Raw genomic sequence first — 72089 nt, forward strand, 5'->3', positions numbered from 1 at the left:
AAAGACTATTTATGGTCTGCATAGTTATTCTTTCAGGGTATGACATCGTCCTCAACACATGCATATCCCAGAACACGTAAATTATTCTTCCTGAAAATTCCCTTCATTACTCTCAGATTGTTAAACATCATCCAGTGGCAAATCTGTAACTTATGTCTCTTGTCTGAAATTGATTTGCAGGCTTATTTCTTTTGTTAACTCACTGGGGTCTCTTACCTTTTGTGTCTACAACAGAACTAAGGATGTAAATATTTTAGGATTGAGAGAATACATTATTCTACATTATTCTAGCCTATTTGCCATTTTCTAAACCTGTATTTATTTACTTCTTAAAAGTTAACTTTTTTATTGCAAACAATACTCTTTCACACAGTTACACTGTGGTATCCTCTCATGCAAAATACAAATTTCTACCCAACCTTTGATGTAGGACTTCAACTCATCTGCAGCCAACTTCTGCCGATGGCCACTCTCCCTGACTTTGAAAAGGAGTGACCTTTTGAAGTTAACACTGTTTTGTTCAATCAGTATCACTTCTCCAACTAGCTGAACATTATCAGGATGATCTGAGGCCTCTGAAAGCAAAAGGTTTAATCAGAGCTCCTCATTCAGTCTTTGGAAGTATTCTTCAGAAAGACAATACAGGCTTAAAATTGATTTCTTGCAGGACCTGTGAGTGGCTGCTGCAGAGAATAAGGAGATGGTACAGATAGGAGTCTCATGAGGAAAATCACTTTAACCTGAAGAACACTGGAATTCCCAAAGAGCTGCATTGTGGTGAAAGCCATTACCCGAAAACATAGCCAATGTTTTGATATTTTTGCTACTGCCTTTTCTTGATGGCTTTTGGAGCGTTTTTCTCTTAGTTCCAGTAGTAAAGCCAGCAACTCCAGCATGCTTCTGTCTATCAGCTAAGCAAGTGGCCAGTATTACCCTTTTCTTATGGTGGATCAGGCCCTTAATCTGAACAGTACTGTCTGTAATGATTCAAAAAACCTCCAGGGCATTCTGCTGTATATGGTATAGTTGTTTGCTCCCATGTAAAACACACTTTTTAGGCACAAGTGCTGGGCTGCTTCTAATATCCAAACAGTGATGAACTCCTGGTCATATATTCAAACAGAGTAGGAAATACCTCCCTTTCAAAATTCTTTCACCTATGCTGTCAGTCAGCCAGAGTTTCTATTTTTATTAAATGGGCAGATTTGCCTTCCCTCACATGTCCAGTAAAAGCAACCTGCTCTAATGGAAGGCACAGGGGTTGGAATTAGCTGATCTTCAAGGTCCCTTCCAACCCAAACCAGCCTGTGACTATTTTTTTTTTGCTTGTGCTCTCATAGCTGATCACCTTGCTACCAAACAACAAACCCTGATCTTCTGAAAAGTGTCTTTATTAGGATTGTTGATCTAGAGACACTTCCCTATTCAAATTCAAACAAATTTTTTGAGATACACAGACACTGAGGTAAAGAATGGAAATTGACATAACTGATTATTTTTCTATTTGAAAACAAGTTTTCCTGCTGTTCTAGACAGATGGAGAAGAAAAATATAGTACTTAATGAGGTGGGACCTACTGTATTTCTTGACAGCACTACTGAGCCAGAATACCATTTTTTTTAACATGAAAACCAATGCAGTAAATAATGTGCCTTTCAAATACAGATTTAAAGTAAAAAACAATACACAAACCAACTCATCTCACCTAATTTTCTCATAACGTAATGGCTTTATTGCCGTATATTTGTATTTATTACTGCTCCCTCATCCTCCCATTTCCTACCCCACTCTTTTTTCTCAAAAGAGAAGACAGCAGATGCTAGCAGAGTAATCCTCAAGGCAAAAATACCTAAGAAACCATGCACAATTTCCCATTAATTTTTTCAAAGCGTAGTCCTAAAGGAATATGATCATGCACTGCAGCCTCATAACCGAGGTCTGGTCATTGTGGGGACATAGTTTTACACTGCTGGAATAGAAATGCTGCTCTAACTGCATGAAAAAGATTACAAAGTTTATAAACTTGCAAAGTTTTCGAAAGTCTCTGCTGTCAAGGTTTAATTACCCCCTGCTCTGAAAGCAAAGATTGAAACCATCTGGGAAGGGAAAAAAAAAAAAAAAAAAAGAAGTGTCAATTATCTAGAATGAGCTTTTGCTTTACATACAGCTTATCATATGGTCAGACCACAGCGATTCTGCTGAGCCAACCCAGCCTGCAGAAAACTTATTTTATTCATGTGATTTGGGAAGCATGAAAAAAAAGAAGGCTCAACCAGGGCCAGTGGAGTCACTTGGAAGAAAGTTGTTAGCTGGAATGGAACACTGATGGGTAAAAGCATGTATCTTTGGCTGCCAGCATCAGATTTAACAAAAGCTGTGATCTTCTACACTTACTCCCAGTTTCAGAGAAGCCAAAGTTACCTTGACTGTCAAGGTACATCAGTAGGCTGGAATCTTACTATCCAAGGTCTAAAATCCTTTTTCTCTCAAAAGGCACAAAGATGGCAAAATGAGATTACTCCTGGAGCAGCACTCAAAAACATACCTTTTGAAATTTCAGAAGTTCAACTCAGATTCTTTAAATGTGATTTTGGAATAATTCTAATTTAATTGTTGTAGTTTGCCTCAGAGTTTTTGTGCCTATGTGTTTCAATTAACATTTTCAAGCCAAAACCTAAAAGCACTTTGCTGTAAGTAACAGTAGAAGCTAATGTAAAAGCTAATGGAGATTGTTCTTACCATTGAATAAGGCACAAAGGAAAATAAGAGCCCCAAAGAATTTACCATCTAAGGGCTCATTAAATTCAGTGGGACTACTTCCAAGATTAAATGAACACTTCTGGGCTGAGTATTTGTGAGATCAGTTTCATATTGTAGACATAAGATACAAAACTTCCCCTTGAGACTGGGAGAATAATTATGCATAACAGGAGGCATGTACTCACTTAGTGTACTCTATAGCAAAGTTTTAATAATAATAGAAGAGCTCTCTGTTGTCTTCTTATACACACACATTCATACATCTAAATATGTGTATATATAGATGTTTCTGGGTTTTTTTTAAATAAATAATTGTCTGGGTATGTGACTTCCAGTAACATAATATGGAAGTATCTCTATATTTATATATATATTAAAAACTAATCTATCACTGCTGTATGGCATATAGTGTACCAAGAATTCATAAGTCAAGAAAGCAAAGGGGCAGTTAGAAATTAACTTTCACACAGGTTGCAACTTCATTCTCATAAGACATCAGAGCTTCCACTTCCAGTTTTAGAGGAATATCATCTTAAGTACATGGACTTACTCCTCTTTCTGCAGGAATTCTAGCTCCTGCTATGGTCAATGGAGAGTTTTCCTCTGCTTCCAAGAGGAATCAGACCAGGCCTTGCTCCATCCAAACAGAAATCACACAGACAAGATTGTGGTGTACATGCTGATGCAGGAGTTACATATTTTAAAGCAGTAGATATTTCATGATCACCAATAAAGGGAAAAAACTTCAAACAACACAAAACCCAAAGCCCACCCAACCAAGCTTCTTTCTTCTACGTATGGTTTTAGATGTAGCAAAATTCCCTCTTTTCAACTTAATATACAATTTGAAACAATCAGAATCATATGAAAGTGGGAAAGTGGATATTGACCACTGCTTTGGGACTAGGCACATTAACATTCTGGCAAAATTTAAGAATTTAAACCTTAAAATTACAAGGTATTATGATCTACAGGAAAAACCTTACATCTTGCCAGGCTGTTAAAACTAGTTTCTGGTATTCATACTAAACTCCTACCAGGTTGGGTATTTTGTTTGTTTGAACAAAAATTTGGGATTTATGCAAATATTCCTGAAATACAATGGACTTGCATCTTTTCAAACAGGAGACTGAAAACTGCCCACCTGCCTAAAAAATCATCATCACTTCATCAGTTAAAATCACATCTCATATTGCTCTCATTTAATCAAAAACCTGTCTTAAGTTAGTAAAAAGAAATGGCTTATTGGCATTAGCTAACACCAACATGAAACAAATAAAAATAAACTAATAACTCATTCAAAAATTAAGGCAAGAGTGGAAAGGGGAAATAATTAGACTCTTTTCTCCAAGAAACATTAAAAAAATACCATCAATTTTCAACAAGCATTGGCAGAGCACACATTTAGAAAATCACTTAATATTTCATCATGGCAAAAGCAAAATAGCATCAATATTTTAGATTCTGTAACATCTGTTTACAGTCAAGAATTTTTTCTGAAGTACTATAAATTGGCAATTGTTTATGTACAGTAATGGACTCAATTACTCCTACCCCAGATTATGCAATAAGCATATTCAGTAACTGAGATAATTAAGCAACACATATATACTCTGAGCTACAGCACAGCCTTGCCAGCATTAATTCTGCCAAATCAGACGACATGCACACATTGCAATGTCAGTTATTCACACTTCATTTTTCAGTACTTCGTCCTTCACTGTTTGCTTCTATAATGCCAATGTACCACAGCCTTGCAAATAATTAAAATTACAGTCTGACCACATGCAGTTTGAAGAAATTAATATGTGACCTTCAATACTACACAGAAACACATCCATGCTGGAAAACAAGGTTATGTAGCATTAGGGAAACCACTATGCAAACTTATGCACATTAAAAAATTAAACACACCAAACAAAATTTTAAGATACCTTTTGATTGCACAAAGATGTGTTACAGCCTTACATTACAGAAATGTTTTGTTGGGTTTTTTTACAGTGTCCCTCAAAGTCTCAGTTTAAGCACCATAATTTGTCTCCAGGCTTTGAATCTGTCAGAAATATACTCCTATTAATTTTTCATTCTTTTTTTTTTTTGTAGGCCAAACACTTAAGTTGCTGATAGTTGCCTTTGAAGACCTAAACCTCCTTAAATTTACTAAATCCGTGGCAGAACAAAAAATGCTTCACATCACCAAACTTGCATTATCTAACATCTCTTAGAACTTACTAATTGGGAGAGACTGAACGTCACTGCAGATTAATGCACCTCCTTTCAGTATGAGCACCTGAGTTGAATCTAATCTGCACAAAAGTGACTAAAAATCAATCTAACCTGACAGTGGTGAAATTATTATATATAATTATATGCATTCTCAGATCCTTAGCTGGAGAAGACAAATTCCTTTAAACACTTCAAGAGAGGAATTTAAATATTTCTTGGCTGGTTTTTTTGTTTGTTGTTTGGATTTTTATTTAATAAAAAAACATGCAGAAAACATTTTCAATCATAAAAGATGAAAGGTAATCAAGACAACATCTTCTGTTCATATCAGCCCTCAATATTTGCTATAGGAAATAACACATTCCCATGCCAGAAGTGTGCTGGAGGAAGGAAGGAACTGGGGGAAGGGAAAAACCTTGAAAAGTACTCAGATTCATAAGTTTTAATTACCTGAAAATATCCATTACATTTTTAATGATGGGCTCTTTTCCATTAAAGGGCCAGAGATCTTAGCTTGCTCATATTATGATATAATCAGTGACATTTCTTGCTGGCAAAGGGCTGTATATATCCACCTAATACAGGCCAGTAAACTCAGCCTTTTTACCAAATCCAGAGCAATGGACATGACCAGTAGAGCACAACCCTGATTTGAGGCTACTTTTTCCTCCCTCCATTTGCTGAGTGATATTCAACTACAAATTATAAAATATAAAAGACAATACATCTATTTTCGTCAATAATCTCAGCAATAACACAACACCAAACAGGACTAAGAAAAAAAATGTAGTTTGCTTCAATAGGCATGATTAGTACTGAAAAGATTGAAACTGCTTTGCAAATTTTTTATTGTACAACATGACATACTCAACAGCACTCAGCTAACAACCATCTTCATCAAAATCTTTCTTCAAGCAGTAAAATGCATCCATTTATAATGCCAGTATTAAAAAAATATCAAGACAGAAATGATTAAATCATTGTATTCTGCGCATTAAAAAGCACAGAAAGGCCATGTGTCAGAACTTAGAACATGACAGTGTGACTAAACCAACAATTTGTATTTGGTTTTGAGAATAGTTTCTCATGTCTAAGAAAATCACATTGTTTTCTATTACTGTCTTAATTTTATTCCCAAATGCACATGGGCAGTGGAAATCCAGATGATAAAATCTATCAGGATTTCCAGAAGGCTTAAGGAAGCTAAGGACCTACCAAAAAATAATGAAGGCTCTTGCACAGATGAAGAATTTTTCAAAAATAGAGTAAAATCACCTATAAGAGGGACGTAAACAGTCCTCACAGAAGTCTATACTGGAACTTGTGCTGCTCGTTGTATTTATAAGAAAGCCAGAAAAGGAGATGTAGCAAGGTGGCAAAAGTTGCTGATGCTACTTCATTATTTAGAGTGATGAAGGTAAGGGTTTATAATGAAGAGCCACATACAAACCTTATATGACTTAGAAATTCAGCAATAATTCCGAACAGGAAATTAGCTAGAGATAAATGTTTACAGGAAAATAAAGCTTTCCAAATTTCAAATATACAATGAGCTGACCAGTATTACTCAGGAAGAAAGGCCTTGAGGTTAGGACAGCAGATTACGGAAACATAAGCTTAGTGCTCAACAACATCACAAAAAGAAAAAAAAAAAACAAACTAATTTGAAAAGTAATTGAGAATAAAACAAAGAACATCTCTTTGCTACCTATACAATACAGTGACTGCATCTTAATTTCTATATTACTTTTGTGCCCTCTATCTGAAAGGATGTAGAGTCAGAATGTTCTAAAAAGGCCAAGAAAGAAAATCCAAGCATCATCTACCATATCATAAATAGCTACGTAAGCTAGAGTTTTTGAATCAAGAACTAGAAATGTTTAAGAACTAATAATGTAAGTGTTGATAAAGTCTTTAGTTGCAGTGGACAGATCTATAATGTCTATCTAAAAGAATTAGAGCCAAGGAACACCAAAGGAAGCTAAAAGGGAGTCAGGTTCAAAACCAAGAGAAAGGTTTTCACCTAAGTGATGAAGTTGCAAGAGCTTCTGGTTGTGGAATACCATGCTCACCAAAACCTCAGACTTGTTCAAGGGGCACCAGATAAATTCCAAGAACTGGAATCTAGCAAAAGCTACTCAATACACAGAAACCATCTACAGAGAAAGTATCATCCCATGTAGTCACCCTGTTTGTACAGTATTCCTGCACATCTGCTTTCAGATCCCACTGGGATGGTGCACTGGGTTAAACAGTCTGACCCTGTTCAGCCAGCCTCACATTCTCACTGCTCTGTGTGAAAACACATGCCTTTAATGAATAACCAGAGGACTGACAGAATCACAGAAAACAGAGCTGCAAAAAATTCTTGAGAGGTCATCTAATCTACTCTCCTGTCTCTGGGTAGAATCAGTTGTGCATGATCTCCTGTGGCAGATGTCTAACCTGTTCTTCAAAACCTTCAAAAGCAAGCTATTCTAGTGTAAAGTAGGCCTTTTCTGAAAAAAATCTCTTTGTAATACAACCTGAATTTTCCTTGGTGCAAAGTTAATCCCTTTATTTCTTCATTGTTATAGAGAGAGAGATGGTCCCTCCCCTTTTGCAGTGGCCTTTCATATCCTTGGACTTATCTACCAAAACCTAGAAAGAAAACCCAAGCCCTCTCAAATTGTCGTCACCTTATCATGGAAAGAAAAAAAAAAACAATAATTGTTCCTTGCAAATACCAAAATTTCCTCTACATATTCCCACTTGAGTGCATCACAGAAAGTAACAAGTCAGATTCTTCTAGTAGGAACATTATTATTAAAAACAAAACAAACCTAAATAAAGCCCACAAAAACCACACAAACCCAAAACTGTGTTAAGTCTGTTTAGTATATAAAGAATGACCTAGAGGACATAATAAACTGAGTCCACCTACAACAGGCACAGAGAACAGCTCTTCCTTTGCCGCAGGAATCTCCTCCAGTACCCGTCTCCTCCTTATCCTTATGTCACATAGATAACCCAAATTCTCAAACACTCTTCATAGACCGCATTCCCTAGAGCTCAGAGGACCCTCTTCTCTCCAGGATGGGAAAGATTTGGAGAGAGCCCAGAGGTGCAGTGCCCAGAGGTAGACATAGCATTCAAATTGAGCCTAACCAAACCTTTGACAAACGATGGGAATAATACTGAGTGTGCCTTGCAGGCTTCCTGCTTGCGTGACGTGTGTGTTTCAGGGCACTGCAATCCTGCTGATTCACAGCCAGCTCATAAATCACCCAGGCTCTGCAATGCCTTCTACTGCAATTGTTATCCACTCATTTTTACCCCAGCCCATGATTTCTGTAGTTCAAATCAATTTCATTTTTTTTCTTTCACACAGAACAGTTTCTACTAAAGAAGAGACAATGTTTTTAGGAATTTTAGCTTTACACTGACACTAAGCAGTATCAATTTGCTACTTCACATGAACTGTAAGGATTTCCCAGGATCAACAGGTGAGACTTTTAAAATCACTGTCTATAGAAATTTATGTGCAAATTTCTGCTTGTCTGTGCTGATTTATTTACATATATATTTTTTTAAAAAACAGAAAAAAGAGAGAAGCTCAGAAACATTTTCTCTAAATTCTAATCTTATGCTCTAATTTGGCTCCTCTTGAATATCTGCACATTTAATTAGGTCTTTTTTGTCCATCCAATCATCTGGTATGCACAGTAGCAACTCAGAGCAGACACTGGGCACTGTCTGACTAGTTCATCACACACTAGAGTAGTTCATCTAGTACTTGAAATCCTAGCTAGCATTTAGGCAAAAAACAAGTGAGACTGACAAATAACCACTGAAGTCAAGATGTCATCAAGCAGATGTCAGACTGTGGTTAAATTGTGCACCTTCACCTTTTGAGGTTTTTTTTTCTTGCATTGTGAATTAACAGGGAGAAAAGCAAGTAACACCCACAGACTGCCCACTAACAGTTAGAGATGCTGTTCGAATTACTGACTTATTCAAATTTGTATCCCAGTTGCAATAAAACTACTGCAGGCTTAATGTACAGGCAAATCCAAAGTTACTATAGAATTAAGAGTGCTATAGCACCAGAAGACTTGTTGTAACAAGCAGAGACACATGAGCTAATCCCTCTGAGCAATTTATTCAGTGACTTCAATCCCTGTTCTGGTAATGAATTCAATGGGATGTTTTTATTTCTGTGAATTTATTCCTTAGAATTATTAATAAATTAATTATATAACCATGCTTAGTCTCCAGATTGCCTGCAAACTAATAGCCATCCCACCAAGATTTTATGTTCATTAATCAGATTACTTATTCAGCTAATACACATATTTTTCAGTCTATAAACCCACAGCATTTTCAAGGTAGTCACAACGTTAAAGATTATGCAAATGAGTATCATGACATTTTTATCTATCTTTCTCAGCTGAGCATTTCGGAAATCAAGAAATTGTTCACATGAATAACGGCAGAAAACATTCATCAGACTCTGAATGCAAACTAAATAGGGAAATTCTTAACCCATTTTCACTTTCAAAAAGATTAAATTTAATATGATAAACTAATTAATAAATATTTTGAGACAGTACCTAAATATACAAAATATTGCATAATAATTAATTATGTGGGATATCCAGAATACAGGATTCCATTAACTTGCACAATGGCCTGTTTCTTCCTTTCATACTGTATGCAAACAGAATAATGTTTAAAATCAAAGTCAAATGCTACATGCAACTTTTTTTCCCTAGCCTAAACCTCTATTTTACCATAGTGAAATCTGAATTTAACAAAATGTTTTGGGTTGGATTTACATGCTTCACAGTATTTTGATAAAACCTGCCAGGAGTACCATGAATACAATTTTTGGTCAGTAGTCCACACTTCAAATAACAGCACTGAGAAGTAGCCGGTTTGTTACCAACATGACTTGACTTAAATTACTAGCAAAAATTCAAGTACAACTAAACTGCAAACAGAACAGCATTTTGACTTTTACTGCTCATTTCTGATGTGTCAAATTTGCCACATTTTAAAATAAACTTTGAGAAGAGGCTATCAGGAAAATCACAAAAGGCATTTCTAAAGATCCTGCTTCTCTTTTTGTGTTACTAAGAATATAGAAACGGCTTCAGGAAGATTGCATTGTATGTCAGCTATTTGATGTGTGCAGTAAAAAGGCCTTTAATATTACCAAAGTAGTCTCCATAATCCACAGTTCAAATACCTATTTTAAAGGCATTTGGCATTATATTTAAACAAAGCTGGTGCAGTGCCTGCAGCTGCAAATTGCAGGGAACAAATGCAAATCAGAAGAGTTCACATTGCAAGCTCTGAAAAGTCATCAAAGCCTCCAAGTACTTTTAAAGAATAAGGTACCAAACACCACCAAGACCCCACAAGCTACCCTGCAGGAAACCATTGCTTTTTACCTGACAGAGCAGTGAATACAAGAACTTCAATCCTTCCTTTTTCCAGAGCCTCTATGAAAATTCAAATGACACCCAGTAGACACATACACAACCAAAATGGGAAAAAAAAAGAAAAAAACCTATTGCTGCTTTTGTTTTTACTACAACTCAAGTCTTCTTGAGGAGTTAAAACCTTACAAATTATAGCACAAATTGCACCTGTACAACACTGCTAAAAATGGCTAAATTAACAGAAAACTTGTCTGAGCGTGTTGGATACTGTTGCCAGGAAATTGTAATAGTACAAATCACTATGGAACCATCACTAGGAGCTATTTCTTAATTGCTACAGCTTCCTATCTTCATTTCAACCTACCGTCCAGTAAAAGGTAACCACTATTTCATAGGTACAAAAAAACACCTCCCAAAAAAACAGGGTCTTCATTCTAATTCAGTTATATACAGAGGGATTATACATATTCTCTTGCATAATTTTAGCTACTTGATAATCTTAAAAACTGCAGTATAGCCAATGAGTAAAGCCACAATTTCATTTTTAAGCCACCCATTTTTCTGTAGTACAGAAATAAGAATAATAGCTATATTGAAAGCTTAACAGCCAGGAAAGATGTAAGTTGGGTACTGAGAGAGATTTAAGTTCAAAGCTTGAAATAAAATAAATACACAGTTACAAATGCTAGCCTTTTCCTTTTAATGGAGCAGAAGAACACCCATGCATTTGGACTGAAAGCATCCAGCACATTTCCTCCCAGGCAGCCTGAATGTGTCAGTCAGAAGGCCTCCCGCCACAAGCAGCCACTCCACTGGGCCAGCTTACAGGTAGGAAGAGAGCAGGCACAGCTCTCCACTTGCTGGGACGCTGCACTTGGGGCTGGGGCAGGGAGCAGCTCTGACTCACACAGCTCCTGGGGACCTTGCTCTCTCCACTCTGCTTATCCTAACTCATGCTCAATAGATTTCTGCTGGCTTTCCAAACATTTTTTTTTTTCTCCCAGCACTTTCTTCCTCCATGAAAGAAATTGAATCTTGGATCGTGAGGCACCCACCACTCTTCACAATGTACTAATTCCCTATGCATGATGAAAAAATTGTCATGGTCAATTTTCATCCAGCCAAAAGGTAAAACAAACAAATAAAAAAACTGAAAACCCAACCAAACAAAAAAGCCAAAACCTCTCCTCACAAATCTGGGATAGGAGCCTGAGATATTCTTCCCTAATTCAGGAGATAACTGCATTTTCCCCCAAATATTACTACAAAAAAAAGTACCAGCTCCCTAAGACTATTATAAACAGGGAGGTTGGTGGGTGCTCACATCAAAAAGCATGCAGTTGTTGCTGAGCTGTATTAAATTTTCTTATTAGCAAGGTAGCATATATAAATATACCTTGCTGTACCAGTAAAGGAAAAGTATTCAACTCAAGCCAGGTTCAAAATTAAAAGCAGGAAGAGCCTTGTTGCACCTAGCCAGGTTTAGGAATTACAATTTGCACTTGTTCAAGTGAGCCCTTGTCTGTTTCCCACAACGACTGCTTATTTTTGTAACAGGAACCCAGCAAGATACAGATGACATTTATTCAGCAGAAAAACACCTCTTCATTTTCAGCAAGGCTGAACAGCCACTCAAAGGAGCGGGTACAAAGTACCATGCAACTCCACAGCCCTTCTCTCATCCCTAATTCTATTACTCATCCCCCACAGACATGGTCACTGTTTACATTGCCATTGTTCCTATTTCTCTGAGTTATGGGTGTTTCAGGATTGTAAATGAGGTTTGAGGACTGTGTAAGTCAGTGTAAATGTAAGACTGTAAGCGAAGACTCAGAACTGGCTGAACAGATCCCAGAGCATCATAATTAGTGGCACAGCATCCAGCTGAAGGCCTGGTGTCCCCCAGGGTTCAATAACGAGCCCAGTATTGTTTAACTTGTTCATCAATGACTCAGATGAAGAGAGAGAGGCCTCCTCAGCAAATTCCCTGACACAAAGCTGTGAGGAGTGGGCAATATCCCAGAGGGCTGCAGCCCTTCAGAGGGAACTTGACAGGATGGAGACATAGGCAGAGAACTTTCTGAAATTCAACAAAAGTAGTCTGGGTCCTGCACTCGGGGAGGAATAACCCCAGGCACCAGAACAGGCAGGGGGCTGAGCTGCTGGAAAGCTGCTCTGTGGAGAATGACCTGGGGGTCCTGGCAGACAACAGTCTGAGCATGAGCGAGCTCTCCATGAGCCATGGCCAAGAAGGCCAACAAGATCCTGAGGGGCACATTAGGAAGAGCACTGCCAGCAGGTCAAGGGAGGTAATCCTACCATTCTACTCAGCCCTACACAAAGGCTGCCTCTGGAGTGCTGTGTCCAGTTCTTGGCCCCTCAGTACAAGAGAGACATGGAGCCCTTGGAGTGGATCAACATCCCTCTTATGAGGAAAGGCTGAGGGAACTTGGCCTGTCTAGCCTTGAGAAGACACAGCTGAGAAGGGACCTCATCAATGCCCGTCAGTATCTGAAGGGAGGGTGACAAGAAGATGGATCCAGGCTCTGCTCAGAGTTGCTGAGCAATACATAAGAGGTAACAGTGAGAAACTGATGCACAGGAAGTTCCACTTGACTATGAGGAAGAACTTTACTGTGCAGGTGCCCAAGCACTGGAACAGGGTGCCCAGAGAGGGTGTGGGGTCTCCCTCACTGGAGATAGTCAAGAACTACCTGGACACAGTCCTGTGCCATGTTTCTGGGATGACCCTGCTTGAGCCAGATGACCCACTGGGGTCCTTCAGCCTGACCCATTCTGTGATTCTGTAAAGCATTTAGTACTGTGTAAAATTCTGTTGCACTTAATATTGCTGCAATACACATGGGCCTTCTGATTTTTTAGTAAACCGATTGATAAAAATGGGTACAGATAAGAAAATACCTGGCTAAGCACTATTTAAAAACTTTCACTGATGCAGCATGTTAAGTCTCTGCATGATTCACCTGCACTAAAGATGCTCCTCTCAGTAAAAACATCCCTGTGATAAGGTATGCTTCCTATTTAATTGGGCATGCCTGGGAGCTGAGCACACATGTGCGTGGGAAAGGGATGGGATCCAGCCCTGGGAACAAGAAAAGGCTGACTAAAACAAGATCAACGTTTTGAGCACACAACAAAGCAGATCTGGCTTTACCAAGGGACATAAGTCCCCTGCGATTCCCAGTGCCCCTGCTAATTCCACACTCAGGTCACCATTTTGAGCATGCTGTCAATTGAAGCAGGAAGTAACACAAACTGCAGAGCACACACAAACCTGAAACACTCACTAAGGGCAAATGCAATCCAGTTTACCAGTCGGCTTTGTGGTACTGCTGGCAGCCTGTGTGCTCAGACAGAAAGATGGCAACTGGAGTTGGGAAGGAGAATATAGGACTTGGATGCATGTACACGGCCCTACTTATCCCCCTGGAAAGCAAATCTTGTCCTGCTTTTCTGCTACATACACAGGTGCCTGGAATACAGCCTGGAAGTCCAGGCTTTTGTCTTCAACTCTCTTTCAGGCCACCTTCAAAGTTTTTGTTTTACACAGCACTGCCTGGCACCCCTACTGTGCCCAAGCTCAGTCCTCATTACAGCACCGTCTATAAACGTGACCTAATTTTTATGCCTGAATATCAACTTCTTGGACCTCTGCCTCTCCACAAGGCATGTGCTGGGACAGGATCACATGCAGCTGGAAACCTAGCAGACTGGCACTGCACAGAAATAGCTCAAACATGGCAATAAGTTGACCAGCATGTAGAATGCAGATGCATGCAAGCACAAAGCTCAGAAGTTTTCTCAGTCATTAAGCACTTGCATTAACTGTGCAATGTCACCTCATCACCAACCACTTCTCTGGGGCATGGTGTGAAACAGCGCAGTAAGAGAGAGGACTGTGAAAACTCTTTAGAGCACAGTCCAGATCCCCTCAAATCTATTCTGGTATGTTTCTCCAGTACAAAATTATACCAGATCCCAAAAAGAGGAAAAATCACTGGACCAGGCCACTAGCCATGCCAAAACATCGTAGAAGCAACCAAATCTTTAGAAGTATGAACTACCCAGACAGGTAATCAGTATCAGCCAGCTGTAGTTATAGTCTGACATTTCTAATGTTAACTGCAGTAACTTGCATTTTGAAAGGTTACACAGTTAGAATCATAGCATTGTCAACGTTGGAAAAGATGCTTTATATCATTAAGTCTAACTGTCAACAGGCACTCTCTCCGCAACTCCTAAACAATATCACCCAGTGCTAGATCCAAGCACTGCTTAAATACCTCCAGGGATGGTGACTCCACCAACTCCCTGGGAAGACTATTCCAATGCCTGACCGCCAAAACAGAAAATTTTTTTCCCCTCTAATAACTCATCTCAATCTCCCCTGTCTCACTTTAAGGCCACGTCCTCTAGTCTTCTCTCTGCAGTCACGGTGGAACAGACAGACCCCACCTCAATACAGCCTCCTTTCAGGGAGCTGTTGCAACTCAGCGCGGCCGATTACACTGAGCGCCGGCTCGGCTTGTCAGAGCTCACCATCGGACAGCTGAAGGGAGCACCTAAACCCCTCTCCACATTTTATTGAGGCAACTGGAAAAAAACGGACACATCTGAGACTTGCACACCATTCTCGTCGTATGAAGGTCTTCCACGTAAACTTTATCTCACCTTGCGCAGGCTTAAGACAGCGCCTGCCCGCCGGCACAGCGCGGTGTTTGCATGGAGCACGCAGAGCTGGCGTGGCACGGCACGGGGACAGGGCCCCACGTCCCAAATTACAGCCCGTGTTCAGCTGCTCCCACGGCTTTTTACTGCGCACCTCCCAAACTACTGCAAAGGCCTCTGTGCTGTACATAACTCAGACCCAGCTCCTTTTCCAGTCCCGCTCACCCTCTACGGTGCAAAACCCCAGACCTCGACACACTTTGCTACCTCCCACGCACACGGGCTACGCCGGGGCCGAGGCTGCCACCGCAGCCAGCTTTCTAAAAAGGGGCCCACAACACCGCGGGGCAACGAGCAGGCGGCAGAGCTGCTTCCTACAAGTCTCGCCCCAGGGGCGGCCGCTCCAGGCTCGAAGCCTCACAAGCTCCGGCTCAGACCCGCTCGCCCCGGGCCTCCCCGACCAGGCCTGGCCGCGGGTGGCGGGGCCGCGCCGCCGCCACTGCGCATGCGCGGCCTCAGCACGGCCACAGCCGCCGGGGTAAGGGAGCGCTCCCGGCCCGAGCGCGGAGCGGGGCGGCATGGCGAGCCTGGCCCCCGCCGCCGCCTCGTCCCCCGCAGGCGCCGCGTCCCGCGGCAAGAAGCGCCCGGCGAGCCCGGGCACCGGCCCCGCCAAGAAGAAGAAGGCGCCTGGCGGCTCGCAGGTAATGGTGAGAAGGGGGCGGCCGGCGCACATGCGCGGTAGCGAGCTGCCTTTCCCCGCCCTTGCCGCCGTGCTGGGAGCGTGTCCTGCCGCCGGGACTGGCCCGGTCCCGCGGGCATCCCGGGACACGCCGCCACCTCCCGCCCGCCTTCCCCGGCCCCCTGTCTCCTCCCCTTCCCGCTGGAAGCTGCCAAGCCCCCTGTGGTGTCCCGCGCGCGGGCGGGGCCCTTCAGAGGCCGGGATTGTCGGGCATTCCTTCATCCCACTGCAGCGTGGATGTTGTGTCCCCTCCCGTCCATGTGCCCAGCTGGACCGGTGGCGTCGTTCTCCTCCCTTCCCGGGCCGGGTGTGCGGCCGGATGAGGCAAAGCTTATCCGGGATGCCGTGGAAGCTGTGTTTGTGACCACCGAGATAGCGTGTGTGGTGACACCGGTGTGTGGTGACACTTCCGGACTGAGCCGCCCCGCAGCTCACTGTTCTGCGCTCGCCTCCAGCAGCAGCTGTGTTCGCGAGGTTGTGCCGTGCCTGAGTCCCTGTGTACCTCCAGAGTCACGAATCTCTGACCCTGCGTGATGCCGATTTCAGTGTGAGGCAGCTGAGGAGGGGCTAGTGCTGGACACAGCACAATTCAACAGCTTCTCGATCTGCTGTGCGCAGCGCAAGTGGCCTTCTCTCAGTGATAGAAGATAGATCGATAGATGGATAGATTTACATGTGAAATGAAGATGCAACCTCAGAGCCTGAGTTTTGGTGACCAGGGTTGATCAGGGAGGGAGAAGGGCTATTAATGTCAGTTTGTCCTGAACTCCAACCCTCATTCCCAGTGGGTGGTGCACCCTCATTTTCTGCATTGTGTCACATCAGCACCCATCCCCACTTGATGTCATCTGACTCTTGATGAGGTGTAGATCACACCATTACAGGAAAAAGCAATCACTCAAACCATCCTGTTCTTCAACTGCCTCTTGATGATGAGGTGGCATCTCATGCTCCAAAATTAAGTCCTGGAAGATGTTCAGAGTCAGCATGTACATGACATCTGTGTAGACTTTAGATGCTGTTATGTCTTGGAAATGGTAGACTTCTTACTTCCCCCTAGAAATGATTCCTCTCAGTAATATTTCATGAGCTATAACAGCAGAATAGCTACAAAGTCTGCCCTACTGCCAGTTAGGTTGCTTGTTTTCACATGAGCCAGCAGGTCAGGGGAGTGCTTATGCATTTTTCAGCAATCTTCTCTCCAGGCAAATAAAAGCCATTGTTCATGCACAAGAGCACAGACACAAACTCTTCCTCGTTTGAATGATGCTCTTGTTTTCACCCTGTGGCAATTACATGGTTTCTTTTCTGTTGGGCTTGTCCTAGGGTAGAGTACACACCATAGTGCTTAATGTTGCTAACAAACTGCACCACAACTGTGGAAAATTACTGCCTGACATGGTCATGTTTGACAACTTTTTAAAGGTGTGATAATAGAGATCATGATCTGGATTTTCCAGTGTGGAGTGGTCTGCTCTGTGCATGTGTGTGTGTATGCAGATATAAAGCATAATATATTGATATATAACTTAAATGTGTATAAAATAATTTACACTTGAAAGACTTCCCCACACCCTTCAGTCTCTAAAACCATTATCCAAAGTTTACACCAAACTTAAGCTTGTGGACAGCTTCCAGTGTTATGAGACAATCCATGATTTCTTATTCAAATTGAGTTTCAACAAACAGTGTGTGATAAACAGTTTTCGTAATTCTCACAAGTCATTTCAGTGGAGAAAGAAGTAATTTCTCAACACTACATCAAGTCATTGTACGCATTCATTGACTTCAGTAGTGCTGACGATCAATCCCACAAGGAAAAGAAAAAAATGCCTCAGAAAATGTGTAACCTCAGGAATGAGACAAGAAACAGCTCATTCTAGCAATCTCATTCAGTGTTGCTGGCTATCTCTGGAGCAAGCCAGTTCAAACAGAAATGAAATAGGGGGTCTGCGTGTTTTGAGTTACAAATGTTGATTACATCATAGCTCACCAGAATTTATCATGCCATAGCTCAGCATTAAATTATTTGTGTTTTAAGTAAACTGACATTATTTCCTTGGTTAACTAGCAAACTGCAGGTAAGAGAATCCCTGCTGGAAGTTTAAAGCTCCCTGCAGGGGTCATCTTAGATCTGGGGACCCCCCCCCCCGTTGTATTAAGTAGTAACTTCTTGAGAGAACCTTGTGCTGACCTACGTGAAAATACACTTAATATTGTGCCAACTGTGAACATGCCCATGTCTCTGATTCTGTCTTTGTGAAATTAAACAATTTCACAAGGAATTTTTGGTTAGCTGTGCAAATTGCATACTTAGTTTTTCTCTCATGTGCTCTACGTAACAAGCAGCTGTCACAATGCTCACCCTGAAACACATGTTGGTATTGTAAAACTGTAAATTTCTAGAATGTGTTCACTTTTTTATATAACAAATTTGCTAAAGCATGGCAATGTTATCAATTAGTTTGAGTAACTGTGTATATCCTACAAGAAGGCGCAATTATCACACAGCATACATATTTTTATAAACTCTATTCTGATTTTGTTTCTCCAACATGTTAATTGCTACTTTCTCTAAGAAACACCTTAGGAACATTACCAAAAAACATTCTTCATCTTCATCTTTCATCTTTTTAGAGCATTGTGCTAATAACACCAAGGTTGTGGGTTCAATTCCCATAAGGGCCATTCACTTGAGAGCTGGAATTGATGATCCTTGTCAGTCCCATCCAACTCAGAACATTCTGTGTGATTTGTGTGAGTTACCAACCCAAAGGTATTGAGTCATATTTGTTTTGCAAGCACATTGCTCATAGGGCTTGTCAGTCATGTCTACAGAGAGAGACACATGCTTTTTGGACATAATGCCTGTATTTACCAAATATAATATTAAAAGTGAGTTTACAGGAAAGCATGATTGCAAATTGATTACTTCACTTTCATCAACATTACACAATTATTCCTCCCATGCTGTTGTGCTAAATACCTCGGTCTTTGCTACAGCCATGTAGCAAAGGATTTTATGTATATTAAATTAATGTGTCAAAACCAGTGCTGTGTAGAGATTTACACAGCACCATTCCCTTAGATATCCTTGCCCAGTGGTTCCCAGTAGCTGCTGATTCAGCTCCATCCCTGGCTCTTGTGCAGCCTTGTTTTCAGGTCTCGTCTCATTAATTGCTATCACTTAACCTGGGACAGAATCTTTGATACTGATCTTAAAATGCCACCAGTTGCTCTACCTTTATGTTCACACCATTATTTTTATAAATTACAGTGCAAGAAGAAGCTTTTAAAAGAATGTATTCTAGATCAAGATGTAAGTAATGAAGTAAAATGCTTTTCCATGACAGCTAAAAATCTTTAAAGTCAGAATTTGCAATAAGATAGGAGAATGATTTGGAAAAAAAGTTTCTGATTTTATCATATGAAAAATTAAAGAGAGAAAATATGCTAAATAATATGATAAACCTAAATTTTCTTACATTATTTGTGAAATAACTTCTGACTTAAAACCGGTGAAGTGTTTATATTGATTTTATCTATAATTATTATTATTATTGCAGCAGTGCTGCTGGTATGTCTGCTTAATGTTTTCTGTATTTCTCATTCTACACTTAAAAGCAAAAACTATACAACAATGTTAGAAAATAAAATGTTAAAAGTTAAATAAACTCCTCTAATACACCACACAAAAATAGTGACTCTGATACAATTAGAACTTCATTTTTATTTTAGATGTATCTATATTATGATGCTTTTATCTCATAAACTGAAGATTAGCAGATTTCACAGTTCTGATAGACAGCTGTAAGTTCAATAAGTGTTCTTAAATATATACATATTAACATGGTTACTGTTACGTACTCAACAGCTGCCCACTAAAGGCAGGGAGCTTATCTTTGCACATCAACAGCACAAATTTTAACCCTAAACATCAGGAAATTTAATCAGTTCTCCTGTTACGCTATTTTACCAAGCCTAGTACTCTTAGTAGGAAACCATCAAATCAATTTAAAAATAACTTTCTTTAAAGAGCCCATTTGTTCTGGCTGTTAGTTCCTGAAAATCGAGGTTAGGGTGAATGAGTTTAACTACAGAATCAGCAAATACCATTACAGCTACTGAGCTGAGCTGCTGCTGTCACCATGTTCTGGGACAACCTCTTAGAGGACCTCCTTCAGTGTGGCACAGTATGACAAGTTTCAGACTGAAAATTAAGAATTACCTACTTACCACTTGGGACCTTGTTTACTGCAATCAGTATGACACCAAACTTATTCTAGTTATTTTACTATTATTCCATATTAGACTTTCTGCTACAGAAAAGCATGATTCTCTTTTGTAGTTGGAAATTTAATAAACAAGTAGCATTTCTCACCAATCCACCTGCCCTGAAAGACAGAAGGAACCTGACACAGCATACTAGTAGGGAGATATAAGTACATATCTATTTGCCAGTTTATGAAAAAGCTATCATGTCATTGTGCTCTAGACTACACTTTTTGTTTTAAAAACTCTCTCATCCTATAAGATTGTACCAGTAACAAAAAATGCATTAATTTAACCAGTGAAGCAGTTCCAGTCTAAAGCTACTGCTTGCCTGGAATTATATCTTTAAAAGATACGTGTTCCCACGCGTTGTTAATTCAAACCTAATTAAATTGATTTAAATGACACTTCCATTGAATAAAATATAGATACCATGATACATTGCAGGTGATTGCTAGTTACTGATAAAAGCTGCTAAGGTGAGTGAGCTTTTCGAGTTCAGCAACTTGCACAATTATACCAAACCCTATCCAAGAGTTTTGGCTCTTACAAAACTAGCAGCCAGTTCAAAACAAATTGTCGTGTCTTAACAAGAGTTTTAGCAGGTAGCAGTTCAATTGGCAGAGCTATCCCACACATGTTAACGTACTCTGGCATCACAATGCATGTCACCAGACCACAGAGCACTGAAAATTCCCCCCAGACCTGCAGTTCTTGGAATGAAGCTCTCAGAGGGTCACCGCTTTTATCTAATCCTTTCAGACTCTACACCACAATGATACTTTATGCAACAAAGCTGATAGTGAATAGATGGAATACTCTTCCCAAAATACATCTTATTTTCATGAAGTCTGCTAAGGAGAAAATGGATTATCCCGATGCACCAGTTTTTGTCACTTGCACATTTGAAGTTAAATCTGTTAAAGAACCAGAATCCCTCCAGTCCCTGATGGGGAAAAATGGTAATTAAAAGACAAAAAACAGATTTTCTACAGAAATCTGGCAAAATTTATATGTGTTTTAAGATTAGCTTTATTCTAAAAAGGGAATTGCTTTTATAGAGCAATCTAGGTTAAAATGGAAACTGTCAAAGCAGAGCTAAGAATTAACTTTGCTTGACATTTATCACATTTTGAAGGCTTCACATGATCTGCAATCATAAAAGTATGTGAATTTCTAAACCAGACTATGTCAATCTCAGAGAATTACCTACCTCCCCCAAACAAATGTGAATAGATTTTAGTTTTAGAGTAAACACAGATGTGTTATGTTGTAGAAAGGCAAAGCATATGTGTGTTGCCTTTTACTATGGGCATCAGTCTGCTGGTGTCATGATTTTTTTACCCTTCTAAACTTATCCTAACAGACAATTTTAATCTCTCCTTTAGCTAATGGAAAATGGAGTCTTACTATGATCACACTTAGTTTCAGGATTCATAATAAACATGCAGGAAATTTAGGAGACTTAATAAAGATGGTTCACCACTTCTCTAATAAGGAGATAAATAGGATAGGTTATTTTTTGAAGGAGAAAGAACAGTCTAAAACATACATGTACTTTAGCTTGAAATATTCTCTGAGAGGTAGTACCCCTCAAAAGTGATCTCAGAATCCAGTTAGTGCTGTAAAAAATTTAGGTTAACAAAAGAAAATTTGCAATAACTTAACTGTCTAGATGTTGCAGATTTGAAGAGGTGTTAGACTGTTTATCACATTTTTCTAAAGTGCAATAATTGTGTTTGGTAGTAACTTCAATTCTTGCTGTAGCAAGGCATTGGTAGTTGTATCAATTATATATTATATTCATTTATTCAGTGTGTTTATTTTGGTTTAGAAAGGCTAATATAAACATTAATTTATTAGCCAGGGACAGTTGTGAACATATTTTTCAAACATTCCAAGAAAACAGAATGTAGAAATTGGTTGTTTCTTTAAACCTGCAGAAAGCCATAAAAGCTGTGACAGACACACTGTGTTGTGAAGTGTGCCTGGCCCTGATACAAGAATTCATATCCATAAATAGAGTGTCTTGCCTCACTGCAAAACACACCTGCAATTTTAAGGGGCTCAATTAGGCAAATGGATTAGTTTCTCATTACTGGAGTCCCAGACTCCTCCTGTCTTCCTCCCTCTTATCCACCTCCACAAGTCTCAGCTGCATGCTCCTGCTGCCTACATCATGCCAGCTTTGGCTCTCCCCAGACCTGTTCCCACTGATGGAGGTAAGCAGTCAGGACTTGCCAAACATTCCCCCTCTCCTGGAAGCTGCATTGCCTCCAGCTGTGCTGGTGAACTGGTCTGATTCACAGGGAAGTCTCACAGTTCTGGTGTGTAGAACAAGGAAGGGGCACGAGCAAGTGGCAAGGAAAGCCACTTTTCCACTGAAGCCACCTACTTCATGAGCTTACATACTCTTAATTCCAGATTTCATTAGTTGATTGTAACAGACTAAATGAAATGCTCGACCCAGCGTCCCTGCCTGTGGGAGGGCCTGGAAAGTAACAGCTTCAGCTGTCATTGCTTGTCTGTCAGCCTCCAAGTCCTTCTAGCTGATTCTACTAAGTGAGATGCCACCAAAATAAGCTATCAAGAAATATGTACTGGTCCTAATTTTACTTCTCCCTGAAGATTTAGGCAACTTGTTCTACTTTGGATTTAGAGTCATGAACATCTGCCTTTTTTGAAAGCAAGTATTAAGTCCTTTTTTTCAAAAGTAGGAGCTCGCTTATGCCCTGATGCCTGCTTGTTATATCATCTGTCCTTACAACTGCTTAATCTGCCCTCCACTTGAAATTACCCGTTTCTGCCACTGCCTGAGGGGATTCAAACCCTCTTGTTCCCAAGCACACCCTAACCACTGGGCTAAAAGCAGGTCTGATGTGGGAGTGTGGACAGGTTGTGTAGGAGCCAAGGATGGAGGTTTTCTCTCTGTTCCAAAGAGAACAAATCCACAGTTTGGTAATGAACATGATTATCAGAATCGTCTACTTATGTATTTTAGGTCTTTATTTGTTACATGTTTTGCTTTACGATAATTTTAATACAAAATACGCAGTTGTGGGAATAGGGATTTGAAATACTTTTCCTTCTAAACTCTAGATAAAAAGTGAATAGTTTTGCCATCTAATAAGATGTTTATGTTGTAATAAAAATGCAATACTGTTAATTCAAGAAACAAATTTGAAATGAATAGAAGGAAACTGTTTTATGAGTAATACATACTTATACTGTAGGCAGAGGTTATCATTTTGGAAGGGGTGAATATCTGTGGCTATATGTCTTGTAATTGTCCTGCCCCAGGATGTAAGTACTGGCTGACTCAGGAAGAAAATCTTGCTGATTAAAATACCCTGCTGTGGACAAGAAGAGTTTTTGAGAACTAAAAGAGAATATTTCTTTTATAAAAGGAATTCTAGGACATTGCTGGGACTTACCACATGAAAAGAGACTCCTAGTATATTTGCCTTTTTATCATTTATTAGTCAGAGAAATATGATTTGTTGTGTATTATATGTCCTTAATTTTCAGTAAACACACAAAATTCCATGCTTCTGTGTACAACCTACCTAATATGTGTACTACATAAAATCTGATGTAATTAAAAAAAATAGCTCATTTTGCAAACATCCACAAGTCTAGAGGTGAAACCTTCTAAACAGTTTTAAGCAACTTTGGTTTTTGAGTTTCTGCCCTTGGACTATTGACATGTGTGTAGCTTTACTTACCCCAGTGTTCTTAAGGATGCAGTGTGCTTATCATGACAGCCATATTTATTTCTTCCTCAGATTTTTACTTTTCTGAGTTAATGAAAGAACAAGAAGAAAGGCAGGAAAGCCTGAGACACCTATGATAGTTTCTGCATAAATTAGACAAGGTTTACAGGTATGACTAGTGCCACTTAAGCAGTACAGCTGGAAAACTAATCAAATTACAGGCATCTAGGTATTTTTTCATATTTGAAAGTGAAACAGCAACTTCCCAAGCTAAATGCAGAACTACTGTTTAGAGTTCGGTTAGATATGAATCAAGGAGACTGTATTTGAAGAAAAGGTTATTGGCATCTCAGGGGTATAGGGGATATTCATCAGGCAAGGGAGAAAGTACTGTGAAAACACTCATCATTTAGGATAAAGATGGAGGGAGTTAAAGCCCTCTAGGAAACTGTGTGAAAGTTATATGCCATAAAAGTCTTTCTGTTGAGTCTCTGGTGTATTGGTATGCAGTCCATCCAGAAGCTTGTCTTAATTTTCCAGATAAACAGGTACATTTAATAAAAGATGACTCCTCTGTCTAAAAACTTTGTTACATTTATGCCCTGAAACCATCAGGACTACAGCAAAATACTGCTGAATTGGAGCATGCAGGAATTAGGACAGTAATTAATGTGAGTTGTATGACCACTTATGACCAAAAGAGCTTCTTGTCACTAGAACCAGTATCTTCTATTTTATAAGATACTGATTTCTAGCCAGGGAGACTGAGAGCTGCATGGAGAGCTGTGCAACCTCTGTGCTTGGAAGTGTTTGGCCCCTTCTGGGGCAAAGCCCCAGGAATCTAGTCCAAGGTCAGTTTTGACCCTGCTTTGAGCAGGAGGTGAGCTGGTGACCTCCTGATACCCCTTCCAGCCTCAGTGATTCAGTGTGACTGTGTCAACTTCAAACGTCTCATTATGTGACTAAGATGGGTGTGTCCTCTCCCTGAACAAACAGTCCTACAGTCCTGTCCTAGGCAGGTTCAAACATGAAAATTACCACAAATGTCAATTACTACATTCCAACAGTATTCAGTCTCCCTATACTGTAACAATGGTAATGTTTTAGTAGAACTGCTCTTCCCTTGAAAGGACTGGACAATGTTCCGAGAGCAAAGTTAGCTGTTAAAGTCAACAAACTGGAATAGAAGAGGGCCATTTTTCCTTGATGTATGCACATTACATTCAGGCTCCTCAAACCAAAGTAGTAATCTGGAAAGACCTTATTCTTTGAGTTGATTATCTTTATTTACACAGTCTAGAACTAGAAGTGCTAGTTTGAGTCTCACATTAATGACCTTGAATGGTTCTCAAGTGAGAATTTTCATTTTCACCTGAATTTTTGTTAAACCTACTTGTCGCAGCCAGAATTGCCTTTTATTACAGATACAGACTTGCCCTTTTTATCCTTGTCCTCTTTTTTTTATCTGCCCAAAAGGTATTTTATTTGCTGAATAATTCATTGTGTGAAATGTCTTTAAAATAGGATCCTGTTAAACCCACCTCAAAACGTTAAATATTATGTTTCCCTCTCACCTACAATTGTAAATATGATACCAAAACTTCACTAATTCTAAAGTAGTGGCAAATCAAATCTTTTAATAGTTCTGCTCTATTTCAGGCGAAAAAGGCAGTTGGGATAGAAGTTTATTTGAAAACACGGAACTGTCTGGCACTTTTCAGATCTGCTGCAGTTCCTCAACTTCAATATACGGTATTGGGGTGAAGTGCCATAGAACTTGCATAGCTGAGTAAACAACCACCTACTTGTACAAATGTTTCTGCAGAAATATTTCAGAAATTTGCCTTCAAATTAGCTCTACCATACAATTCTCTCTTCCCTTTTCCTCCTGAGCTGCCTCAAAATAGCCTTCAAGAGATATTTATATTACCTAATTTTCATCTAAATTAGAATTTGCCATATGTTTATTTTCATTAAGTTGTCAGGAATTTTTTTTCATTAACCAGTTAAAATGTACTTATCCATAGGATAATGTACCTACAATTTTGCTGAGTATGGGAGACTGGTGTGCTATTCAAGGTTGGAATGGTTGGCAGTGGGTTTACTAGATAAAGGAAAGTGAATGCAGTATTCAGGGAATGTGCAACCAGATTTATTTTGTCCCATAATATGAGACAAACAATAAAGATGACAGATTTAGCTTGAAAAATTTTAAAATCTAAGGTATAGTTTCTATTCTTTAGAAGATCTTTGGAGCACCTGATAAAATTACTGCTCTCTGATACCTTATGCTTTTAATAACTTTTGAAGGTTTGAACAAAGAATGTTTTTATTCTCAGTTCCTGTAGCATTGCAATGTTTCATAGGTCAGTGTACCTAACCTTTGTCTTTCTGACATGGTGTTTCAGTATGGCAGTCTTAAGTACCTGTGCACAAATGGAAAAACCTTCTTCTAAGTAACTTTAGACTGCAATGCACCGTGGCAGAAGTAGTGTGGTTAGCAGAAATGAAATAAAACTAGAATTTTTATGTACTTAAAATTACAAGAAAGACAGAATCAAGTGCTAAAATGTGCAAAAAATAGAGAAAATGCAAAATAAAGGGGTGTTTTCTGTATTGGTTTACCTGGTAGTCCATAACATTTTAGAATTTAACTCTTCTACTTCAGGTGTGTTTTTTCCTAAGCAAAATAGATAGAGTAGGAGCACTGAAAGATGCACCCTGTTTTCAGCTGAAACTATTTAATAGCCTTTCCTTGAAGAAATGTTTTGTTTTTCTTTGTTACTCAAGTGTTATTTCCCATCCAAATGGATAATGTTCGACAGAATAAGCTACACTCAGGAAACTGAGGTTTTGTGGGTTTTTTGTGGTTTTTTTTGTTGTGTTGTTTTTTTTTGTTTGTTTTTTTCTTTTTTTCAGAATGAAATTAGTCTCCCATCAATCACAGGAGCCAATAACTTTTTGCTTTCCTTGTCCTTGATTCAGTCATGTGTAGATGAATGGACTTGGATCCTTCTCCTGCCTTGGCTGAAGGCTGTTACTCAGCACAGGGATTCTGGTATGCTCCCTGAGCAGCATTACAATGTTAATGGCACATGAGCATATTGTAATCCTCCACTCTTTTCTCCAGAAGTACTTTGACCTTAACTGTTCTGTATCAAATGATGTATTTTAAACTTTAAGATGCAGTTTAGCTGAAGTCCTTGAATGATTTTTTTCTGATAGAGAAAGGAACATACTGGCAGTTTTTTTATGAAAATTCAATTGTGATTTACTGTAGTCTTTTTTCCCCGGTATTTTTGCTGGTATGCGTCCATCCATTTTCAGTCTTAAAGTCCATCAATTTAGGAGACATTTTATTTAGAGGGATCAAAATATTCTGTTAGCTAAGCTCACTTTTACCCTTGATGAAAGTATGACCCAACATATGCTTTTGGATTCTAAATACGCTGAAACTTTTAGCTCTTGGGCCACTTTGGCAATGCCATTCAGTTTATGCGTATGAATTTGTTCAAGTTACAATTTTCCTAATAAAGAATACTGTCAAACTTTATAAACAAGGAGTAATCCCAATCCACCAAATGAAATCTAAAAGTGAAAGATCCCTTGCAATTATTTAAGCCGAAGGGAGCTCTGTGGCAAATGCAAATTAAACCAAGCTTTTCTGGGATAGTGTGAAGCTGTTCACAGTTGTGTCCCAATTACATTTTATTTGAGGCTTTTCCCCACAGGAAATAGTAATTTTTTTTTCCTTTAAATATCTGTAAGATATAAAACTTTGCCTATCACAGCACTTAAAAGTCTTTAAATGGGAAAACATGTTTGGCATTTGAAATCTCTTGAGAATAAATCCAAGCTTTTTACTGAGGCTTGTTCATCTTTTTTCTGTGTTTGACTGTTTAATAATTTTTAAGTGAAGAAAGTGAACTTGAGGTTTTTTGTTTTGTTTTGTTTTGTTTTGAAGCGAGCAGTACCATTATGAAAGGAGATCTTGTGTCATGAAATTGCTATGTCGTTTTCCCCCAGGTTTTTAAGAAATACTTGAGAGGTAGGGAATGTAATTAAAATCTTATTCTCCCTTTGGTTGCATTTTTAATTTTGAATTCTAACCCTCACACATCATAATAGAGCTTTGCATTAGGGTGTTTTATACCTCTATCAAAGTGACTAAAGTAATTAGTATTTTATACATTTTGGTAAGTATTTTGTCACTGGACCCACCAGTGCAGGTGAATGATAATGGTTTGAAGCTCAGGCACTGACAGGACCCTAAATGAGAATGTCGCCTTTTAATCAAGAGTACTTGGAGTCTATGGTATTGAAATGCCCTACAGAGAGCATAGAAAAGCCATCCATCACTTTGTGACAGTCCAATCTTTTAGTGCATGAGTAAAATTTTATTCAGCCTTTCTGAGGAAGTTGGAATGTGAGATGTTTAACTCGACTCAGAACAGCAGAAGTTCGAAAGCATGTCAAGATTGCTATCTGGGTAGCTTATGTGTCTTTATGTATTATCTTTATTTATTTAAATTGCATTTGAAGCCTTTTCCATGTCCTGCTTCAAACACCTTCCCCCATAGTCTTATATACCCAACAGCAGAGATTATATCTAAATTTTAGTCATATGTTTGGAGTTAATTTACAGAGTTGATTAACTCTTGATGCTCAGTGGAAATACTCATCAAGTCAGAGGGAAAGAACCACTGCTTTGGGAAAGGCAGGTTTTCTAAGTCTTGTACAGGTAAGTAGTTTGACGTGTGACTCAGAAGTCCTCTGGTAAATGGTTATAAGAAGTGCATTTAGTGATACATGTACTTGGAATTCTAAAATATTACTATAATAGTCTAACGATCTAATTTTGAGCTTTGTGTTGTTTGTTTTTAACAACCCTCTTTCAGCTTTCATTGTAAGTGAAAACAGCAGTAGCATCTGAGGACAATGTGGTAATTTAAGCAAAAATATTTTTATTGTCAGGCCGTTGGGACATTTACTTGTGATGTCAGTGGAAGCAAAAACCTCTACCAGGACCTTTGTCTTTTAAGATGAGTTGACAGTGATAAAGCCCACTGACTTAAATGGATTTACTCCCAATTTAAACTGTATACATAAATGACTTGCCAACCCTAGTAGCTGCTTGAAATTGAGGACAATGATCTGCACTGTACTTAATGGCTGGATACTACTCAGGATTTTTGGTTTTTAAAAGTAAATTGAATTTTTCAGTGCCCTGTGGAACAAAATTTGCTGTGAATATGCAAGATTAGGGGTATTTTTCTTTCTTGGCATTTGGACATTTTTAAGCTGAATTATTTTTTGTCCTATGCCAAAATAAGGTAGGACCTTCTGTGAAGGGAGAACATTACTAAAATACTACCATGTACCCAAATGCTGAGACAGAAGAGGCTGGGGAAATTGTACTGGGCTTCATTTTAGTGAGTGGAAAGGAAAAGGGAAAAAGTTTTTCCTGCTGAATCCAATAACTAATAAAACACAGCCAAATGAGGAAGACATGTTTATGCATCTTACTGAAAAAGTCTTTTCAGCAAACCTTTCTGTCACATGGGTTAGGGTTAATATTGTATATAGACATGGATAGGGTTAATATTGTTCTAGACAGTGCTGTTTCTTCAGTCCTGCATTGTTACTGAGTCTTCTGTAAGTTTGCTTTCAGAAATGTACCGTGGTTATAATGTTGGCAGTAAGAAACTTTTAAACCATCATTTTAACTTGAGCTTGAACACTTCTATTTCTGACACCTTTCTCAGTGAATTATTCCCATCAATGTAAAGAGCTGCATTATTGTCTGCCAGAGGGTATGTGTTCAAGTTTTAATGGCCCCTGTCATGTCATCATGCAAAGTTAAATGATTTAAATATTCAGAATGTGCAAGGGCCCAGGCCAGCCTTGTTATAGTGAGAGCTAATATATTAATCAAACAGCTTAATATATGTTCCAGTATGAGCAGTATTAGCTGGCATTCCGTTAAATAGCTGACATTCAGGATCTACTCCCAATTTTAAAAAGTCTGCTCATATCATCGCTGCTGTCTTCTACTGACATTCTTGCTCTGTTTCCACATGGCATTCTCACTCACTGTAATTGTCTGCTAGTGAAAATACAGGTATTATCCATTGATTGTATAAATCACCCTTTTCTTCCCTGGCTGCATGCCACAGCTGTCAGGATATCACAGAACTTAACACATAACTAAAAGCCAAGTAAGTTGCTACAAGTTGGATATTGCTGCTTTAGAAGTAACCTTCTACAGGAATAATTAGACACGCACCATTACTGAAGCTGAGTTAAAGCAACATTGTAGTAGTATTGTGATTATGAAAATCAGCTGCCAAAATAAAGTAAAAATAATTTAAACTTTTTTTTTGAATTTCATGTAGAAAGGTTGAAGACAAGTGGGTTCCTCAGTAAATTGGTTGCTTGGGGCCAGACCCCTCTAATTACTTCTTTTCAATAGTGACATACACCACCCTCATCATCACTATAAGACAAAGCCAGCATTTCAGAAATACTGAATGCAGAAACAAAACCAAACCAAAACACAACATGTGCAATCACCTTTGTCTGCAATTCCTGTACTCAATATATTGTCAAAACTAACAAATGAATGATTTGCAGAAAACAGAGAGAATCAATATTTCCAGTATTGTTTTTTCATTCTTAAATTAGAAACTCCCTTTCCAGTTTTCATAGAATTTATTTGTGCATTTAAGTTTTGATCTACCAACACACTGTTCAGTTACTTTCTGGTTTTAAATTTTGTTTTAGCAAAACGAAACAGTAAAACAGTTAACAGTAAAACTGTTAACACCTAATGAAACTGATGGTTATAGTATACTTTCAGTGTTGTGCAAATCAATTTTTTTCCTAAGCCATGAGCTCCATGGTATGCAGTGACAGGATGCCAGAAATGCACATATGTACATCTTTGTTTCATATTTTCATGTGTTCTTTAATACATAGTAAAACCCTATTAGTCTAAAATAATAAAAAAATGTTATATAATATAATCTGAAAGTAAATAGGTAAGAAATTTTATGTTGCACATAATGTTTTAAATGTTGCACAGTTTTAATCCTTGCTAGGGGAATTAAAAAAAAAAAAAAGGAAATTATGAGTGAAATAAGCACTTTTATAATAAGCAAATTTCACCTGGTATTTAGTGCCATTGCAGACACCCATCCCAAACCACACAATGCTGATTCCACCTAGAAATAGCCAAAAGAAAGAACTCATGTTCCATCGTCTACAAGTTTTGCTTGTCCTCTCTAAATAAAACCAGACAGATGGCGCAGTCTTTGGAAATCATGTGAAAACATCTGCGGTAGGGAATTTGGAACAAAATACATACAAAAATTAATAGATCTACCAAAACCTAATACTGAAAGCAGTATGTGAATAGGCAGCCTCCCAGTCTGTTTTCTCCCAGTACAGACAGTGTATACAGCAGAGTCCAAACTCGGCTCATTCCTGGGGTTTGGCTTTACTCAAAAGAAACCAGTGTAAAGGTCATAAAGCTTAGGTCAGGTCTCTTCTCCAGACCTGGCTGCTCCTAAAATAAACTTATTAGGACTCTCAAGTTCTTTCTGCAGGTTTTTCTCTCTCACAATTTTGCTACCAAGTCCTTTGCCATCTTCCTCCCTTGGGCAACTGTCACCCAGTCCTAGGACATAACAGGGGGGCCAGTGTTCCACCCAGCAGGGATGCGCTGAATACTTGATAGGTGGTCTTGTGAAAAGAAATAGAAGCTCATCCCCTCGCTATTTCTCTCGTCTGTCCCAGGAGGGATAGAGGTTGCCAGCTTGCCATACTGTGGTTGTAGTTAAAATTCAGCTGAAGCACATAAACACGACTTTACAGAAGGAATAAAATTGCACAAGTGCTCCTGTAAGAAGTATTTGACCTGATGCCTGTGACTTTTATACATGCCATTCCAGTCAAGGCTGCTCAATGCCTTGGGGATACTGGGAGAGGAATGAGGAGAAGTACAGAGAGGGGTAACATGAGAAGAAGTGGCAACTTGGACTTCAGTGGGGATTAATAGCCACGGAAAGAGGTGCTGGGAGAGGTTTTTGATGAGTTTCTGATAGTTACTGATGGCTTAGCTGCAGTCTTTACTGCAGTGTTTTTATCCTTATTTGAGGTAAAACTAGCATAAGCATGTTCAGCTGTACTGACGTCACGTCTTCATTTTCCCGTGGAGGTGTACCCTGTAAATGTAAAGCCACTGCAAAATCTTTGTTGCTATAATCTTCAACAGAATATGGAGAAAAACATACTGCTTAGTGACTACTGTAGCACAAATTCCCTGTAGCCCTAGTTACATAAACTGCCATTTAAAATACACAATTTAGTTATAAAATGCATGTTAAAAGCTGTTCTCTCCTTGAAGTGTATGTTGAATTCCCCATAAAGATTGTTTACAAGATCAGTTAAAAAGAAACTTTAAAGAAGCTTTTGAACATTTCAGCCCATGAAATACTCAAAAAGGTTGCACCTTCTTTTTAGCCCCACAGCAAAGCATTTGGGATTGTCTCAGGAGTCTGGGGGTGAGGAGTTCGCTAAGAGAGTGGCTCGGTAGGGAAAATGTGCTGGGGATGGGCTGTGGATTGGGCAGGAAGGGGAAGCTGCCCCACACGTGACTGGGGGTTACAGCACACATTGAGCAGAGCATGTTCCCTGGTGACAGACACTTCCTCACTATGCTCACGACACCAACACCACCGTCACTAAACAGCACTACAAAGGGCATTTGAATTCTTCCTGTTTGTTTGTCCCAACACACAACAGTGAAGAATGAACTGTCTTCCAATCCAAACGACCAAGAAAGCAAGCACATTTGAGAGAGATTTGTTCAACTGATGTTAAAAGTTAAAGATTACCTTTACTGTGAAGTAATTGTTCACTGAGGAATCTCTTTTCAGGCTGTAAATAATGGTTTGTATTATCACTGTATTATTTACTTTCAGGAAACATGTGTTTTGCAGAACAAAGGTAGATGCGTATCCCCTGCCTTTAAAAAACTTCCAGAAAACGAACCTGAAAAATTGCATGGTGTTTCCTATGCTTTAAATCCTGACGTTTAGAACATAGGCCAGAAAGATTTGTAGATTCTGGAGGCACTTGCAGTTTGTGGCTATAAAGCTGCAGAGGATATCAGCTGAGACTTCTGCAGGCTGCACAGGAAGAGCTTTTCAAAGCTCTGTACTGCAGAGTTCATGCCTCTGTGCAATAGCACATTATTCGGGAAGCAGTGCTTCTGCTCAACTCTTTAATGTTTTTCCAGAAAGAAAAGCACATTAGCTGAGTGTCTCTCTGCCATGGTCTCATTGCTAAAAATCAGAGTTTTTGTACAAGCAGTGCTGAATGAGGGAACTGGCATGCCTCTACAGTATGCCTTTATCTCAGTTCCCAGCATTTAACGGGAATCATAATAATGAGTCTTATTTGCTTCCCAGTCTGTCACAGGGCTCCAAAATCACGGTATCATCTGCATGCCCCAGTGGTATGAAAACTGCTTTACAGCCCTTCACCCTTTGCCTTGGACAGGAAGCTGCTGCTCTCAAGCTGTCCATGACAGATCCAGAGGCTACTGCTGGCATTATGTCTCACTGGCACTGGAGGATGACTTGGGTGATCCCATGAACCCAATGCCTTGATGGGCAACAAACCCAAAAAGAAGCAGTTGCTGCTCTAGATCCTGCTGCCTCTGCCACCATGCAAGGAATACCGGCACCAATAAAATCAACATCTGTCCTGTAATGAGAACTAGCCCAACTCTTAGCAGCTCTAATACCCGAAATCCCTTAGGAGTTGGTACAGAAAATAAATTACATGTAGTATTTACATTCAGGAATTATCCTGTCAGGAACAATTCCTTACTTTCCTTCCCACTGGACTAGCAAGATTAGCACTGAATCCACCCAGAAAAAAACACTGAAGGCAGTGAGGGTAGTATGTAAGTATATCCAGCTGCAGAAATTACATACTAGGTGTATAAAAGAAGTTTCTTCCCCATTACTATTCAACTATTTTTATTGGCTGAGTCTCAAAGTACTAGTTACTGTTTTGAGATATTGTTGAAATATTACTCAAAGCCTGTTTCACAGAAACCAGAATACTTAGGAGAAGATCACTGAAAGGGCAAAAGTGATAAAGTAATTATCTATAGAACTGGATTTAAAACCAACCAGATGGTACCAAAGAAAAGGCAAGAATGCTTTGAAGAATAAATCTGAGTGCTGATTCTTCCACTTAAGAGAATTTACACTGATAATGAGCAGTATTAGAGATAATGAATTCATGAAAAATAATCTTGTCTCTCAAGCTTGTCTTTCTCAAAGCTGACTAATGTTTGTTGCTGAAATGTGAAGTGCTGGAAGCATGCATGTACAAGAATATACTTTGAAACCTAGGAACCCAGTGTCTAAAGCCACTTTACTCAGGATTGATGAAGATATTTTCTCTGCTCACTGCCACATAATGTACATGTTTCTAAACATCCATCTGCATTTGCCCTGTTTCTCTGACAGTCACTGCCTTTTAATGTTTTCTGTCCTCAGTGGAAGAATCAAGTTTAAGATACAGGCTTTAGTATTGCTTCTGCTGATGTTATTATTGCCTTATCCTCAGTAATATGAACTTACAGAGGACTGTGTTGTTTTGAAAACAGATTATTTCTATTCATATTTTATTTTAGTAAGGTACTAGAAACATTGCTTTTTTACTTTTTGCTTCCAGTATTTAAGACCGCTATTTGCTATGTTGAAAACAGGCACTGTAGAATGACTGAAGTATTTCCCCTAAGAAGAGTTCAACTTGCCTAGTCCCTAATCCTGTAATTACTTTTGCATGTATTAAAAGTAAAAACACTTCCCTTGAAGTCACATGGAGAAGGATATGCCTTGTTATACAGTCTGGTTTGTAGAGGTACTCCAATAAGCCACAAATAATAGCAGTCCTTTTTTTTTTTCCTACTTAAATGAGTATTGTAGCAACACAAAAAGGTTTTTACAGGAAAACACCTTTTTTCCCCCCTAAGTATTATCTCTCTAAATGTAACTGAAAAGAACATTTTAACCATACGCTCAGAAAATACTGGCTTAGCTTTTAGCAAAGGTTTTAGTCCAAGGTAAAAAAAAAAATAAAAAATTGAGGTATGAATTCCTATTGACTAAAATACCAAACTCAGTTGCAAAATTTGCACTGACTTCGGGGTAGATGAGGATTTCAAAGAAACATTTATATATGTAGCATGGGCTAGTTCTGGTAATGTGGAGACTTATAGGCCACTAACAGATTTCTTAAGAAAGCATAAACTCAGAAAATTGATTAGATTGACACACAACTTTTTTAGCTTTCTAGTCACATCTTTTCTGACTGCTCTTCCTGCTAAATAAATAAACCATAAAGAAAACTTAGAAAATACTAACTAGCACCCATGTAGATTTTGTGAAGCTTGCATATAAAAATAATATATAATAAAATATTTTTTCTCAGTCCTCACTCAAGCACAGCTGGCACCAAGGATGAAGAATAAAATGATTAATCAATTTTGCTTTAGAAAATTCATGAAAAGCCTTTTAATAAATTTTGTATATTCTTGTTAATGCTTTCTGCAGAACATTCTAAAACAGATCCAGTGTACATTTCTTCTGGTTTTGGTTGCACATGCTGTCTTGCACTTTATAAAGTGAGATGAGGTGGCTTTCATTAATACTGCAATATGCCCTATGCAGTTTTTACTCAGAGGGGCACTTTATTCCCTTCCTTTTGTGTGTCAGTTGTAAATTGATTGTGAAATACTCTGTTTCATGCTTACCCACTCTTGGCATACAACATCTTTAAAGATTCAAAAGAGACAGGAAAGCTAAAAAGGCAACAGGTAGGTAATACAGCAGATGACTCTATCTCCAGTTAAACCTGCTCAGGGTAACAAGCAGTAAGACTGTATTTTTTTCTGCAGAGTGCAGGTGGAGAGGCTGTGAGTGAAAATAAATTTCTGAACACAGACTCCAACACAGGATCAGTGGAAAGTACTGCCAAGCCGTTACCATTTAAAGACCCAAACTTCATTGTAAGTATATTATTTTAACAATTTGAAATTTCAAACTTTTCCCATAAAAGACTAACTAGAATTCTATTTAACCGTGTTCCTAGTGTAAATATTAAAAAAATAAGCTTAATAGCCAAATAAAAGGTTGACAGTTCTTAAGAAATTCACCTCAATCCATGTCATGCTACGGTCTAAAGTGCACACTGTATTATAGCATGAAAACGGCACTGGTCCAGAGGCAGAACTGTTATATTAAATTCTGGAACAGAAATGATAGGTGCAGGTAAGCGTGGAAGTTTTATGATATGGTATCTCAAAAACTACCACAGCTAGAAAGGAAAAATTAATACTACAAATGTAGGAAAAACGTTCCCATTCCTACTCAAGGCAGGCTGCAAAGCAGTTCAGCTAGAAATTAGCCAGAGAGTCATTAGCAAATAGCATTTTGCTCCTCTTCTGGTCCCTGAAACTCTTAACAGATTTGTGGTGTCTTCTTCCAACCATTGCTAGATTTAGAAGCAAAATGCTCTGTGCTCCCTAGAAGTTTGGCCTAGCATTCAGAGTCATGTAAACACTGACAGCTGATGAAATGCAGTCTCCTAACCCTCTGAGGGTTAAACTAGGAGAGAAGGTGAAGAAGATTAAGTTAGTAATGCTGGGTTTGTTTTTGATATCTTTTTATCTTGCTGTGCCAAGGCCAGCTCATTGGCACACTGTACAAATGCTTTCTAGACAAGCAAACCTCTCAGACTGCTGGTCCTAAGCCAGTATTTAGAAAGAAGGATTTTATCCGAGATTTCATTCTGTATGAACAAGATACAATATCCCACAGCACATAACGAGTAATCGGGCAACACACAGCTCACTAAGCACAGGTTTGGCAGGGGGTATGAAATTAATCTCTGACATGTGAGTTGCTCTACATGTGCTTTTCGGACAACTTCAGTCACGAGAGGGGCATTCAAACAACCGTATACTTTGCTCACTAATCCTCCAGCAAGCACCAGCATCTTTGAGAAGTGGAGCTTATTGCAAAAGCTCCTTTTGTAGCCAGAGGCATCCCATGTAGTTTCCACATAGGATTTAAATATCCATGAGGCCCTGAGCTGATCCTTAGTACCTAGAAGGATGTCACCATTTCCAAAGAGGCAATACTAATGTCTGCATGCTTGAAATAATAATGAATGTACAGGGTCTTTGGCAACTACTGCAGAAATAATAGGCAGTTATAATAAAAACCATGAAATTGTCCCCTCCAACAGTGTAACTAATTTGATAAGAAATGCATTGAGTGTTAATCAGTATTTCATTGGTATGACCTGGTGGTAACAATTTGGATGTATTTTTTCATCTTTCCTAATTTTCCTTAAAAGGAAGAAAATAAGTCAAATAGTGTCTATCTCTCATATGTATGCCCAAGTTTGAACCATTAGCTCACTGCAGCGGTTAGACTTAAGAGAAGATAAGGAGGAAGAACTGACCTTTTCCTAATCAGAAAGTTTAGATCCTTTGGCAATGGCAAAGGGGAAAAAGACTTTCTGACACTTGTGTAGATCAATGGCTGCTGTAGAGCAGTAGTTCCACTTGTCCTAGCTTCAGCTTTCTCTGTACTTTGGTTCATTGTGCTTGGCAGTTGTTGCCTTTTCATTGTAGGTGTGTGAGGTGATGCTCAGCCCCATTTTTAGGAGGTGTAAGTACATATAAAAACAGAGGTTGGTTTTGAGAATATTGAACAAAAATTCGTTATGCAGTGATCTTGGGGAAAATGAATATACATTCATATTCATATGTATATGTATGTATGTTGCATTTGTAATATGTTTGTATTTTTATGCAGTGAATTTGAATTAGTAGTGTGGAAGTACATGTAGTTTCATCTCATGCTGTAGCAGTCTCTCTTATACAAAGATCTTTAGATGACTAAGATGTTACCCTAAGAGCAAATACTTGCTTCTGTGATTTTAATCAGATATCCATCACCAAAACCCAGCATATCATCAGCTCATGGTCATCTTTTCTGAATATATCTTATGTCTACAAAAAAAGCTTTCTCATTGAATCCTTCCTCCTGTCATCCTCATCAATTTAACTAGTTAAGTTATAAACATTCAAAACAGAAGTGTGTTTACAGAACTTCACCGAGTTTCAGTGAGACTCATGGGACAAGTTCTAATTATTAACAGAAATAGCAACTTCACAATTGTAAGAACACTTTCTTTTCCTGAACTTAAGCTGTAAATCTGTGTCCTTTGATCATTTAGAAGTAGTACAGTATGTTGTGCAGCTTCTGTCTCTGGAGGGACATAAATAAATTGCTCTGTACCAATCACATTTGATAACTGCAAGTGCTATTATAGTACCTGTGGCAAGCCTTCCATTAGTATTCCTTTCAAAATGCAAAATTGTCTTGGCAGCCAACATTCTATTTATTACTCTTTTTCTATTATTCTGTCTCCTAGACTTTGAAAGAAAAATAAAATTTCCAGAAAGTTTCATAGTATTCATTACATTTTGCAAGATCAGTTGTGTTGTCTGCAGTTGTAGATAATTTGCCATAAAAATGAGAGGGAAAATTTAGCTGTATAATCACAATTTTAGAAGCAACTTCATAGTAATAAATTCTAATACGATGGGAAGTACATACAGATTCCTGTAATCTCAGGATAAGCCTAGCCACATTGATTTTCTATTTCCATGTAAAAAGCAGATTTTAATTTCCTTCAGTTAATCAGAAACATAGAAGCTTTGACACAGTCCAAAAAGCTTTGTTTTTGCTTGCAGCCAAGATTAAAGTGTACAGTATAGTAGCCTGTTGATGAAATAAGTGAGAATAACAAATGGTTCATGACAAGATGAGACATATCAGAAAGACTATGAACTAGAAGTGTCATGCTCTGAAATAGCATTCTTTATTTATTTTTTCTCTAAACACCATATTTTTGATTCTAGCACTCCAGCATTGGTGGAGCAGCAGCTGGCAAGAAGAACAGAACGTGGAAGAATCTAAAACAAATTCTTGCTTCTGAAAGGGCATTGCCATGGCAACTAAATGATCCTAGCTGTAAGCTGCTTAGATGCTTTGCATGTATTTATAAATAATAGAATCCACACAAATAACTTTCTTTAAAACTAACCTAAATTATTTCATCAGTGCATGCAGTATCTTGCTTGAACAGGGTCCAGTAGTATATTTAAGATTACTCCAATCATACTTGTCAGTCCTAAGTGGAAAGTAGGGGGAAGCAAACAATTTGGAGTATCATGGCAAAGTTCAAATACATTTGGGGGGAGAGTTTAGTAAGGAAAAAGTATTTTTCCAAACCAAGTCAGAAACCCTTATTTCCATAAGGTTTTCTGTCACCTTTTCACTGGTTAGGTGCCTCCTCCTCTGTTTACAGTCCAGAGGTCTTTTGTTGGGTGGCTGCTGCTTGATTGGCTATATCTGAGCACTTTTCAAATAGTTTCTGCTAAGCCACATACCTGCAGTAGCTTAGACCTCAGCCCAAACTTCCTCTCCAGCTCCTTATCCTAGATTCTTGGGAGATTTAAATCCTACATCCTCTCTTTAGAGCAGCACAGCTGAAACTACACTATAAGCAGTGCTGATTAGCAATCCTAGCTGCTTACATCCACAGGAACAGAGTTACAGCAGTGGTCTTAATCTAGAGTCCTCAAGTCTGCCTGTAACGTAGGATACTACTGAACGTAGCTGCCAGCAGAATGCAATCCTCAAATTTTATTTAAGCAAGTGGAGGCATTTCAAAACTGAGCATATGCATGTACTTTTTGTCAGACTTGATGCTTTATCCAAAAATAGCTTGCCATTTTTTGAAGTGTTTTAGATGCAACTGTTACAGAAAAATGCAGACTACTGTGTGTTCCTGGCCATTGTAACTGGCAATCTGCTGATGTTGCTATTTCTACTATGCTCTGTTTGCAATCAGAAATTTACAGGATTTTTTGTAGGAAGATGGCAAAAGAAACTCAGTTTCATATTTAAAACCAGCTGTCTGTGACATTAGGGTCTTCTGAATTATGAGATGATGACTTAGAAATTTGATATGGATGGAGTGTTTGAATGGAACATAGATCTGAATGACTTGCAAGGGAGATCAGGAAAGAGGAGAGAAATTAGTCAGGTACAAGGTATTTTTGTAAACATCCAAAGTCTAGGATTTAACTACTTAAGCATACCAACTGTATCTTCAAAAATGTTTATGAATGATAATTGCTACTTAAAAGCACCAAAGAACAGCAATTTTCAACCCTCGGCTCAGTTTAAACATTCAGACAATTTTCTAGGTCATTGACTGGGCTTAAAGTGGTACATGCTTAAAGATTTAACTGATTTAAAAGATTACTTTGCTTTTCTGGATTATAGTTTTTCAGAGCTGCAATCTTGAACAATGTTTCATGGTCTTAACATACAGTACGCATTTGATAATGGCTATTCTTTGCACATGACTGACTGCAAGGGAATTCATTAACACTTGGAAGAAATGGACACTTTTCAAATGGCTCTGGCATTTTCCTTTTGGGGAGAGCAGTTCTGCTTGCTGAACTCTATTAATAGGTGAGCAGGATCAGGCTGTGATTTACAGTGCTAACAGACTAAATGTTTTCAGAGGTGATTCTGCTTCATATTTCTTTGCCTTAGTGTTGCTAGTTAATAGAGACCTCAGAGAGTAGGTTTATGTTATAGAATATATATATATATTCATATATATATATATATATATATATATATATATATATATATATAAAAGACACTGAGTTTATGCCTTTGTTTCTCTCTAGATTTTAATATTGATGCTCCTCCCTCCTTTAAACCTGCCAAGAAATATTCAGACATCTCAGGACTTCCAGTAAGTACTTCTTTTCCCTTCAAAATTGGCATCTCACATTCCACTATGAAATAGTGCTGGTGCCTTGTTTTATAAAAGATGTATATGCTGAGGTTCCTATTCAGATTTGGGCTTAATAATTATTCAGTGATTTAGGACCCAAATACTTGTCACTAAATCACAAACTCCTTAGGTTGTTAACAGATGTCAGGACAGACTAAATACCTTGTCCTGCCAAATAACTCCTATGACACCTCTTTCTCACCCATAGAATCTACATTGGTGCCCATAATTTCTAATTCCTAAGATAACTGCAGGGAAAGCTGGTAGTCCACATTCTCCATGATTGTTAACTGTGCCAAGGTATACCCACACTGACTGAAACTTTACATGCTGTTTGCCTGATGTGGATTTATTTCATTGTATCTTGTAGAGGAAGTTTTAGAAAGATGGCTCAGCAATCTCAATAATGAGATTAGGCAAAATTTTATTGTCTGGCCTGTTTTCCACCAGGTTAAAAAAAACCAACAAATAACCCTTGTTATTTTTGCTTTCAAACTTTTCCTCAAACAAATCAGCCTGAAACAGACACTTGGCATAGACTGTTGAGAATTTCAAATACCCCTGTGCTTCAGAGCTGGAAGTTGGAGTTTGGCAGATGTATAGCCTGTGTGTCACAGATGGGCTCTTTCATGTGTTTTTGTTAAAGGGGAAAAAAAAACCAGCAAACCACATTTGACTTAGATACGGCTTGCACATGCTCCAGAAAGTCTTGGTATAATTTGGTGCTTGAATTCCCCAAAGATTCTGTTGGCACAAAACAGGAGCAAAGTCATTGAATTCTGCCTAACAAAAATTTTGTGTCTCCTGTTGAAACTGTTCCTATGTTACATGAATAATTTTACTTAGAACAGGTAGTAGTAGCAGCATATCTTTTCAATTCTCACCTTCCGACTCCAGTGATTTATTTTGTAGAAGCCTATGCATTCCTTACAATTGAAATTGAAATGAACGGGAATGTTGTATTTTGGAGTGAACGAATGCTTAAGTAATGGTTACACTAAGTAGCTACAATAATGAAAACTTTGTAATGTCAAAGAACCTTGCACAGTATTTCTGTGTCACTTCCCCTAGTTTAATCTGTTTCTCACCCATAGGGTACTAGCCCACCTTCAGAGGCTTGATATCACCTCCTGGAGATGTCCTTAAATGTACATACTTGTTATGCTGATGCAGGTTAGCATACCAACTTGCATTGTGTGCACTGAATTAGGCCAAGAGTCCTCATTAGGACAGAAAATGGGTCTTGATTTGGTAGCATATGTTTTCTTAGACTTTATTTTTTAAGCAACACATTTAAATAAGGCACCTAGGAGATGGCATGTGTCTAGCCTGTGCCTCTGAATGTGGTTTTGAAAGGGAGTGAGTTGCTCAGATAAAGGCTGGTAACCCTTGGTGTTCAAGAGGGAGTGGAAAAGTAACATCTCCCTCACAGATGAACTGGCAGACAGCAAATGGAAGAGACTGTTCACAAACCCAGGGAGGGTAATTCCCTCCAGCCAGGCAGACTCCTGCCCCATCTCCAAGGAACCAGATAATGCTCTTTCCAGCACTAACCTTTGACGTATTTCAAAACTAATCATTGAACCTATAGTGAGCAGATGATGCAGGGTAGAGATAGGAGTGGAGACCACATCTCTACCATTTAAGGGTCACTTAAACCTTAGGAAATTCTCTCAGTTCCTCAGCTTTTCTTTACCAACACCTCTTTTCCATCAGTCATTTATGTACTATAACTACTCTAGCTTAGTATGGATACTCTCTATGCAAATCCATTCAGTACTGCTTTCGTTTTCTTTTCTTCTCTTTCCACTTTTTTTCCTTAATTTTCCATCCTCTAATTGCATTGTGAGTCAAGTTTCCTATTTTACATGGCCTGCAGGGTTCCTCCAGACTACGATAAAATTACCACATTAAAAAAAAACCCTGTTTTTATTAAAATAGCTGAGACAGCGTGTCCTTTAAATTGCTAGGCTGGAAATGTTTCATAGGAAGCACTAAACATGCTTTCAAGATCATTTCCTAGTAGGAAGATATGTGGGACAATAGAATATTGTAGAAATGTTGTATTAGAAAAATGTCCCTCTATGTTCTGTGTAAAATATAAAAGCATTTGTGCAAGAATATATTTTCTGTGGGAATACTGGATTTCCCATAGGGGGAGAAAATTCCTTAGCATCACCCATTTAGGGAAGAATTAAATTGTCTACTAGGTACAAAAAGAGAAGTGTATTAAAACATTCTCAATCAGCATACTTGCTCCTATATGATATGCCACAATTAAATTCTACTGATCCCCTTCTCTTTCTGTGTGTAGCACAGATGGAATTAAATTTACCAGTGGTCTCAGCAGAGCAGCCAATTTATGTTTATAAGGCAGCCTAGAATTCTAAAGCTATTATCTACTGTATTGACAGTGCAAAATAAACCTATTATTTCCAAACTTGCAAGATGAGTATTTAGATATTTTAAACTGAAAAACAGAGTAATTTATTGTAAAGCAGATAAAAAATCACCCAAACCTTCAAATGTTTACACTTCTCTTCCTTTTCTGAGAATGGATCAGCCCTGTTACTATAGAAACAGATTGAGATACCTAGTTTATTGTATTTTAAGAGCATGTCTCCATGGCCTTTGACTTGGTTTTTAAACACAACAGAGCTTTTTCTTTGCAAATTCATCTTAACTTAATATTCTAATCTCTAATTATTGCTAGAGTATTGGTAAAGTTTGTTTTCAGGCGGAAGCCATGGCATGAATGGCTGGTTACCATATATTAGTGTCTGCAAACAGTACAGCCCAACACATATACCAGAACAGTGAAGAGATGCCATAATATTTTTAACCTAGATTGGTGCACAATACAAATTCAGATATTGCTTGGTTACTCTATTATGGAAGCCTGCACATTTGAAAAGCAGTCTAATTGCTTAGCTTTTTCTTACATGAGGCCAGATGTAAAGAATGAAATAAATGTAAATTTATACCTGCTGTAACCATGAAGTTACCAGCAGGGATAAATTTATTCCTAATGTTCCAACTTTTCCATTTGTTTGAAGCTTAATTAATGGCTTGAACTGTTAGCTGACTACATTTGATTTGGCTGCATTTCCTTGGAAAGAAAATCAAACTACAAATAACACTAAATTTTCTAAGTTATATCAGACCAAATGATTGACTGAATTGTTACCATGGTCAGCAGGTGCTTTCCAAGATGAAAATGTATCGAGCTCTGAACTGTAAAACTGTGTGTCCAGTTTTTCCTGGCCTTTCCTATTTTTAGTAGCAATGTCTTGAGGGATCTCAACTGCCTGTGCATTGCAGCCTGCCACCATCTCTTGATAAAGAAAGGCATAGAAAACACTTTCGGAGCCTTGGCAGGCAATTGGTAATCCAGTGTGGAAGAGGCAGGGATTGTCCTGGAGGCTGAGTGTGGAGAGGCTGTGCCCTTATGCCTGCCTTCTCCCAGTGCAGCCTCCTGGCCTACCCCAGAGCTTAGCTGAGCTCCAGGTTTCTGTAGCAACAAGGAAGTGGAGAGGATAGAAGGAAACTGGCCCCACTCCCAGGCACCCTGGGTCCAAATATAGCAGAGGATACAAGCGTAGCCCAGGGTGAGCTGGCCAGGCTGCTATCCTGAAAGCAGGCATCTGGAGCAAACCACAGTGCTGAGTTCAAATCTCTTATCAGTTCAGTCACAGAACCATAAGCTGAGACTCCCTAGCTTTAACAACCACTTTAAAGTAAATTAAAAGCTAAGTTGTATGCAGCAAGAGAAAGGCAGTCCAAAGCTATCAGAGCACCCATAATTCAGCCTCTTTGTGGGTAATTTATTGGCAGCAGCCTGACTCTTTGGAGAGCTGCCTTGACAGAGACTGCACAAGGCACAGAGTTGCTAGGGTGAGTTTAGAGAGTTGAGGAATTTCTTTTGCGCTGTGTTTTATAGGAAACTTACTTCAGCCCTCTGTTATGTTTAATGCATTTCTAATCTGATTTTGCAGGGGTCTGTTAACTTCACATAAGTTCTCACATGAGGAGAAAGAAAAAAAGACAGACTCGTGGCCACATGGTAGTACAGCAGTGGTGTTATTGGGAAAAGAAAGTCACTGTTTTGTGGTCTTGAAATTAAGATACTTTTTTTACTATTATGGTTAGAAATTTTATTTGAATCATATCTCTACCATTGTTTCTTTTTCAGGCAAATTACACAGATCCACAGAGCAAGCTAAGATTTAGTACTATCGAAGAATTTGCCTACATTCGGATGCTCCCTTCAGATGTGGTTGCAGGATACCTGGCTCTAAGGAAAGCAACAAGTATTGTTTCCTGAACACACTAAATATTCTTGTTTATTGCTTGTGAACAGTGCTCATTTGGAGTATCATGATGGAAACTCACTGTGGGACTAAGATTCTCTAAAACTATCTGTGGATTTTTACATCTGGAAGTAGTTGATGATACATGCTTTTGAAGAACATGTGGATTTAATTTTCATAAATGCTGATATTTGTTAGTTTGCCAATTTGTTAGCAATTTAGTTTGGTTAACAGAATAACTTAGACCTTAAGGATATGTATCTGTTCTATAATGTCTCATTTATATTAATTTCTGTAAAGACAGGATTTCATCTCCACCCTGTATATTTTATGTACTACCCTGGCTCAGAAGAAACTGTCGTTTGAATTTAGGAAAAGGTAACAAGATCTCCAAATGTCTAAACCTGCCTTACCAGATGTACTTGCCACTTGGCTATGATGTGTGTGACCTGTAAAATGAAGCTAAAATACCCAGCAAGTGCTGCTGTTGTGATGACTTTTCAGGGTTCTGTGGCACTGTGGAAATGAAGACACAAATGTTTGTATTGAATTAACTGCCAACATAAATAAAGTTGGACTCAAACTTGCTTGTAAAATACATTGCTTGTTACATGTTCATCAGTGAACATGTGTAACAGGATCCAATCAAATCACCATGTAACTCTTAATCATGAGTGCTTCATTTCACAACCTGACCATTCTTCTACCTTTCCTAGTGATTACAGTGTTTGTACTAATTAGTATGAAGAAAGTACTAATTTCCCAGTCTTTTATAAAAAGATGGTAAAAAGCAGGAGTTCCACCTCTCCATTGGCATTCTGACACCCAGATGGCCTTCAGCAAGGCAAGACCTTCTACCTTAGAACACTCAACTTAGCACCATGAGACACCAAAAGAATACGTGAGACTTGAGAGCAACAGAACATTGTCATACTTTAGAAGAAGGAGACTAGAAGAGAGTTTGGACTCTTGCTGGGGGGTGGCTGACAGGTACGTGCCAACATGCCAGGGTAAGAATGACCATGACTTCCTGAAATTAAGTCTAGGGCCAAAGAGGCAGAGGGCTTGCTTTCTTTCTTTCTCTCTCTCTCTTTCTTCCTTTCTTTCTTTCTTTCTCTCTCTCTCTCTCTCTCTTTCTTTCTGCTGTTGTTTTCCCACCTCTAAGTCTTTGTCCCATCCTTAAACTCTTCCTAGGTTGTAATGTGGATTCCAAGTTCAGGCTCAGCTGTTCCTAGACCCCAGTCACACACCCTTCACTCTCACACTCCATCAAAAGTCCTGTAGCGGTGGCACTAGGATTGGCTATTGCACAAGTTACCACTTGCTGTGGAAATGCTCTTTTCCCATGTGCGAGACTGCCAAATGGAACACTTGTGCCATATTTTATTAGTCCTGGGCTCCCCAGGTCATTGGGGAGGTGAGGTGCTGATCAGGAGACAGCACTCCTGACTCAGCAAGCTCCGCTGTGAACATCAGGATCTTGTGGTAGGCACACCCTTCTCTGCCTGCACAAGCAGCACACAGCAGTGACTATTCAGTGTCTAAGCTGTGTTTTGAATGAATCTTTCTGTAGACATGATAAAAATTAAGATGATTTTTTTCTGACTGAAAGAATAAGTATCCAGAGTGTTATTAATGCTAGTTTAATTTCAACTCCAAAACAGGAAAAGGAATAATGGGATACATTGTTTAATCAAAGTTGGTGGGACTCATTCCTCAGTTCTTGTGATCTAATGTTCCCAAAAACAAATTCTAAAAGTCTTTGACATGCTTACAATAGACCCTTCAAAGCCCTAGATATCTCATAATGCTATAACTGTATCACAGTACAAAAAAAATAAGACAGGATATCTTTCTCCATGCCAGCAAGCATCCAAGCCATATTCTCTTTGCACTGAGTTTTATAATGGATACTTTTAACTTACATTACATATTGAATATGTGATTATAAGATAAGCTTAACACTGATATGAAAAGGAAACACATAGAACTGCTGTAAGATAGTTTTTGTTTTAAATAAGCAGACAGCAGCTCAAAAAATCGGTTTCACAAGATTGTTCTCTCCCACAAATATTTTTAACATTCTTTGGGAATGACTGTGTAGGAGCCCAGGCTCCTTCACTGTCAGAAGTGTTCCATGCACTCCTGTGCATATTAAGATGTTGCTTCTCAGCTAATTTCTCCCATGCAGCATTTATGCATTCTGTTTTCAAAATCTATGTGTCTCGCTGAATAAATCAGCATCAGAAAAGGAAATACATCTTAAATTTGGCAAAAACATCAGTGACTCTTCTGTCAATGCTCTGTATCCATATGATGGCTAGGAGATTCCTGTTCATTCCCTTCCATGTTTCATCCCTTACTGGCCTTTTGTTCCTAGTCAGTAGTACCTCATTTTTACTTACTAGGTTTTGACCACTCAGTGGTCAAGCCAAGAGTGATCAGTCAGCCACCAGCACCATTCAGCATTACATCAATCAGCAACAGTTTACTATGTAGAACAATGAAACCAAGTTTCGTTTAATAGAAAGCTGAGGACAGAACAGATCTAGTGGCCAGCATGTGCATTGGTATTCATTCCTGCTTGGTTCCTTTTAAAAACAGCACGTGAAGCTGCTGCTCTCATCAGTGCCTTCTATGAGAGAACTGAGCAGTACCTCCCTTGCTTTATTTAAGAGAAAACATGGATGAGTGAAAAGCCTATCTGTGCCATAGAGCAGTTTTAAAATATTTTATTGACAACTTTAAAGGAAGTAAAATTTGAGAAGTACATTTATATGTAAAAGTACTTACAGGATATTATCTAGATGAACATACATAAGTTGAATTAAAATTGAAAAGAGGACAAAATAGCTTTTGAAAAGAGAAGCAGCAATGAATACCATTTCAGTCTTGGGGAGAATGTGTTTTGGGTAATAGCACTGCCATATCTCTAAAGCAGAAAGCAAGCAGTCAAGGTGAGGACTAATCTATTAAGAGTACAACCATTATTGTTTGGGTAACATCACCTGAGTGCATTACTTCACACAGAGCATGGATGGCTTCAGCCTGGCACACATTTGCTTTGTGGTGTTCCCTGTCAATCCCCTCTAAGGGCTTGCAGCACACCAGTTGCTGAGTGCCCACAGAAATCCCACTGACATCAATAAGAGTAGAGCTTGTCCAGCAGCTCTCAAGGTCCAACTGGCAAAGCTTTAGCCTCAGGTTTTTTTTTTGGCAGGTGGAAAGCAGCTTTCCACGCCTCATTTGCCCTATCCCAGAGGCCAAGCTCCTGTTTTCCTGTGCAGCTTCCTGCCCAACGCACATCACTGGTCCAGTAAACACTGGAGATGGGGAGTTGTCTCTGGCCTACAGTGGGGTTTTCTGTTTTTATTTAAGACTGCAGTAGCTTTGGGTGGATCTGCTTGCCCCTGAAGGCCAGGACAAAGCAAGCAACTGTTGCCCCAGGGCAACAGAAGTGCTGTAGCTGAACTGCCTGTTGTGGTCTAAGCCCCGGTGCTGGGAGGATGCTGTGCTGAGCTGGGGCTGGGCCACGAGGGGTCAGGGGCTGTGGAGCCAGCTGCTCCCAAGGGAAGAGGTCTTCTGGGATCCCTGAGAGGAATGAAGCAATCAACAGCCGCAGCTGCTGCCTCCATGCTCTTTAGAGGAAGGGAAAACAGGGTGCTGGAGCTCCAGGGCTCTTCCCTTGATTATTCACTGCTGTTTCAAACAGCAGGTGCGTGCCCATGGAAACTTCCTGCCCCAGCCCTCCCCTCTGCTGCATCTGAAGTAGGAATGACCTTGGCTTCACATCCTAGAAAGCTGCAAAATTCAATTGAGAGAGGCACTGGGCCAGCATGTTTTGGAGCCCCTCCATTTCACTGTCCTGTATTTCTTGGCTTTCTCCCATCATAGTGTTCTAGATCCCTATGGAATTGCTATATATGGGCTTCTGTGGAGAACGGGAGTAGCAATCATGCTCAAGGAGATGGGTCTTCACCTCCTTTGACAGAGGAAAATGAAAGTAAGCAAAGGGGAGGGCTTTTTACTGGTACAAAACATCAGACTAAAAATTAACCGGTATAAGCTTAAAAAGGTCTTTCCAAGTCTACCCTGTTAAGAAAAAAAGCTTGAAAAGCATGATTACAATAATTTTCTGGAAGGGCTAAGTAACCTCTAATAAATTCATGCAACAATAATTTATTACTAGAAAACTAACCAATAGATTTTATTGTATAAATCTTGTATAAATCTCTAACAACATGTGTGGCTTTCATTCTCGAATAGCACATAGTTTTTCTTCCTGAATTCAAGAAAGGAGAGTTTCACAGACTTGATGCCAGGTTTCAGGAGGAAAACCCTGACTTACTGCTCTTTTAAATAGGAGTCGAGTGGTTTCTGTATTGTTACTGAACATTCACTCACATTATGATGGTTGTATCACTAATATTACAAGTCAAAGAAATTCCTTTATAATTACCTTTTTTAGTAAGTGTTCCAAATAAAAGACCACTTCATCTGTTGGTGAGTAGGTAGGTGGAACATAATAAAATAATGCATCTTCAGGCAAGAAAAGCATTTTAAGTCCATTTGGTATCTGTAAGTATTGCTTGACTCATTTTTGTATTACTTGAGAAGCTTAACAAACACAGTATTTTCAGGTGATTACACTACTGTAAATCACAGCCTACAGACAGCAATAGCACTAAGCTCTTGGGAGAGGTAATAACAACAACTAACAAACACTGTTTAAACTACTGTAGTAGTTTAGTACTGCCTGTGTAATTGCACATGGTTTATGAGGTCACTTGTACAGATCATTGCTGTCTCTTGACACTTGATTTTTAGTCTAAAATCAATAATCTCTACACAAAAAACATAGAACTAGTAGACTAGACAGTAAGCTGGGGCTGGCTCTGGTTATTGTTGACCAGTGTGTTCTCCTCTGTGCAAGAGCTCCCCTCAGGTATTGCATGCTGATTGCTGTGGCTCTGCTAGTCGACTCCAGCACACACAGCATTGCACCCCAGAAAACTGCATCTGGCTCATGGGCTGCCTGAAGCTTGCTCAGTGTCCCAAGTCTGAGATGTAAAAACTGCTCATCCCTCAAGTGAAGAACTAATTTACAAGTCAGAGCCCATGTGAATAGTGTCCCTTTTCTCAGCAAGTCTTGAATCCAAAGCACAGTTTATAGTACTGGAGAATAGTACCCTTGTGTGGGTACTTCTGTTTCAGTGCAGATGATACACAAGCAAGTTCTCAGAATCAGGTTTTGAAATTTCTCAAGACAGCTGCCTGCCCGTGGGAAGAAAGTGTTTTCTACCTTGTCATACTGAAATAAATGGTGTGTGTGCGTTCAGTGCCACTGTATAGAGCTGATAAATGTACAGCAATAAACCCTTGTGAGCAGAGAGGCAGACCAGGTCTGCTTGGCTGATACTGGCATGAGCTGGGCACTGCACAAGCAAGCATAATAGGGAGTTTTTGAATTTTTGCTGTGATCCCACTTATATCCTGGGTAACAGCAGCTTCTCTTGATTCTTTTCTCCCAGGATGGAGAAATGTTTTTAAAATAACACCATAAACACATGTACATTGCCTACATCCTGTGTGACTGGTCACTAATTTAATGACTATTGGATAAAGACAATCAAAGAGGACAGAATTAAGGATCTTCTAATAAATTGTCTGTGGGCCTAAATACTGTTCTTGTAACAGAGGCAGTGTGGGATCTGATAATAACCTTAATAAAGAAGAATCTCAGGAATTTCAGCAAGATCTGGACATAGACTAAGGTGGAAGTGGGACTGTAGAAGCAATTCCCCTGGCAATATAAGGCTATGTTGAAGAGAAATAATTTATAAAACACTCTGTGGTGTGATCTGTAATCCTCTGAAGTAATACATACAGTATTATGGTGGCCTTAAAATTTGAAATAAAGAGTATAAATAGAGATTAAATGACCATTTCAAACTGGGCCTTTCAAGAAGGTGTATATATGTCATAGCTGGTGATATGAAGTCAATGGCTGACATCAGTCTCATGTGCACAAGTGGCAGCAGCTAATAGGCACTAACCTTATTCTCCTTCAAATAAAGTAGCTTACATTACTGAAACTGGTCATAAAGCATAATCAAATGTTTCTGACCTCTAACAACCAAGAATTTGTTTGTTATGCTTCCTCTCTTCTACCAGGCTGTACAAAATCAGAGAACTAAGAAATAAGTACCAGCAACTCCTTTCCAGTGTTATGTGAGCCCTTCCCATGAGATATATAAACTGAGAATTACTATCACCATTTTAGTGTGGTGCAAGGTGTTTCACGTCCACAAGTTTGGCCCATGCGTCCTGAACCCTTGGGAACAGCACACTGACCCCCACTGTGAAACACAGCCCTGAATCACATGAAACAGCTTTCTCCACATGGGTATAATTTACTTAATAATGAATTGGAAGCCAAATTCTCTGTGGACCTTGAAATGTCCTTCTGAAGCATCACACTGTGACAGAGTGCAAATGCCATTCTTCCTGTACATTTCCTGTATACAATGCCACTGGGACACACAGAGCCTTTAGGCAGTAACTGTCATCCCAAGATCTGTTTATATCTTTCATAAAAAGTAGGCATAAGCCACAGGGATGATTTCTGGCAGAAGCAGTGGAATCCTGCTCTTCCACCTTTCACACACGTACACCGCTCACTGCACCCAACAGATTCTTGATTAATCCCTGCAACTCTGCGAACTGGGATTGCTCCCACTGCAAAACAGTTATACACAACCCTGGAAGTTCAGACATGCCCTGGAGAGTGGGAAAGCTTCTTTGAATCTGTTAGCTGAAAGAAGAGACTGAGCGCATATGAGAGGACCAAGCTGGGTGCAGGGAAGTGTCCTTACCCTGGGTGGTGGGATAAGGAGAGCAGGAACTGCAGCAGCTGCAGCAGGATCCCTGCTGTACTTCAAACAAAGGCAGTAGCCCTACAAATGCTTTTTTGCAGATGCAGGCTGGAAGAACTGCATCTGCTGCTGAGGCACAGACCTGGCACTGAGCTGCTCAGTTCTGCTGAGGTTGACATTCCTCTGGGCATGCTTAAAGGTAAGAGCTTAACATAGGTTGGTAACCACCAACCTATCCAGGTAGCAGCTGTGTGAGGATAGAGGAATGCAGGTTTGGGCATAGGCTGTCTAAACTCCAGCCCAGAATCTACTGGGGATCTGCAGCTCTCTGAAAATTTGGGAATTAGTATTACCAATTCAGTGGATTTTGACTCGACACCTTTATCATCTGACGAGCTCATACAACACACATTTCTTGTCACCAGAAGGCACCTGATATTTCTCCCAGCACTGGATCTGAAGTGGTGAAACATAAGCACTAGAGGACTAAAGAAAATAATCGAGATCACACAGGGGTTGTCTTATCATTCTCTCAGGACTTCTCTGCCTGTGAGGCCATGTCCCCATTACCTTCCTGATCTGTGCTGCACTACCCTCTACCTCCAGCTTTTGCCAACTTGACATATATAAGACATGGAAAAGGTTAAAAATCCTGTTCTACAACATGTATTTCTAAGGAGTTCTCAAAAGACAACCAGAATCCAGAAATAAGAGATGTCCCAAAAGTACTCCTTTGCACATCTGTATGGTTATAGGTGGCAAAGTTTTGGTAAGAGGAGGACTGCAGGCATGGTAGCTGTTGGAAGGGGTTCAGGGGCTGTTGGGACTTATAAGAATTAGAGATGCAGTTTCCTGAAGCCCTAAAAATGAATGTTTGAAGTAACAGCTGTCTTTTTGGGTCATACAGGAAGAGAGGCTTTTTTTTGTCCTAAATAGCACCATATGAGTTTGATCAAGTACTAATTATATCTGAGCCATGAGGTAATAATCTCCAAGGCATAATTAGTGACAGCACCTTCCCTGGGAGATGTGATTCTCTCCCTCTCTCACTTCCCCTCCCTGCTGCAACAAACCCAACAAGCAACCAGCCAAAACCTTTCACAAACCACCACAATTCTATGATGTTTACTGTAAGAATGAGAACTGAAAAATATATGACCAATTTAACAAAAGGATGGGGTTTATACAAAATGACTAGAATTCACCTGCAAATCTGCAGAAACTGCTTGCTGAGAAAAGGACCACTAGAAGAAGAAAACTCCCAAGTGAAAAGCAGGAAGAAAAGCTGAAACTATAAGAGGAAAAATAATGGCCCATGTTGCCAAAAAGGACAGACTTCCATAGAGGATAAAAAAAAATTCCAGGGTGACCCAAAGCCAGAAGCTTCACCTGAAAACAAAAAATGGCTTGCCATGAGGCCAGCCAGCTGTCCTAATACAGGACAAGCATACTTCAGCAAGTGTATTTCTACTGCCCAAGGCTTGCAGTTACCACTTGAGAAACTTAAACCATCTTAAGTAAATTTAAAAAAAGACACGTACTCACCGAAACCCTCCAGACTTCACTCAAGATGACACATGGACACTTAATTCTGTTCTTTTACTGCTCTTGTACTTATTCTGATTTTTTCCTGCCAACTTGTGTAGATAGGGATATTTGTCACACTATAACTATACCTACACACCCTGAGTGCAAACATATGTACAAATCCTGAGTGTAAATAGATACATTGTAAAGATTTTGCCAGAAATTTCATAGTGCATGAGCACTTCAGGCTTATCTCTAGGTTAAGGACTTCCACTTGATTCTGCTAAAACTAATTCTCATCTAGACCAGCCCACATCTGGAGCCATGCAGCCCACATGTACCAACTTCTAGTTTTGGCCTCAGGCTCTGTAGGAAGCAGTGCTGGGGATGGTACAGTGATCACAATCACAAGAGTGATTTTTCTTTGCTCCGACTTCATGCACATCTCCATACAGAACCACCCCACATCACATTTTTGATGGTGCCTGTTATATAAACAACATGACTGGAAAAACATCTGCATGACATAGGGTTGCACCTTATAAATAATTTGTTGTAGTTAAGCAAAAGTTAGGGGATAAACGTTGATATTGTTTGCTAAAATATAATATAAAATATAATATAAATAAAATATAATATAATATAAACCTGAAATTGTTAATAAGCCACTAATAGCTATTCATATTATAAGAAATACATTATTATTATATATATATAATATATATTATTCTATAATTCTATTATAAGAAATCTTTCCAGGACCAGGACACTCAAGCAGTTTATGGCCATCTTGGTTATCTGTGGAAAAGTGAAATTGGTCTAATGATTTTGAAGTTTTGTTGGGTTTTGAGAAATGCAGACATGTATTTTAATATTTGGAAAATCCTGAGATCAGCAAGACTATCGTCTACAGGATTTAACCACAACTTGGACCTATTTCTTACCAAGTCTGAAAGTCCTAAAATTGCTGTTTAAAAAAACCACCACCAACAAAATACCTCACCAAATAACCCCAACCAAGCAGACTAAAAAACTCCAAACAAAGCACAGTCTTTCTTTTAAATATGTACTTATAAGAACGGGATTTGTGCTGTAAAACATTTATCTTTAAATGACAGGGTAGATTATCATAATTCGTGCTCTCTTCACAACCAAGCTAACTGGATGTGTCACAGTGACTGATTTAAGTAACTTGCAGTTTTTTGCCTGCTTGTCTGCAATGTGTGAGAGAGGTGAGAGTACCTGAAAGGCTCTGCAAGACTCATAGGCTCACAAAGTTCTCCTCCTGCCTTCTAGATGGTCCTGACACCAAGCTACCACCATATCTACCTCTCAAGGTGGGATTTTTTAAAACACAAGTTATGTGGTTCAATTAAGAGGTGCTTTTTTTCTGACAGGTAGAGTTTTCAAAGTTTAGCATTTTCTCTCTTGTTACCTGTCCTTCCATATTTGAAATTCAAGAAAGATGGGAATGCAGGCCCAAATCCTCACAATATTTGAGATTTTTAATTGAGTGGGACATTGAAACAGGTCCAACGCTGTCAGCAGGGACTTCCAACTAAAAACAGAGTAACACAACTTCCCTTTCGACGTAAGAATCAATCATGTCAAGTACTCAGATTTACACATCCCTTCATATGTACTAATCTACATCACCATAACTGCTTTACACATTTCTAGTATTTACTTTGGCTTCCTACATCCTTTGTTAATCAAGTCTTATTTTTCCATGACACAGGCAGCTGTCTTGAACTTTTCTAGAAGCTGATATGACACACTCCTTTGGAAACCACGATAAATCGTGGATGCATAGCTAATGCAACAGCTACAGTAGAGTCACTGCTCATTAAAAAGTGTAAATAGGTAGATTGTACTGGGTAGTGTAGCAGTGCTGTGGCAGCAGTACAGCACTGCTCCAAAATGAGAGAAAAACCTGGAAATGTTAAAGCCATTTATGGCACTTATCTCCAACAAAGACATTAATTTCAGGTATTTTGAACAAAGAACACAGTGTACTTTACTATTTTTTCATCTTTCTGCTTCTAGACTGGGCAAATTAACATTGTTTTCTTACCACAAACCTCTGGAGGCATCATGGTTTAAGAATGTTTTTCTGAACTCTCATGCTAAAAAGCAATCAAGCAGCTACTGAGCTTTGCAAGAAGCGGGTGGTATCTTGGTTTATAAATCCACCTTAAAACAAGTTATCCTGCAGGGAGCCAGGCTGAGAGAACTGAGACTAGGCAGAAGCACTGCAAAATCTTTTACCTTCCATTCAGAGGCACCGTAGTTCATTAAAGCCAGTATTTCACACACACCATACTGATGGTCTGAGATTAAAAGACACACACACTTCTTCATTGTACATTATCATTATCTAAACCACCAGCTATATTCTGACAAGAGAAGTACAGAGGCATATTGTCCTTCTCTCCTCCCTCTCCATACAGGGGGAATGCTTCTATCCCAGAAAGCTGGCTTGCTGCCTGCTGTCCTAGCCCAGTCCCAATACAGCAATGTGCAGTGGAAGCTACCTCAAACTCCAGTGATGGGAACCCTACCACAGAAGAAATGTATGTGCATGATTAAGAGGGAGAAAAATAGGAAAAGGAAAGAAACATGACTGTCATCCAATCTGCAACATTTTTCTTTCCTAGAGAAAAGCCATTTTGTTTTAGTAACCATTATATTTTACGGATCTTTGTTTTTTTTTTTTTGTTTGTTTTCCCACGGTGGCCAAGTTTTAGTGCAGCAAATCTTCAGTTAGTTTCTGAGAAAGGAACCAGAGGTTTGCTGCCTTGGCAGGGCTAGTATAAGGGGGAAGAACTGAGAAAATACCCTTTGAACTTTTCCAGTAGGCTCACGCAGGACTGCCCGCCAAACCCACCCCAAGCCAAGCAGCTGCGGAGCCCAAGGGCTGATTCAGCGGTGCGACACTTCCATCCGAACCTCCCAAACACACGGATGCTGGGCTCGCTATCTGCCAGACAGATAAGTTTCCGGAGAAAGCCCGTCACTTCCCCCGCTTCCGTGCGTCCCTGCTGGGCACGGAGCTCAGGACGGAGGCACCTGCATTCCCGAGCTGCCGGGAGCAGCGCCCGCAGCCGCGCCGGGCACAGCGAGCGCTCCCGCAGCTCCAGCCGCTTTCCGCTCCGGGCGCTGGCGCACCGCGACATTCCCCGCCGGCCGGGACCTCCGGGAAGCGAGAGCTGTTTGCCTTGGACGGGGCACAGTGAGACACACACACACACACACACACACACACACACACACACACACAGGTAGCTCCATCTCTTGCGACACCGGTCAGGCTCGCTGCAAAGGCTCCCGCTTTTTCTGCTGTTGTTTCTCTAGGGATCGGGAAACAGGGTGAAAAGCAGAGCCCTTGCCGGAATGAAATTCTAGTGAGGTTCACTCTGTAAGTGCATTTCTTGATAAATCAGCCCAGGCTTCCAGCAACACTTTTTTGGTAGCAAAATCTCCTTTCTGTACTACATTTGGGGAACATCACAACCCAGACTTGGAAGGAACTTTCTGGCTGACATGCATTTCCACTGCAGGTTTGGCCAAAATCCCACTCCCTCCTGACTCCTGTGGCAGGACATTTGGATCTGGCAGAGAGTACCTGTGCTCTGAAGCAGGAATTCCCTAACTGAAATATATACTTGCTAAGATGTGGGGCACCATTACATGTGTGCAGTTTTGACTTAGAGCTGTTTCTCAGCTCTTTTTCACCTCTTGATTTTTGGTGGAGCACCAATTTTAATGTGTTTGCTGCCATCTTCTACCTGCTGGTATTTTCCTCCCATGGGAGAAAATGTCAATGTTACAAATGTATTTGACGGAAAAGCAGAAACTGAGTTAAGCTGTCAGCAACAGGGGCTCTTTCCTTTTCTGAATGCTCTACACGTGCTTCATTGCTATTAAGAATTTTATTCTGAATAAAATTAAATGGAGATCCCCTACCTGCCAGACCTGAGGCAAGCAATTCATGGCTTGAATTGGCCAGTACATGACAGACATTGCTCATAGTACTGATTCTTCTTTGCCAGCACTGTTTGATTAGGATGCAGGAGGGAGATGCTCCAATTAATGATGGCAAATGCTGTATGAAAAGGCATATTTCAGAAAGGGGAAACAAAGCACAGTTCTTCCAAGTGGGGAATGGGTGAAGTAAGGTTGCAGAGCTCAGCCTCAGTGGTCACTTCTCTCCTATTTCTGTCTGCAGGCTCTCTGGCCAACACAAGGGGTGATTCACAACTTGGAACTTGTGTCCCCTTCACCCCCTGCCTCTTCTTCATCACTGATCTGGCAGGGGAAAGGCTTCCCACATGATCCTTGCGCCAAATCCTGCTAGAACTGCAGTTGTCTCATGGTGGTTTCATCCTAAATATCTTAGCTGCTATGCTGCCTTCGTAGTTAGGAACTGCTTAAATTCTGTTTTTTTAATAGAATGCATCTCTTGATAGACACAGTGAATCTGGGGCTGGGAACAGGACTATGGCCTGAGGAAAAAAAAAATTCAGTATTCCACAATTGGTTCACATCTCTTCTAAAGATTTTATTTGTAATGCTCTCCTGGAGTTAAAGCAAATTCACTGCCAAGTACAGTAACTGAAGTATTCAGTAAGTGCAATTTGTTGTACTTGATACTTATGACCATAAATGGATAATGTTTTTTATAGTCTCTTCTTATAACCATGTGGTGAAGAGGTTCAATCAATTTATTTATTGCCTATGGGTTGCTGAACAGTACCAATATCTCCAAGCATTTTTGTTCAGGACTCAGATATACTGTGTGACCAGTCTCTGGTGTTAAACAATATGGTTTCTATTCCCTACCCAGATTCTTATAGAGGCCAGGACTATCTGAAAAATTTACCACTGGACATGTGAAGTTCAGACTTTGAAAACACCCATGTTCTTTCTGTGCTTGCAGATACACCTTCCAAGATGATGTTTTACTCAAGACATCTACTCCAAATCCTTCCTTGTACATGTATACCTTGAATTTTTTTATTGCAAAAGGTGCAAATAGGTGAATTTACTGCTTTGAAACATAAATGCCAACTTGAAGTTTCACAGAGATGCTTATTTGCACATGGCACATACTTCAAACTGCTTCACATATTTACTGAATGGGGCTGTCTGCTTTATATCATAGTGTGGCTGGCTAAGTACAGCACTTAGGTGTGTAGGGGGCATAAGAGGGTCCAGGGGCCCGAGGGCCTTCTTGGTTGCTGGGAACTGCAAACCTCACCTAGCTCAAAGTTCTCTTCTCTTCTCTTCTCTTCTCTTCTCTTCTCTTCTCTTCTCTTCTCTTCTCTTCTCTTCTCTTCTCTTCTCTTCTCTTCTCTTCTCTTCTCTTCTCTTCTCTTCTCTTCTCTTCTCTTCTCTTCTCTTCTCTTCTCTTCTCTTCTCTTCCTGACTTTTTGCCACCACAAAGAACAATGATGAACTGGAAGCAACTGAGGCCCTTTGGTGTGGTGTCCAAAGGGAAGTCTCCAAACTGGAGAGAAAGTCAAACAGGGGCACTGTTGTCTCCTGAGATTTCTGTCTTCTATGTTTTTCTGCTAAAGAATGTGTGTTTAATGCTTGAAGGAGAGGAGACATACCATGTGCTTGTAGGCAGAGGACCTCTCTTTCTCCTCTACCACTTCTTTATCCTGCTTTTGTGCACCCTAGTATTCAGGCTAACAAGATTTAAAACACATCCTAAAATGTATTCATTAGATAACAAGATTAACACCCAAATTCAAGCAAGAGCAAAGTCAATGAACTAAACTGTCAGCCTGTCCCAAAAACCTTATCAAAACAAAGTGTTTGCTGTCTGTGGCTGGAGGCAACTTTGTATTTCATCTTGTCATGCTAGCTCTGTGACCTCCCCTCCTAGAGACTACCTAGGATACTAAAACTCACTGCTTCCATTGGTGTGGTATTTCTAAATCTACTTAATAAAAGCAAAAAAAAAAAAAAAGCCAAAAAGACACCTATATTTTGATTGTTAAGGCCTGTAGTCTGCATTTATGACTGGTGAATATGCTGTTTATTAACCTCAAAGCAGTAACTACTTTGCTTTCAAGCAATTTCATAGAATCATTAAGGTTGGAAAAGATTTCCAAGATCATAAAGTCCAACCTTTGACTGAGCGCCACATTGCCCCTTAACTATATCACAAGGTGCCACATCTCCTTTTTTACTGAATAACTCCAGGGACCCCACCATTTCCCTGGGAACTCTGTTCCAATACTTAACCACTGTTTCAGTGAGGAAGTCTTTTTCCAACCAGGACATTGCCCAGTATTAAAAACGATTTGAAAATTTCTGCAGCATGCATGCAAGCAGCCAGCATTGTTGTATAGGATAATTTCCCATAGCTTCACAGAACAGATAAGGAGCAGCTCATTTTGATAAAACCTCTGAAAACACAGTATTGTTATTAGTGTTTAAATGGTAGCTGGCTCAGAGTGTTGACTATCTACAGGAATACTGCATCAAGCTCAGTGAATATGGATAAAGTTTAAAAGTCCATGTTTCATTTATTTAAACTTGCATGAGCATACTTAAAATATAATCCACCCCAGCTTCATATTTTTTTTATTGTGAAAACATATTTATGCTTCAAATGAATATTTTCCTCAAAATACACAGGCTGCTGCAGAACTTCAGCTGTAAGGATGATACATACAAGCCCTCAAAAAGGGAGGCAAATAACAAATGAGAAATATGCAGTGCTGAGAGTCATGTACTGAAAAATATAACCTCAATAAACCTTGCTTTACATAACCAGCTGTTGGAAAAGCATTTCATACGTTGAAAAGAGATTGGATAACAAAAGCTGAATCCTGCCTGCCTTTGCTACTTATACAGGTAATCTGCTGGGGGCTCAGATAACTTAAATACTATGTTATATAAATGAAACTGGAAGTATAAACACCCTACATGGGTTTCACAACCTCTAAAATATGCTAAATGCTTTCTCAGATAAATCATTTGGTCAACATAGATTATTATATCATCAAAAAATACATATTTCAAATGAAGATTTGGTTAAAAATCCAAGCAAAATCTCTTCTGCATATCAGGTAGTAGAATACATAAACTCTTTGAAAATTGTGAAAGAAGGAGAAACTAGTAAGCATGCATATTATCTGTGCCATAAATTCAGTGACAATGCAACATGTAGTATGAATGGAGTCTATTATCAACATGCATTTCCTGGGCACCAAAGCTGAAAATACCTTATCATTTGCTGGAACCAGAGTAAATAACTATCTTCCAAAGATTGAAACCATCTACAAGGGGACTTTCCTGTGTCTAATGGGACTATGTGTTTAACAATCTTTCTTTCTTCATATTAGTGCTTGAACTAGGTCACACATGTTGCTCTTAAGGTGACAATTTGGAACCTATTTATAGACACTCATCCTGGCTACAATATCTTGTTTCAATTAAATTTGATCTTGAAACAGACAGAAGGATGGAAGTGGGGGGACACTGTTGTACCAGCTACTGATGATCTATTAAAAGTTGTTGTTTTCTTTTTTTCCCCCTTTGAGTGGAAGGGAAGACTTACAGGAAAACATCAGCACAGAAACAGTGCCGTGAAAACCTGCAAATCTTCCCTGTGTGGCAAGAGAAGGACAATCCCAGACACCTCCTCCCCTTCCACATGCTGCCCTGAGCCTTTTTTGAAGTAAGTTTTTGCTCTGCAGGCCCTGTTGTTTGTTCACATGCTTTTTGCCTTTTTATGTAATGCTTTTTGCCCCACTTCTCTGGGTTTTTCAGAGTGTGAGACCACTGTCTAATTTAGAACAAGTTTTTCATTTCAGGCTTTTATTTATCAAAAAGGTCTTTGTGGATTTCTGCTTCTGGGACACAGGTAGGCTCTTCTGAGTGTCACTGATCTCGGGAATCCTAGCTAGTCTGGGATATTTCATCTATTCCTGCATCCCTCCATTCTACCCCAGCAACTGCAGTTCATGCCTCCCAGTCACAGTGAACTCAAACTCCCCAATATTAATGCCGATTCTCCTTCCCACGGCTCTCCTCCCTGGTGTGTTACCTCTGGCTGACTCCCAAGTCCCCTGGGTCCCCCTTGAGGAGGACTGAGATCTCCACATTTCTGTCTGGCTGAGACTGACACATGTGGATGTGAGCAGGGTCAGGGATGAGGTAACATAGGAGGAGGAAAAACTGATGATAGGAACATCAAAAGGCCTAAGAGGATAATCTGTACATTTATAGCTATAGCACTCCCTTTGCAAGAGAAAACAGCTCACTTCAGGCTGCATATGGTGCAGTTCACACTTTAAAACAGTTGTGATCTTTTGAAAAAGGCAGGGAGATCTGCCTTGGGGCATCTGGAAACTCCCTCTGATCGAACTCTATTTCCACACAAGCAGAGAGTACTTTAATATCTGGTGACCCTCTGCCCTCTCAAGTGAGGCTGAAATCAGCCAGCTGGTTCAAAACCCACTGGAGAAATGGTGGAAAAACTTGCACAGTACAAATGTAAAATAAAACCCTCAACACTACTGCTCTCAGTGCCTTCACCAAACATTGTCACTGGGAAGCAAGGGGATTTGGGAGACCTACCCTGAGCTGCCAAGCACAAGCCTGGTCTTAAAACAACAGCTGCACCTCAGACAACACGACTCAGAGCTGCCAAAACACACAATACACATTTCATAGCAGGCCTGAAGAATGGAGAGACACTTGGGCATCTCTACCCTCACTCCTGGGACTCCTGCTGTCCCAGGCCCCCTACCTCTCCTTGCCTTGTGCTGCCCTCAGCTGACCTCGCAGCTCCTGCATCCCACAGGTGTGGGGTCTCACCATCCCAACCCTCCTTGGCAATGGTACACATCCTATGCTGACCCAAGTGCTCTTGTCTCCTCCTTCTGCCTCTTAGATTACCTCAGACTGCGGTACTCCCTCCTGCATGAACACGCACACTCTCATGTTTCCTTCCTCCATTTTTCTGTCTCTGAAGTTGGACAATTTTAATGTTTTTATGTTAATTGTTTTTGAATAACAGCCTTTCTGGAAAACAAAAGATTTCCCAGAGTACTGGTTTCTTTGGAAATGTTCCCATAGCCAACTACAAGCTGAAATAATAACAGTAATAGGAAAATTTCCACACAAATATATATGACTTTTTCAACAACTGAAAAAAGTTGTGGAGCTCTTTTTGGTTGTTTGGAGTTTGGGATTGGTTTGTTTTTTGACATTTTCAATCCAGTTTTCCCCTTAAGCCTCCCAGTTTCCCCCTCCTGCCAGGACAAGGGCACAAAGCGGAGTCTTGTTGCAGTTTGCTTCAAGAGAGGGGGAGGCAGTGACCTTGTTTACCAAGAGCAACCTGAGTGTGTATGAGCAAGGAGCTGTGTGGAGAGGCTGCCTGCCTTGGCTGGCACTCCTCTCTTGTTAAAGACCACAGGAAATGATGGACATTTCTAAACCAGAAAAATTTGCAAGCAAGCTTGGGCTAACCACAAGAAAATAAAACACATGGCAAGAATCACAAGGCTCATGGCAGAAGAGGAAAAGCTGACAACTTTTGATTCATGTGCTGTTAAAGGTTATGATGCTGCCATCTAACATTATGGAAATAAAGCCACTGTTTTGAACACTAAGCAGGTAGCTGCTTCAGCAAAAAATTGCAGGATTTGCTCTTTTTCACATATTTATATGTGAGCTGGTGGTGAAGCTGGGCTGGTCTCAAAGAGACAGTGACACAGGGTTGGAGAGGGCCAACTTGCATGCAGAGCGCTACAAGCCCTCACTTGCTTTCCTGGAGCCAAACCATTTTGAGTAAAAGCTTGCTAAAGTCTGCCTTAGTCTGGCTTCCATCTCCCTGAAGTTCTGGAGTCTTTTAATGTCCCCTTCCACCTTTAGAAAGCTAGAGTCCAACAGGCAGGGGCACAGCACAAGTAGTTCCATTAGAGTCAGTAGGAGTGGGGGAAAGATGAACAACCACATGGGTGCAATCCTACCTTTTTGCCTTCTTCTCTGATAGCCACAAACTCTAACATTTTCCTTTCAGTTGGATCTTCTCAGCTTGTCCTATCTTCCTATGTAATGCTCCAGTTCCACAGACTTCTTAAAAAGAATAAAAACAAAAAATAATTTAAAAGGTGTTGTAGAGGAAGGCATACATTACACATCATCTCATTTCCATGCAGGATTTTTCTTACAGCATGCACATGTTTGGTAATGACTAAAATATCACAAGGAGTACAACCATCTCATATGTTGTGTTGGCAGAAAGAGAGGAAAAGCATTTAAAATCTTAGCTTCCACCAGTGACTGGCACACTTTGGGGCTTGGCAAGGAAAGGAGCTACTGAAGAACCTTCTGCCAGTGCAGAGATTTCCCCTGAGCTGGCACTGGCATGGCTGTGCTGAGGGTTGTCTACATACGGGGCTGCCAGGAAAGAGGGGAGAAATCTTAGAAGGAAAGGACCCTTAAGATTATCTAGTTCCATCCCCCTGCCATGGGCAGAGACCTCTTCACTAGACCAGGTTGCTCAGAGGGAAGAAGGTTTTGCTCATGGACCCACCTTCATACCAGTGATCCCATGGCATGCACAGGATGGAGGGAGTCAAAACAGAGAAGCACAGTGGTTCTTTACAAGTCTTTACCTTCTGACAGGGCTGAAAGGCTTCACGAAGGTTTCCCAGCACACTGCCACATATGGGTGCTGGAAAGAAAGTTTCTGTGTCCTCCTTTTCTCATGACCAATTCTCTTAAATCACAGAGGGCATGAAAATGAAAGAAGAAAGGAGCAAAAAGGGGAAAAAAAAGGACAGGAATACTTGCAAGATGAGAAAGAGCACAGTGGCAAGCAACAGCTGTTACCAAATAAGCCTAAAAGGCTGCAGCTGCTTATTTTTTTCTAGTTTTAAAGCAACAGCTTGCAGGAAGGCTGCTGGAGCTTAGCAGGGGGCCAAAGACCCCAGGCAGGGACCGACCATCAGCTATTTTCAATGTGGAATACTAGCACAAAAAACAGAAGATGTCATATAATGGTTTGGGTTGGAAAAGACCTTAAATATCATTTAGTTCCAACTCCCTAACCATGAGCAGAAACATCTTTCACTAGATCAAGTTGTTCAGGGCTTCATCAGCCTGGCCTTGAACCCTTCCAGAGATGGGGCATCTACAACTTCTCTGGGCACCCTGTTCTAGTGCCTTGCCTCGCAGTGTTTTTGCTCCTTTCCAAAAAGTATTTTCTGCGTTCAGTGATAGCCCTGGTCTGCCTGCTAAGGAAAACTTTGATGAGGTTTGTGAAGCTGCCTATCTTGATTTCATCTACAGTGAAAATGCAGCAGACTTCCCTGTGAGTCAGGTGAAAATATGGTTTCTAAAATGGAGATCCATACAAACAGTATTTTGAGAATAAGCCAGCTGTTAGAGAAGAGTTTCCATTTCCTTGGACATCCAGTGTTTGCACCATGTTAAAATAGAGACAAACAGCTTGCAGTGAGGCCACGATGCTTGTTTGGCACCCAGGGCCTGTGTGTGCATCCAAACTTGAGTGCTGACAGGATGGTAAGGCACAGGAGGATCACCTGTGTCTTACCAGCACCAGCTGCTGGGAATTGTGTTAGCAACCAAAAATGCTTCAGTAAAAAAATTCTTCTCCCATGACTACTGACCTGTGTTGTCTCTGCTTGTTCTGGTAGAAACCAGGTACGGACAGACAGAGATGCAGCAGACTATTTACACAGACATTAAGGTCTATATTCCCAAAGGTATCTCAGGCATCTTGTACACACTGCAGTCACAGGGGTCAGCTTCCCATCTGCTACTGGTCCCTGTTGCCATAGCATCTTTCTCCTTTCAGATCCCAAAAACCAGGGGGTTGATATCAATGTATATGTTACATTTTATGTCTCTGAGTATTATTTCCAGTAAAGGTCGATCCTGAAGATACGAAACAGGTAGGTGAAAGTTGGAGGGAAGAGTCAACTGAAGCGACAAATATTTGGGAGCCTGAGGTTATGAGCCTGCAACTGCTGAGTGGAAGAGCTTTATTAATTCAGAGATGGAAAAAATAAATAGAAAAATCAATACACTGTCCCTCTATGCTGCGCATGTCCAGATTAAAATAATTAAAATGCATCTCTCTGTCTCCTGTGCAAATTTAACAGAGAATAAATGGACTGTGCTCTTCTACTACTCTGGAGGCATGGAGGAGGGAGGAGGGATGAATTACTGTCAGTCACCAGAATGGGTGAAGTAGCCACTTCTGCTCTGCAAACTAGCATGAAGCAGTGTGAGACAACCACCAGCCATGTGTAAGCACCAGGCTACCTCCTGGCTGAGTCAAATTCCATCATGTAGAGAGCACAGAGGGACAGGCTGCTGCTGCTGCAGATGGATCTGAACAATGGAGTTGCACACTCACCGCAAGGCAGGGGAATGCTGGTCGGGCCTGGAGACATGGAGAGATCAACAGCAGAGAGGGACTTCAGCGCAATGATCTTCATCACTGTAGGATTTTGCCCTTAATATCCCCTACTTGCCAAGAGAAGCAACTCAAGTTATTTAAATTGGGGCTGTCTATGTGCTGTCTGAAGTTTGTCAGAAAACTTTGAAGTTTTTGCTATTGAGGGATAAGCAGTTTTTATGCAGAAAAACCTGGCACTTCAAAACTTTTAAAAATTCAGACATCACGCAAAGAAGTCTTTAAAAGCTGCCACTGATAGAGACTTTGTGTAAAGAACAACTGCTTTTCCCTCAAACAGCAGGGAGGTAAAGAAATGGCACTCTCTTCTCCTAGTGTGCTGAAAGCAGCTATGGGCTAAACCTGTCAATTTAAAACAGAAACAGAATGTAAATGCAAAAATCCAAAAATGTGTTGGATGGCATACATATAAAAAAAGGTTGTCAATATTTTCTGCTAATTATTGTTGTATATGGAAAATAATGACTGCTCAGCCCTTTGAGATTGAGTTACTGAATTGTCTCATCTTTGGACATCCACACGATAGTGTGTTATTAACTATTGGTTACAGGCAGCTTGAAGAGTGCCACACTACAGATAACCCTGACCAGCTCTCCTGCACATTCTCAAACATGTGGGGAGTAAGCAATGTCTGCTCTCTGCCCTTACCTTACTAGAAATCAGTCCTTTATTAGTCTGGGCAAAGCCCAAATCTTTTCAAAGACACATAGGAATCATGTTCCACCTGTTGCTATATATTTATTCTGCTATTTAATTTACTGCACTTTCACTTAATATCAAGAGCATTCATATACTGCAAACATGAAAACTGAGTCAGGAAGTTTGGGAACTTCTTTTATGTCACAGATTGAAAAAATACTTAAAACAGCACATCAGTTCCTGTATTGAACAATAGACTAATAAATTCTAGTATTGCATGTGCTATATAGTAAAATTTAACAATCCCTTATTCTTTAGATTAAGTGTCTCCTCACACAAAGTACACCCTGAAGCGCTCAGCAACAATATTTTTATCATCTATCTTATATGGCTCCCATCACTGTAGCACTTGCTCTTTACTGGTAGCTGTGAAATACAGAGCCATAGAATCTAATACAGAATCAGAACTAGGAAACACTATTTGTCCAAGTACTATAAAAACCAGCAAAGGAAACTAAACTAGAATTCCAGGGAGCTTTGGGTTCTTTTTATGATGCTGGATCAGCTGACTTTTACTTCATTGATCACAAATTGCTACTGTTAGCAGTAAGTATAAGAATCATCTGGAAGAAAGTTACCATTTCGTGAGGGACTTAATTTTGCAGAGAGGGAGGGAAGAGTGTGATTCCCATTTCTTCTCTTACAAGTCCCTCAAAACAGAATATTTGTCTTGCTGTCAACCATCAATTGGTATGAGTCACTACTAACTTTGCTTCTGAAAAAAAAAAAACAAAACAGGAAAGGAGAAATGAGAAGTGCACACAGAAAGTAAGTGCACGTACATCCCATCTGCTATAACCTGCCTCTCAGAACAAAATGGTATTATGTCCTCAGGGAAGGACCACTTCATTTTGCTCCCACAGTCATTAACATCTTCAAAAAGTAAATACAATAGACAGCATTGGGCATTGTTTTGTACTCTGCAGGGATATGATTGATGGTACAAGACTGTGGATGGATCAAGACTGTGAGAACATAAAGCTTCCAAATGTCTCTTCCTCTTGTGAATGTGGTGCACTTTAGTAATGAACATGCTCAGGTATTCTAATCTCAGACAAAAACAGGAGCTTTACTTCTGAGGAATCATTCATGTGAACAGGATGAAGCAGCCAATGTGTGGGGCTAAGGTGCAGCTCTGCCTGCAGCTGCAGCACAGCAGACAGAGACCTGCTACAGAGAGTGGACATACACACGGATTGTGTGGAAAGCACCCTCAGAGCTGAGAACAAAGAGGATGAGAGGCAAAGTTGGGTGGTGATGTCTCTTTGGCAATAGGGAGGTGTAGGGAGCAGTATGTGCAAGAGGGAAGGGAAGCTGGGAGTAAAATGGACATGATATAAAATCAGTCTGGGAACACTGATTGCCTAGAGAAGAGCAGCTGCTGTGCATATGGAGATGCATTAAGGCTTCCCCTAGGAAAGGTTCCCCAGGAATCTCCACAACAGACAGGCTGCAGCAGTCAACCATCTGACCAGTGGGTCAATGGAAACACAGAAAGTTCCCCTCCCAGATTCACGTCCCTCAGCCATGAATGATTCTCACAAGCAATATTACTTTGTCAAGGATCAGTCTCAGCTTTCACAAGTGTCTCAGACAAACTCTTAGTCTGCAAAACACGGGAAGTCAAAGAAAGCAAGACAAAGAGCCACCCACCAAAGCAAATGTGAGACCTGGGCCAGGAGGTGTGGTCAGAAAACATGCAGAAGCAAATGTGGGGTTTGAGACAGAAACAGTATTTGTGCTGTAAGTGCTGGATTTAGGTCTGTGTTTCAGAAAAGACATCTCTCATATGCTGTAGTGAGCTCTAGGGCGACCATCCTGTACATGAAATCTGTCTTACCTCATTAAAATAGAGGCCAGCATCTTCTTAGTTCATCCACTGAAATGTCAAGGAGCAAGTGGAAAAGGAGATGTTCCTTCATAGGAAAGATATGTGACAGTGTCACTTCACAAAGATGTCAAAATGAGACAGGAAAAACACCTGCAGTGGTGTCTAATCTTTTTCTGAGGGAAGGGAGGAGAAAGGGCTGACAGATGCCATTTTGAAAGCAGCTTTTCTGTGTCTGAGTTACCAGGCCACCCATGGCTATAGGTGATGCCCATGCTGACAGACACTGCTGAAGGGTGAAGCCAGGAAAGGGGGCACAGGTTCTGCAGCACCCAGGATCACCCAGAATCTAATCAAGCACTCAGGCTGGGAGAGCATAACAGAAGCCCAGACCCACTGTGGCTATCAGAGTTCCCTTGTCCAGGGAATTAGGTCCCATCTCTGCTCCAGAGATATGGAGGGCTACACTTAGAAATGGCCCTGCACAGGCAAGGGGGCAATCCACACAGTTTACATAGGCTCAAAAATTAACACTCGCTACTCCTTAGCTTGTTTTTGAGGCTTTATTGTGACACCCTAAGTGGCTGGAGGAGTGACTTCTCCTCTAAGGCCCTGGTGATTGCCCTGTTTACCCCCAGTTCTGACCTGGCAGCTTCTGGGTGGGTGCTTTGGGGAGGGAGAAGCTGAGGAATTCCACCTCCACTGCAAGGTGACTGCATAGTGGAGAGGAAGAAGCCCATGGGGGCGAGGGTCGTGGGACTTCAGGGACTGATACTTGTATGGTTTGGGTCACTGCTTCTAGACAAGAACCTGTTTCAGAAGCAGTGACATGACCTCCCTCCTGCCCTTCATGGGATCTGGTGACTCTCTCAGTCACACCAACTGGGAACAGTGTTTTTCTGACCTCAAGTCTCAGCCTACGTGACAGAGGGGACATCAAGTCCCCTTCTTCCCCTACTTCTTCCAGAGATCAGCTCAGAAAGAAAATAAATTAGAATCTTTGGGTCTCTCTCCTGTCCTCTGCTGCTGGCACCTCTCCTCCCTGGAGAATTCAGGGAGAGAAAAAAAAAATAAATAAAAATAGTCTGGCTAAGCCTGTGTGTCTTTTTACCACAAACACCTTCTGTTCTGGCCTATGCAGTTGCTTTCACAGCTGGAAATGGAATATTTTTTTACCTTAAATAAAAAGAAAAAAAAATGACTGGACTGTTTTCAGTGTGCTCTAGGGAGCTTCAGGAAGCCACATGAAACTAAAATGCTCTCCATCACACCTCTGGCACCTCTCCACAGCTCCCTGGGTGTCACTGTGAATTAAGTTATGTTGGCTACACTTACAATTTTTTGCAGGACATAACTCATCAAAGGTAAACACATGGAAAACCTATGGCTTTGGTAGTAATTAATGGAGACATCTTGATGGTGAAACCACATGTTCTTCCCTCAGGCCTGGCCTGAGGCATTCTGCCTTAGTGTGCCTGCACCATGCTCCAAATTTTGATGTGACCCTTGAAAGACACTTTCTACTGCCTGCCTCAAAGGCTGGATGAGAAAGTCTAAGGGGAAGCTGAAACCTGCTACAGGAGAGATTCTGCTTGCAGTGCAGGAGATGTCTAGTTCAGAGCCCTACAGGGACACAGGCAGGAGGGAACAGAAGGTGTGTGCCCACTCTCTATAAAGCACTCCTCAGCTGTCAAGCATTTCCTGTGATGTTCTCCCACCAGAACAGTCAATCCTTCTCGTAAGCTGGGTGACCAGTGTGGTCCTTCCAGCCAGTTTCTCCTCACTGGCTCTTCCCATGCAGAGCCCAGCTCCTTTGTCTGCCTTCCTTCAGAGGCACTGTGCAATGTCCAGAGGAGTACTTTGGGTTTTCTTTCCTTGCTGCCATCCCCACATGGCAGTGACTTTGGCTGTAAGCCATCCCAGCCTCAGGAGCAGCCCACATGGGAGCACAGACAAGACTCTTTTGCAAGGACTAAACACTGCAGCCAAGGGCTCTGTGGTATTCATGTGGCTTATTCCTGAGGAAAGGTGAGGCAGGGAGAGATGTGGCAGTGGCTGCTCTCTTTCCATGTGGATATTCAAATAGAGAAAGTTTCCTTTCCCATGCAGATGTGTGGACAGGGTGGTTAACATTGCCATAGTTAAGAGAGAGCTGGGGGACTGAGCACTTTACACTTTTTTCCCTCTTTTCATTGCATTATTTTTAAGAGACAAGTGTTTAATATACTGGGACTGACCCTGACCTTATACCTTATAACTTGGACTTCACTGTGTTTCTATTTATACTGGAAGAAGAAAAAACAGAATCACTTTCTACTTGTAGCAGCACTACAAAGATGAGAAGAAAAAGGACTGTGAGTTGCTCTAAGACTAAGTTGTCATAGCAGCATAATTACATTTGAGTCTACTTTGTACAAAAGCAGACTGCCAGAACCTCATTTTGGAGGGAGAATTGCTGTCAGGAGAGAAGGGGAGGGTTGTGCTGCTCTGACTAAATCGTGTTAGACAGCAAACAGCAAACTGGATCTGCATCTCCCTACAAATGAACCTCCTTGTATGAAACCTAGCAGGCCATTTTCATCTGTTTTGAATTCAGAAAGAGATCACATGAAACATTTCTTCATGGAGTTTGAGGGAAGTCTATCAAATTTTAAAATACAGACCATAACAATCTATTAATTATAAATGCAAGTAGTGTTTTCCAGAGGTTATATTGTAATTGAATTAAAATTTAAACAATGATGAATTGGTGAGATAAGTAACTGTTGAAGAAATAATTTCAGTAATCATGTAAATGATGGCTTCCCTGACCATCAGCATACAATTCCCTTTTTAGATCCTCTGATTGTGTAAAAAACCCCCAGACAGAATATCTGGAAAAAGGCAAATCAAACCAAATTGCACCCTAATTCCTTATTCCCTGGTATGCATATAGGCTGGCTGCTCAGTGCAGGTTTTCATGCCATACTTCAAAGCAAGATTTCTCACTGATGCCAGCTCTGGCAATTTTGTACAACTCTTTGCGTCTTGGCAAACAATCCTAAGGAGATGCATTTTCCCACTGTAACGTGGCCATATTCACACCATATGTACAGTGTTTCTTGGAGGCTAGGAGACTAGCTTTACTGCACACACCTAAAATGAGCATCTCAAAATCCTCTGGCAGTGGCTGCTGGGGTGGAGGTTGCAGGCAGTATTTTCTTCTGAAACCTCACACCTTCCTGCACTGGTAACCCTGAGCCAGCAGAGCAGGACAAATGGATATTTAGTGCTGTCAGGGCAATTTCTTTCAAAAACTTTGAAATCATAGTCACAGAGTGAGAATCATAGAACGGCAGGAGGGGATCTTAAAAGATCAACTAGTTCCAATCCCTCTGCCAAGGATAGGAATGCCACCCACTAAATCAGGTTGCTCAAAGTCCCATCCAACTTGGCCTTGAACACTTTCAGGGATGGTGCATCGACAGCTTCTCTAGGAAACCTGTTTCAGCCAGTGTCTAACCATGCACACAGTAAAGAATTTCTTCCCAATATCCAATCTAAAGCAGCTCTCTTTCAGTTTGAAGCCATTCCCCC

At 40.1% G+C, this 72089-nt stretch overlaps 1 protein-coding gene across 1 annotated transcript; it reads left to right on the forward strand.

Annotated features, from left to right (window-relative positions):
* Window positions 1-15653: 15653 nt before the first annotated feature.
* Window positions 15654-45665, forward strand: INO80C (INO80 complex subunit C). Its single transcript, XM_062500086.1, has 5 exons — window positions 15654-15802; window positions 35806-35916; window positions 38845-38956; window positions 40693-40760; window positions 44995-45665. The coding sequence occupies exons 1-5, from the start codon at window positions 15680-15682 to the stop codon at window positions 45124-45126; spliced, it is 546 nt and encodes a 181-aa protein (XP_062356070.1). The 5' UTR covers window positions 15654-15679; the 3' UTR covers window positions 45127-45665.
* The last annotated feature ends 26424 nt before the right edge of the window (window positions 45666-72089 follow it).

The sequence above is a fragment of the Cinclus cinclus genome, chromosome 1, assembly GCF_963662255.1.
Source record: "Cinclus cinclus chromosome 1, bCinCin1.1, whole genome shotgun sequence".
NCBI classification, from domain to species: domain Eukaryota; kingdom Metazoa; phylum Chordata; class Aves; order Passeriformes; family Cinclidae; genus Cinclus; species Cinclus cinclus.

Excerpts from the sequence above, each read along its gene's own strand:
- INO80C (XM_062500086.1), top strand. The coding sequence starts at position 15,680 with ATGGCGAGCCTGGCCCCCGCCGCCGCCTCGTCCCCCGCAGGCGCCGCG. Across the intron at positions 15,803-35,805 it reads AGGCGCCTGGCGGCTCGCAG|AGTGCAGGTGGAGAGGCTGT; the intron begins GTAATGGTGAGA and ends TTTTTTCTGCAG. Across the intron at positions 38,957-40,692 it reads GCAACTAAATGATCCTAGCT|ATTTTAATATTGATGCTCCT; the intron begins GTAAGCTGCTTA and ends GTTTCTCTCTAG.